Source organism: Loxodonta africana, chromosome 1, assembly GCF_030014295.1.
Source record: "Loxodonta africana isolate mLoxAfr1 chromosome 1, mLoxAfr1.hap2, whole genome shotgun sequence".
NCBI classification, from domain to species: Eukaryota; Metazoa; Chordata; class Mammalia; order Proboscidea; family Elephantidae; genus Loxodonta; species Loxodonta africana.
Genome location: NC_087342.1, coordinates 9,283,989 through 9,356,077, shown reverse-complemented (window position 1 = coordinate 9,356,077; position 72,089 = coordinate 9,283,989). Strand labels below are relative to the sequence as shown.

At 40.9% G+C, this 72,089-nt stretch overlaps 1 protein-coding gene across 1 annotated transcript; it reads right to left on the bottom strand.

Moving 5' to 3' along the window:
- Nucleotides 1-43,007: 43,007 nt before the first annotated feature.
- Nucleotides 43,008-65,019, bottom strand: LOC135227495 (basic proline-rich protein-like). Its single transcript, XM_064267655.1, has 2 exons — nucleotides 64,950-65,019; nucleotides 43,008-44,950 (listed from the first exon to the last, which is right to left on the bottom strand). The coding sequence occupies exons 1-2, from the start codon at nucleotides 65,017-65,019 to the stop codon at nucleotides 43,008-43,010; spliced, it is 2,013 nt and encodes a 670-aa protein (XP_064123725.1).
- Nucleotides 65,020-72,089: the final 7,070 nt, after the last annotated feature.

Below are 72,089 nucleotides of genomic sequence, written 5' to 3'. Positions count from 1 at the left end.
GTGATCCATTAGTCCTTGCTTCCTTGAGTGGTTGGTTTTCTTCACTCTTCTTTGCTCCAGATGGAAAGAGATCAGTAGTTGTAGAGATGTTCAATTTGATAGATAAGTTACTTAGAAGGTCTGCCATTGGCCTAAATTTTACAGGTACATTGGAAAGTGGATATATCCAAGGACTCTGAAAAGATGGTAATGGGAAAAACATGGAGTTCTGGGTCTACTGAAGTTGAGTTCAAATCTCAATTCTGGCATTTATTTGTGCTCTGATTTCTTGTTTTCTTGATAGATAATGACTTAGCCTGGGATAATTTGACTAAAAGACACAGAAACCCACCCATGTCAGATTAAGAATAGAGGATTTGTCGTAAAAAAAAACAAGGAAATCGCATGAAATACTCATGCATTAAATATAGTCAGGCCTTATGGAAAATAGAAAATTTTCAGTTTTCCATTCTATGAATATTCTTCTACAACCTCTTACTTCTTATTCCTCTGCAGGATTTGTACTTCCTAAAGAAGTTAAAGAAGACCTAAATAAATGGGAGGACATCCCACATTCATGGTTCTGAAGACTTAATATTGTTAAGATGGCAGCATTCCCCAAATTGATCTATATATTCAATACAATACCTATCAAAAGCCCATATGGTTTTTTGTTTTTGTTTTTTCAGAAATTGACAAGCTGATCCTAAAATTCATATGAAATTCTAAGGTATCCTGAAAAGCCAAAACAATTTTACAAAAGAAGAATAAAGTTGGAGAACTCAGACTTTCTGATTTCAAAACTTAGTACAAAGCTACAATTATCAAGACAGTGTGGTACTGGTGTAAGGACAGACATATAGATCAATGGAATAGAATTGATAATTCAGAAGTAAACCCATGCTTCTACAGTCAATTCATTTTTGACAGAAGTGTCAGAACATTCAATGGGGGAGAGAATAGTCTTTTCAACAAATGGTGCTGGGACAACTGAATATCCATGTGCAAAATAACGAAGTCAGACTCCTATCTCATAGCAGATGCAAAAATTAACTCAAAATGGATCAAAGACCTGAAAGTAAGAATGAAAACTATAAAGCTCTTAGAAGAAAACATAAGCATCATAAATTTTTGTGACCTTGAATTAGGAAGTGAATTCTTAAATATGACACCAAAAAACACAAGCAGCTGAAACTAAAATAAATAAATAAAAGTTCACTGAAATTAAAAATTTGTGCATCAAAGGACACTAACAAGAAAATAAAAAGACAACCCACAGGATGGGAGAAAATATTTGCAAACCATATATCTGACAAAAGCCTAATATCCAGAGCATATAAAGAGCTTTTACAAATCAGAAATCAGATTTAAAAATGGGCAAATGAACTTCGTAGACATTTCTTCAAAGAAAATATACAAGTGACCAATAAGTACATGAAAAAATGCTCAACATCACTAGTTACCAGGGAAATGCAAATTGAAACCACAATGAAATACCGCTTCACACCCACTAAAATGGATATAATCAAAAAGACAGATCATAAGTAGGACAATGGTGGGGATGTGGAGAAATGTGAACCCTCATACACTGCTAATGGGTATGTAAAATGGTACAACTACTTCGGAAAGCATTCAGACAGTTCTTGAAATAGTTCCATATAATCCAATAATTCTGCTCCTAGGAATATACCCAAGAGAAATGAAAATATATTTCCACACAAAAACTTGTACATGAATGCTTATGGCATTATTCATAATAAGCAAAAGTGGAAACAACATAAATGTCCATCAGCTGATGAATGGATAAACAAAATATGGTATACCCATATAATGGAATACTATATGGCTATAAAAGTAATGAAGCTCTGAAAAATGCTGCATGGATGTACCTTGAAAACATTATGCTAAGAGAAAGAGGCCAGTCATTAAAGATCACATATTATATGATTCCATTGATAAGAAATGTCTAGAACAGGCAAATCTAGAAAAACAAAAAAGTAGATTAGTGGTTGCCTGGGGCTGGGCAGTGGAAATCCCGGTGGGTTGGTGGCTAAGTGCTATGGCTGTTAACCAAAGAGTCAGCAGTTCAAATCCACCAAGTGCTCCTTGGAAACTCTATGGGGCAGTTCTACCCTGTCCTATAGGGTTGCTATGAGTCGAAATTGACTCGATGGCAATGGGTTTAGGGTTGGATGGAGGATGGCGGGGGTGGGGTGGTTGGGAGTGACTGCTAATGGGTACAGGATTTCTTTTGGGGTGATGAAAATATTCTAAAATATTTAATTGTGCGATGGCTGCACAACTCTGTGAATACACTAAAAAGCACTGATTTGTACACTTTAATTGGGTGAATTTTATCATAAGTGAATATAATAATTACTCCAGTGTCCCCCAACTCATCTGTCAGTTTGTTGTACTATGGGGGCTTTGTGTTGCTGTGATGCTGGAAGCTATGCCACTGGTATTTCAAATACCAGCAGGGTCACCCATGGTGGACAGGTTTCAGTGGAGCTTCCAGACTAAGACAGGCTAGGAAGAAGGACCTGGCAGAATGCTTCTGAAAAGAATTAACCAGTGAAAACCTTATGAATAGCAGCAGAATATTGTCTGACATAGTGCCGGAAGATAAGCCCCTCCAGTTGGAAGGCATTCAAAACAGGACTGGGGAAGAGCTGCCTCCGTGAAGTAGAGTTGAACTTAATGATGTGGATGGAGTCAAGCTTTTGGGATCTTCATTTGCAGATGTTGTACCACTCAAAATGAGAAGAAACAGTTGCAAACATCCATGAATAATTGGAACATGGAATGTACGAAGCGTGAATCTAGAAAAATTGGAAATTGTCAAAAAATTAAATAGAACGCTTAAATATTGATATCCTAGGCGTCAGTGAGCTGAAATGGACTGGAATTTGCCATTTTGAATCAGATAATCATATGGTCTACTATGCCAGGAATGACAACTTGAGGAGCAATGGTGTTGCATTCATCGACAAAAAGAACTTTTCAAGATCTATCCTGAAGTACAACACTGTCAGTAACAGGATAATATGCATATGCCTATAAGGAAGACCAGTTAACATGACTATCATTCAAATTTACCCACCAACCACTAAGGCTAAAGATGAAGAAATTGAAGATTTTTACCAAGTTCTGCAGTCTGAAATTGATTGAACATGCAATCAGGGTTCATCAATAATTACTGGTGATTGGAATGCAAAAATTGGAAACAAATAAGAAGGATTGGTGGTTGGAAAATATGGCCTTGGTGACCGAGATGATGCCAGACATCATGTGATAGAATTTTTGTAAGACCAATGACTTATTCATTGCACGTACTTTTTTTCAATAACATAAACAGTGACTATACATGTGGACCCTGTCAGATTGAATGCACAGAAGTCAAATAGACTACATCTATGGAAAGAGATGATGGGAAAGCTCAATATCATCAGTCAGAAAAAGGACAAGGACTGACTGCTATATAGAGCATCAATAGCTCGTATGCAACTTCAAGTTGAAATCGAAGAAAATTAGAACAAGTCTACAAGAGCCAAAGAATGACCTTAAGTATATCCCACCTGAATTTAGAGACCATCTCAAGAATAGATTTGATGCATTGAACACTAATGACCGAAGATCAGACTAGTTGTGGAATGACATCAAGGACATCATATATGAAGAAAGCAAGAGGTCATTTAAAAGACAGGAAAGAAAGAAAAGATTGAAATGGATGTCAGAAGAGACTCTGAAACTTGCTCTTGAATGTAGAGTAGCTAAAGCAAAAGGAAGAAATGTTGCAGTGAAAGAGCTGAACAGAAGATTTCAAAGGGCAGCTCAAGAAGAAAAAGTAAGGTATTATAATGACATATGCAAAGACCTCGAGATAGAACACCAAAGAGGAAGAACACACTTTGTATTTCTCAAGCTGAAAGAAGTGGAGAAAAAATTCGAGCCTCGAGTTGTAATATTGAAGGATTCTACAGAAAAAATCCCCCACGTGTCTGTCAGTTTGTCGTACTGTGGGGGCTTGTGTGTTGCTGTGATGCTGGAAGCTATGCCACCGGTATTCAGACACCAGCAGGGTCACTCATGGAGGACAGGTTTCAGCTGAGCTTCCAGACTAAGACAGACTAGGAAGAAGGACCTGGCAGTCTACTTCTGAAAAGCATTAGCCAGTGAAAACCTTATGAATAGCAGCAGAACATTGTCTGATATAGTGCTGGAAGATGAGCCCCCCAGGTTGGAAGGCACTCAAAAGATGACTGGGGAAGAGCTGCCTCCTCAAAGTAAAGTTGGCCTTAATGATGCAGATGGAGTAAATGTTTTGGGACCTTCATTTGCTGATGTGGCACAACTCAAAATGAGAAGAAACAGCTGCAAACATCCATTAATAATCAGAACCTGGAATGTATGAAGTATGAATCTAGGAAAATTGGAAATCGTCAAAAATGAAATGGAACACATAAACATCGATATCCTAGGCATTAGTGAGCTGAAATGGACTGGTATTGGCCATTTTGAATCAGACAATCATATAGTCTACTATGCTGGGAATGACAACTGGAAGAGGAATGGTGTTGCATTCATAGTCAAAAAGAATGTTTCAAGATCTATCTTGAAGTACAACGCTGTCAGTGACAGGATAATATCCATACGCCTACAAGGAAGACCAGTTAATACAACTATTATTCAAACTTACGCACCAACCACTAGGGCCAAAGATGAAGAAATAGAAGATTTTTATCAGCTGCTGCAGCCTGAAATTGCTCGAACATGCAATCAAGATGCATTGATAATTACTGGCGATTGGAATGTGAAAGTTGGAAACAAAGAAGAAGGATCAGTAGTTGGAAAATATTGCCTTGGTGATAGAAACAATGCCAGAGATTGAATGATAGAATTTTGCAAGACCAACGACTTCTTCATTGCAAATACCTTCTTTCACCAACATAAACGGCGACTATACACGTGGACCTCGCCAGATGGAACACACAGAAATCAAATTGACTACATCTGTGGAAAGAAGTGATGGAAAAGCTCAATATCATCAGTCAGAACAAGGCCAGGGGTCGACTGTGGAACAGATCATCAATTGCTCATATGCAAGTTCAAGCTGAAACTGAAGAAAATCAGAGCAAGTCCACGAGAGCCACAATACGACCTTGAGTATATCCCACCTGAATTTAGAGACCATCTCAAGAATAGATTTGACACATTGAACACTAGTGACTGAAGACCAGGTGAGTTGTGGAATGACATCAAGGACATCATCCATGAAGAAAGCAAGAGGCCACTGAAAAGACAAGAAAGAAAGAAAAGACCAAGGTGGAAGTCAGAGGAGACTCTGAAACTTGCTCTTGAGCGTCGAGCAGCTAAAGCAGAAGGAAGAATTCATGAAGTAAAAGAACTGAACAGAAGATTTCAAAAGGCCTCTCAAGAAGACAAAATAAAATATTATAATGACATGTGCAAAGAGCTGGAGATGGAAAACCAAAAGGGAAGAACACGCTCAGTGTTTCTCAAGTTGAAAGAACTGAGAAAAAATTCAGTCCTCGAGTTGCAATAGTGAAGGATTCCATGGGGAAAATATTAAATGATGCAGGAACCATCAAAAGAAAATGGAAGGAATACATAGAGTCATTGTACCAAAAAGAATTAGTCGATGTTCAACCATTTCAAGAGGTGGCATATGATCAGGAACCGATGGTACTGAAGGAAGAAGTCCAAGCTGCTCTGAAGGCATTGGCGAAAAACAAAGCTCCAGGAATTGTTGGAATATCAGTTGAGATGTTTCAATAAACAGATGCAGCGCTGGAGGTGCTCACTCATCTATGCCAAGAAATATGGAAGACAGCTTCCTGGCCAACTGACTGGAAAAGATCCATATTTATGCCTATTCCCGAGAAAGGTGATCCAACCGAATGTGGAAATTATAGAACAATATCATTAATATCACACGCAAGCAAACCTTTCCTGAAGATCATTCAAAAACGGCTGCGGCAGTGTATCAACAGGGAACTACCAGAAATTCAGGCTGGTTTCAGAAAAGGATGTGGAACCAGGGATATCATTGCTGATGTTGGATGGATCCTGGCTGAAAGCAGAGAATACCAGAAGGATGTTTACCTGTGTTTTATTGATTATGCAAAGGCATTTGACTGTGTGGATCATAACAAACTATGGATAACACTGCGAAGAATGGGAATTCCAGAACACTTAATTGTGCTCATGAGGAACCTTTACATAGATCAAGGGGCAGTTGTTCAGACGGAACAAGGGGATACTGATTGGTTTAAAGTCAGGGTTGTAGTCTTTCACCATATCTATTTAATCTGTATGCTGAATAAATAATACGAGAAGCTGGACTACATGAAGAAGAACGGGACATCGAGATTGGAGGAAGACTCATTAACAACCTGCGTTATGCAGATGACACAACCTTGCTTGCTGAAAGTGAAGAGGACTTGAAGCACTTACTAATGAAGATCAAAGACCACAGCCTTCAGTATGGATTTTCAACATAAAGAAAACAAAAATCCTCACAACTGTACCAATGAGCAATATCATGATAAACGGAGAAAATATTGAAGTTGTTAAGGATTTCATTTTACTTGGATCCACAACCAACACCCATGGAAGCAGCAGTCAAGAAATCAAAAGATGCATTGCATTGGGCAAATCTGCTGCAAAGGACCTTTTCAAAGTGTTGAAGAGCAAAGATGTCACCCTGAAGACTAAGGAACGCCTGACCCAAGCCATGGTATTTTCAATCACATCATATGCATGTGAAAGCTGGACAATGAATAGGGAAGACTGAAGAAGAGTTGACACCTTTGAATTGTGGTGTTGGCGAAGAATATGGAATATACCATGGACTGCCGAAAGAACGAACAGATCTGTCTTGGAAGAAGTACAACCAGAATGCTCCTTAGAAGCAAGGATGGCGAGACTGCATCTTACATACTTTGGACATGTTGTCAGGAGGGATGAATCCCTGGAGAAGGACATCATGCTTGGCAGAGTACAGGGTCAGCGGAAAAGAGGAAGACCCTCAACAAGGTGGATTGACACAGTGGCTGCAACAATGAGCTGAAGCATAACAACAATTGTAAGGATGGCGCAGGACCGGGCAGTGTTTCGTTCTGTTGTGCATAGGGTCGCTGTGAGTCGGAACCGACTCGACGGCACCGAACAACAACAACAGGGAAAATATTAAACAACGCAGGAAGCATCAAAAGAAGATGGAAGGAATACACACAGTCACTGTATCAAAAAGAATTGGTTGACATTCAACCATTTCAGGAGGTAGCATGTCATCAGGAACCAATGGTACTGAAAGATAAGGCCCCGGGAATTGACAGAATACCAATTAAGATGTTTCAACAAATGTATGCAGTGCTGAGAGTGTTCACTCATCTATGCCAAGAAATTTGGAAGAAAGCTACCTGACCAACCAACTGGAAGAGATCCATATTTATGTCCATTCCCAAGAAATGTGATCCAACCGAATGCTGAAATGATCAAATAATATCATTAATATCACACTCAAGCAAAATTTTGCTGAAGATCATTCAAAAGCAGCTGCAGCAGTGTATTGACAGGGAACTACCAGAAATTCAAGCCAGATTCAGAAGAGGACATGGAACAAAGGATATCATTGCTGATGTCAGATGGATCCCGGCTAAAAGCAGAGACTGTCAGAAAGATATTTACCTGTGTTTTATTGACTATGCAAAGGCATTTGACTGTGTGGATCATAACAAATTATGGAAAACATTGTGAAGAATGGGAATTCCAGAACACTTAATTGTACTCATGAGGAACCGGTACATAGAGGCATTCGTTTGAACAGAACAAGGGGATTCTGTGTGTTTTTAAGTCAAGAAAGGTATGTGTTAGGGTTGTATCCTTTCGTCATAGCTATTCAATCTGTATGCTGAGCAAATAGTCCGAGAAGCTGGACTAATGAAGGAGAGCATAGGATCAGGATTGGAGGAAGCTTGTTAACAACCTGCGTTATGCAGAGACACAACCTTGCTAGCTGAAAGTGAAGAGGACTTGAAACACTTACTGGTGAAGATCAAAGACCACAGCCTTCAGTATGGATTACACCTCAACATAAAGAAAGCAAAAATCCTCACAGCTGGACCAATAAGCAACATCATGATAAATGCAGAAAAGGTTGAAGTTGTCAAGAGTTTCATTTTACTTGAATCTACAATCAACACCCACGGAAGCAGCAGTCAGGAAATCAAAAGATTGCATGCATTAGGCAAATCTGCTGTGAAAGACTTATTTTAAAGTGTTGAAAAGGTAAGCTCTCACCTCGAAGAATAAGATGCTCCTTAGGAAATCCAGGGTGTTTTTATCGTATCATAAGCATGAGAAAGCTGGATGATGCATAAGGAAGACTGAAGAAGAATTGACACCATTTCAATTGTGCTGTTGGTAAAGAATGGACTGCCAAGAGAATGAACAAATCTGTCTTGGACGAAGTACAGCCAGAATGTTCCTTAGAAGCAAGAATAGAGAGACTATGTCTCATAATTTGGACATGTTGTCAAGAGGGACTAGTTCCTGGGAAAGGACATCCTGCTTGGTAAATTAGAGGGTCAGCATAAAGAGGAATATTCTCAACGAGAATCATTGACACAGTGGCTGCAACAATGGGCTGAAGCATAACAACGATTGTGAGGATGGCACAGGACCCAGCAATGTTTCGTTCTGTTGTACATAGGGTCACTATGAGTCAGAACTGACTCGATGGCACTTAACAACAACAACGACTCTAGTATCTCAATAATGCTGTTAAAAAAGAAAAAAAGATTTGTATTTGCTTACTGGCTATTACTTAGACTTGTTTATGGGGGAACAGGGTTCATGCAATACTTAAGTCATCGAACCTGGGCCATAGCTTCTTAAGAAAGGAGTGTGAAAGGAGAGGAATTAATGGTTTTCTCTAATACACAAACGCTTCGTGTAAATCAAAATTGGGTGGATTCCATGAGATGATAATAAAGCACTAAGAAAAGTGCCTATGAAGGTTTACCTTTACCATTTTGATTTAGCTTTTAATTTTTGTCAGATTGAAACAACTATTATTAGACACATCACTTGTTGTGATTCTTTGTGGCATGGTCCCCAGGCAGACCAGGAAAATGAGGTGTTTTGTGCAGTCTGGTAACAATCTATGTTACTGAGGTTTAGGATCCATCCTGGTAAGCCTGTTTTCTAGGCTTTTAAGAATCCTCTAGATGCTCCCGATCATTGGCCATTAGAGAAATGCAAATCAAAACTACGATGAGATCCCATCTCACTCCAGCAAGGCTGGCATTAATCCAAAAAAGACAAAATAATAAATGTTGGAGAGGTTGTGGAGAGACTGGAACTCTTATACACTGCCGGTGGGAATGTAAAATGGTACAACCACTTTGGAAATCAATTTGGCTGTTCCTTAAAAAGCTGGAAATAGAACTACCATATGATCCAGCAATCCCACTCCTTGGAATATATTCTAGAGAAATAAGAGCCTTTACATGAACAAATAGATGTGCACCCATCTTCATTGAAGCACTGTTTACAATAGCAAAAAATGGAATAAACCAAGGTGCCCATCAGTGGATGAATTGATAAATAAATTGTGGTATATTCACACGATAGAACACTATGGATCGATAAAGAACAGTGATGAACCCGTGAAACATTTCATAAGATGGAGGAATCTGGAAGGCATTATGCTGAGTGAAGCTAGTTAGTTGCAAAAGGACAAATATTGTATGAGTCCACTATAAGAACTCAAGAAATAGTTTAAACAGAGAAGGAAATATTCTTTGGTGGTTACAAAGGTGAGGAGGGAGGGAATGAGAAGCGTATTTACTAATTAGGTTGTAGACAAGAACTATTTAAGGTGAAGGGAAAGACAACACACAATACAGGAGAGGTCAGAACAACTGGACTAAACCAAAAGCAAAGAAGTTTCCTGAATGAACTGAATACTTTGAAGGCCAGAGTATCAGGGGCGGGGGTCTGGGGACCATGGTTTCAGGGAACATCTAGGTCAATTGGCATAATAAAATATATTAAGAAAACATCCTGCATCCCACTTTGGTAAGTGGTGTGTGGGGTCTTAAACACTGGCAAGCAGCCATCTAAAATGCATCGATTGGTCTCAACCCACCTAGAGCAAAGGAGAATGAAGAACACCAAAGACACAAGGTAATTATGATCCAGAAAGGGGCACATAAACCAGAGACTACATCAGCCTGAGACCAGAAGAACTAGATGGTTGCCAGCTACAACCAATGACTGTCCTGACAGGGAACACAACAGAGAATCCCTGATGGAGTGGGACAACAGTGGGATGGAGACCTCAAATTCTCATGAAAAGACCAGACTTAATGGTCTGAGACTAGAAGGACCCTGGAGGTCATGGTCCAGACCTTCTGTTAGCCCAAGACAGGAATCATTCCCAAAGCCAGCTCTTCAGACAGGGATTGGACTGGACTATAAAATAGAAAATTATACCAGAGAGAGTGAGCTTCTTTGATCAAGTAGACACACGTGGGCAGCTCCTGTCTGGAGGGAAGATGAGAAGGCAGTGGGGGACAGAAGCTGGCTGAATGGACATGGGGAATACAGGGTGGAGAGAAGGAGAGTGCTGTGTCATTAGGGGGAGAGTACCTAGGAGTACATAGCAAGGTGTATATAAATTTTTGTATGAGAGACTGACTTGATTTGTAAACTTTCACTTAAAGCACACACACAAACACAAAGAATCTGCTTGAATGTTTGGGCTTGACAAGGCATTAAGTTCATCCTTGCTCACATCTTCTGGCCATGGCCTCAGATTTAATCTGATTTCTCATTGGACTGTAGCATTGAGCTGACCATGAACATCAGTCAGTATTTCTATTCATATTTTCTTGTATGTCTCCTTTGAAAGAGTGGGCATCGTCAGATAGAAACTCTCATCTGAGTACCTAAGGTCCTCTGATTATGATACTAAGTCTTTCTCACAAGTATGGAAATACATTCTGGTATCAGTTTCCTTATACCTTTGGACAGTGTAAAGTAGATTACATCTTACAGTTAGTTATGCACTTTGGTTTCATTCCATTGGTGATAGACTAGAACACATGGGGACCATCTGCTTTGACAGAACCAGATATGCCATTATGTAGGATCAATTGACTCCTACATGATTTCTCAGAATGTACAAAGTTGCTTAGTGTCTCTGAGAGTCATGCTCCAGGGGATATTAAGCACCTGTGCAACTACGTAGTACTGCTGGTATTCTACATCTGTTGTATACGTGATTTATTTTTCATATACTTCTTTAAGACCGCAAATCACTTCATGATATAATAGGTAGTGTATCAGTTTCCTAGGCTGCCATATGGTACACTGAGTTGAATGTTTACACACTTGACTACTACTACTAGCCAAAAAGTTGGTGGTTCGAATCCACCTAAAGGCACTTAGGAAGACAGGCCTGACAATCTGCTTACAAAAGGTCACAACCTTAAGAACCCTACTACTCTGCACGTATGGGGTGGCCGTGAGTCAGAATTGACTTTATGGCAACTGACAACAATAACAGGGCCGCCATAATGAAATGCCATGAATTGGATGAATTGGATGACTTAGAAATTTTTTGTCTCTCAATTGAATTCAGGGCATCAGCAGGGCCATGCTCTGTCCACTCTAATAGAAGATTCTTCCTTGTTTCTTCCAGCTTCTGGTAGCCCCAGGTGTTTCTTGGTGGTCCTTGGCTTGTAGATGCATCGTCACATGGCCATCTTTCCTCCCAGGTCTTTGTGTCTGTTCTCCTTTCTTGTAAGAACAGCACTCAGATCGGATTAGGACCCACCCAGCTCCACTATGACCTCAGTTAATTTAACCAATAACATGTTCAAAGACTCTTTTTCCAAACAAAGTCATGCTCACAGGTACCGGGGTTAAGACTTCAACATATCTCTTTTCGAGACACAATTCAGTCCATAACAGGAGTATGGGAGACTGGTAAAAGAGCTGAATTTGGAGTCAGACAGACTTGTGTCAAATCCTCATTATTATACAAATATTAATTGTGTCCCTTGGAAGTGTTACTTAAGCTCTGTACACTGAACATAATAATAATAGTTCTTACTAAGTTGTGGAGAGGAGTAAATTGTGTGTGCACAGTGCCCAGCACAAAGAAGACTCTTACTGAATAGTAATTTGAATATGAATTCAACTGTCTGGGGAGCTTCACTTATTCTTTAAGCTCGAGCTCACATTGTTATTTCCTGTCTCCATAGGAAAGTATCCCTCCTTTATTTTTCTTCACAGCCAGAAATTTTGAAAGAACAGTGTATGTTTCTCCTCTTCCTCACTCCGTGTTTACTTTGTAGCCAGCTACAATTCATCTTGTCTCTACTGCATTGAAATTTCTTGCTCAAGTGACTAGTCTTCAGTAGGCTATTTTTTCTCCTTCTCTTAACCTTTTTATGACATTTATATCTTTTATTCATTCACTCCTTCTTGAAACTCTCCAACTAAGACCTCTGTGAAATTATTCTTTTCTTGGTTTTCTTTCTACTTCTCTTTGTATTATAGCCTACTTTAAAGGCTCTTCTTTCTCTCATATGTTCATTCTTGCATGTATTCATTGATGTATTCTACACATATTTTGAGTACCTACTATGAACCAGGCACTGTGCTGAATACTGGGGTAACCACAGTGGAATACAACATAGACAAGATCTCTGTCTTCCTGGAGCTTACTTCTAATTGTGGGACTCTTCAGTAATTTTTCAGTAAACAAGTAAATAAACCAATAAAACTGCTATAAATTATGATTAGTGCCATAAAGGAATACAAATAAAAAGGGTGAAGTGATAATTGATAAATATGGGAGATCTTTTTAGATATAATGAGTAGGGAAACCCTCTCTAACCAATTGTATGAAGAGTAGAATATTCCACCAGAAAAAAATGGCATTTTGGTGGCATTTATAGCCATGGGAATGTATGAGATTCAATTAATGAGACTTGGAGACAGATAAAAAAGGCTCTCTTACATTTAGAGTTGAGTGGAGGATGAAGGACCAACAGAGGAGACAAAAGCCAAGTAGGTAGGAAGAACCTGAGGTGAGTGAGCTGGAAAGATGTTGTAGGCACAACAAAGGGGAATTAAGTTTGCAGATGTAATTAAGGTTGCCATTCAGCTGGCATTAAAATAGGGAGATTATCTCGGTAGGACCAACTTAATCAAAATGGTTTGGCTCATAGACTGCCGAGGCTGATGAATCCCAAGATCGGCAGGTAAGCTGCTAGCTCAAGTCCCAATAACCAGAGGTCAGATGAACAGAAGCCAGCTGCAGGATCCAGAGCGAGAAAAAGCCAATAAGCTTTACCAGAAAGTCCACTTATATTGGATGCAGACCACACTCCCAAGGGAACTCCCTTCTGGCTGATTGGCTGCTCATAACAAATCTCATCATGGAGGTGATTACATTACATCAGATCTCATTATGGTGAGTACATCATTACATAGCTCCAACCTACATCATAACTGCCAAACCACTGAGAATCATGACCCAGCTAAGTTGACACACAACTTTAACCTGCAAGTGAGAACCGGAGGGATGGCAGCATGAGAAGGACTGGACCTACTGTTGAAGATGGAGGAACAGGGCCACAAGTCCAGAGACATGGGCAGCCCCTAAAAAAAAAGATCCTAGAAAATACAATGAAACAATTTTTCCCCTAAGGCATCCAGAAGCAATGCAGCCCTACCAACCACCTGGATTTTAGCCCAAAGAGACCCATTTTGGACTTCTGACCTCTAAAACTTGCAGGCAAGTCACTCAGCAGTGGCTGCAGCTAGGTTGGCCTTAGTGAGTGAGTGTTGTGGATTGAATTAAGATATTGAATTAGAACAATAAAGAATGTAAACCCAGAAAACAACCCAGTGCCGTCGAGTCAATTCCAACTCATAGCGACCCTATAGGACAGAGTAGAACTGCCCCACAGAGTTTCCAATAAAGAATGTAAGCTGAAAAACTCTGTATTGTTTAAGCCACTAAATTTGTGGTAATTTGTCATAGCAGCAACAGAAAACTAGGTTGTGACCTCAGCTGTCTCTTCAGCTTCTTATTCTTTATACTTGTCCTGAGAAACCTTGTTCTTGCCCATGACTTCAGTCACCACCTGTATGCTCATGCCTCCCTACTCGACATCTGTCACCCATCTTAGCTACAAATTTGTACACAAAACATTATTTTATTTGGATATTCCTCAGACACCTTAAACAGGTATCTCTTTCAAGGGCACTGTCACATATATGTTTCTGCTATATTTTCCACCCCTGGAGGCTTATTGGTAGATGTTTAAGCCACTTTAGTATGTTCTGGCATCATGGCAGATACTGGTGCAACTGCCCGAAAAACAAGGAAGTTGTTCTGCACCACATTGAGTGTTGACAACCCTTCCTATGAGGGGTTGCTACCCAGAAGAGTGATTGTGTGAAACTTTTGTGTTTTTTGGCTTCTGTATAGGGAACCCTGGTGGCGTAGTGGTTAAGTGCTACGGCTTTTAACCAAGAGGTAGGCAGTTCGAATCCGCCAGGCTCCTTGGAAACTCTATGGGGCAGTTCTACTCTGTCCTATAGGGTCGCTATGAGTCAGAATTGACTCGACAGCAGTGGGTTTTTTGGGTTACTGTGAGATAAGGCTTGCAATTATGTTTACTATCTCCTTTATGTTATTGGTAAGATACAGTTAGTGGCATTCAGAAATACTGAAGTAAATGAGATTTTTTTTTTGGTGAAAACAGTTTGTGATGCACTTCCTGGTCCATAAGACCAAAACGTACTGTGTATATGATGTGCTTCATGGAATATGGGACCTATATGGCCCAACTGCAATTGGCACCCCTTTTTTTCAAATAAAAAACTACCAACAAACCAATGATTCAGGATCCATTCTATTAGTGCAAAACATGGCATCATCAAAAAGTTCCAAAAAAAAAAAAAAAAAAATTCATCCTTTAAAGGGATATAAATCAAGTTCATGGGCTTTTTATAAATTGAGTTTTCTCCTGTGCTCCTTGTCCCAGTGAATGGCACCAGCATTCACTCATTACTGGGTAACTCCTCTCACAATGAATCATTAATTTCTATAGAGTTTCTCTTCTTCCTTTCTCTTGCTCCATCACCACCTCACCATTTCTATTGCCACTGCCTTGGTTCAGGATTTTTATGTTCTAGTTCAAGGGGTTGGGAAGGTTTCTAATAGTTTGATCAAAAGGTAGCCTACAGTAAATGAACTTGAAATTCTAGAACCGTCTTGGTATACGTTATTGGGAAAACCCTATTTCCCCAAATGAGGCCACGTTCACAGGTCTAGGGGTTAAGATTTCAACATATCTTTCTGGGGGACACAATTCAATCTACAACAAATTGTCACTCACTAAGACCCAACCGAGGTACAGCCACCACTGAGTGCCTAATTTGCCAGCAGCAGAGATCAACGCTGGGTCCTCGGTGTGGCACCATTCTCTGAGGGGTTGACCTGCTACTTGACGGATTATACTGGACCACTTCCATCACGGAAGAGGGAGAGCTTTGTTCTTACTGGGGTAGATACTCTGAATACGGATTTGCCTTCCCTGTTAGCAATGCTTCTCCCAAAACTACCATCACAGATTTGCAGAGTGCATCACCCACTGTCACGGTATCCCATGCGGCATCGCTCCTGGCCAAGGGAGTGATTTCACAACAAATGAAGTGCAGCAGTGGGCCCGTGGTAATGGAATTCATTGGTCTTATCGTGTCCTTCATCATCCTGAAGCAACTGCTTGATGCAATGGTAGAATGACTTTTTGAATACAGACGCTCCCCAGGTTACGAATGAGATCCATTCCTAAGTCTGTCTTTAAGCCCAATTTGTAGGTAAGTCGAAACGGGTACATACGGCTCTTATTTAGTGTCAGTTAGTCAAATATTTGTCTTATATATAGTATATATTTTACCTTTCTATGTACATAAGACATTTAAGAAACACTTCCAAATAAACTAAAACATCTTAAACATGAATAATACAGTACATAATAATACAGTCAAATATTTGTTTTGTATGCAGTATATATTTTACTTTTCTATGTATATAAGACACTTAAGAAACACTTCCAAATAATCTAGAACATCTTAAACAAATAATACATAAAATACATAAAAATAAAACCAAATAATACATAAAAATAATACAGTACTAACAATAGTGTGCAGTAATAATAATAATAACTACATATGGTATTGTGTGTGGGTATACAGCACTGTAAAATGAATATTAAAGAAACAGTTCTTAAAACAGCTTAGGTAGATAAAAAGGAAAAAAATCATCATTAAAGATTAACATGGATTCTTGTTTCATCATGTCTTGCATGCCAGAAGGGGCATTTGTGAGGTTAACATTATGATAACGTTAATAATTGGATGATCCAGGAGAAGATGATGGAGTGATGGCTACCGATGAAGATGATGGGTCTGGCGTTGGAGAGGCTGGACCTGGTTCTGGAGAGTCAGGGTCTGGTTCTGCTGCTGGAGAGAGGAGTTTACTAGTGGAGTCATTTTCCTGAAGTAGGCATCAAGGAAGGTTTGTACAGAGCTTTTCTTTGTCTCATCATAACCGGCCTTGTAGCAGCTGAGGCCCTTGGTGACTGTACGGTAAACTCTGGTGAACCTCTCTGTATTAGTATATTATTCCTCTAACTTTGCCGTCCCTGCTTCAATGAGATGAAAGGCTTCAGCTAACTTATGTCAAAAATTTTTTCAGTTTTGGAGTTTTTAGGTCCTAGTGTTCTTGCTCAAATGCTATTATCTGTTACTCTAATTCCATCAAGTCTTCATTGGTTACCTCTTCGGTACAGGAGTTGAGTATCTCTACGACATCAGTTTCACTGACGTCTAACTGAGGTTGATTTCCAATATCAACCACAGCTTGCCTGGCTTGGGTGTTATTGTCAGCTGTAAAGTCCTGAAAAGCATTCGCAAAGTGGGGGCACAATTTGTTCACACCCTTTTCGTATTTGATTGCTTCGCTTCATCCCAAGAATCAGCAGTTTTTTTAAATTAATTTTTATTGTGCTTTAAGTGAAAGTTTACAAATCAAGTCAGTCTCTCATACAAAAATTTATACACACCTTGCTATACACTCCTAATTGCTCTCCCCCTAATGAGACAGCACACTCTTTCCCTCCACTCTCTCTCCTTGTGTCCATTCGGGCAGCTTCTGGCCCTCTCTGCCCTCTCATTTCCCCTCCAGACAGGACATGCCAACACAGTCTCATGTGTCTACTTGATCCAAGAAGCCTGTTCTTCACCTGTAACATTTTCCATCCCATATTCCAGTCCAATCCCTGTATAAAGTGTTGGCCCTGGGAATGGTTCCTGTCTTGGGCTAACAGAAGGTCTGGAGACCATGACCTCCGGGGTCCTTCTAGTTCCAGTCTGACCATTAAGTCTGGTCTTTTTATCAGCATTTGGGGTCTGCATCCCACTACCGTCCTGCTCCCTCAGGGGTTCTCTGTTGTGTTGCCTGTCAGGGCAGTCATGGTTTGTGGCCGGGCACCATCTAGTTCTTCTGGTCTTTGGGTGATGGATTCTCTGGTTTATGTGGTCCTTTCTGTCTCTTAGACTCATAGTTAACCTTGTGTCTTTGGTGTTCTTCATTCTTCCTTGCTCCAGGTGGGTCGAGACCAATTGATGCATCTTAGATGGCTGCTTGCTAGCATTTAAGAGCCCAGATGCCACTCTCCAAAGTGGGATGCAGAATGTTTTCTTAATAGATTTTATTATGCCAATTGACTTAGAAGTCCCCTGAAGCCATACTCTCCAAACCCCCATTCCTGCTTTGCTGACCTGCAAAGTGTTCAGTTTATTCAGGAAACTTCTTTGCTTTTGGTTTAGTCCAGTTGTGCTGACCCTCTCCTGTATTGTGTGTTGTCTTTCCCTTCACCTAAAATAAAACTTATCTACTATCTCATTAGTGAAAACTCATCTCCCTCCCTCCCCCCCTCCCCCTCGTAACCATCAAAGAATATTTTCTTCTCTGTTTCAACTATTTCTCCAGTTCTTATAATAGTGGTCTTAAACAGTATTTGTCCTTTTGCAACTGACTGATTTCACTCAGCTTAATGTCTTCCAGATTTCTCCATGTTATGAAATGTTTCATGGATTAATCATTGTTCTTTATTGATGTGTAGTATTCCATTGTGTGACTATACCATACTTTATCCATTCATCCATTGATGGGCACCTTGGTTGCTTCCAACTTTTTGCTATCGTAAACAATGCTGCAATGAACACGGGTGTACATATATCTGTTCCTGTAAAGGCTTTTAATTCCATAAGATATATTCTAAGGGGTAGGATTGCTGGATCATATATGGTAGTTGTATTTCTAGTCTTTTAAGGAAGTGCCAAATTGATTTCCAAAGTGGTTGTACCATTTTACATTCCTACCAGCAGTGTATAAGTGTTCCAGTCTCTCCACAACCTCTCCAACATTTATTATTTTGTGTTTTTTGGATTAATGCTAACCTTGTTGGAGTGAGATGGAATCTCATTGTAGTTTTGATTTGCATTTCTCTAATGGCTAATGATGGTGAGCATTTCCTCATGTATCTGTTAGCTACTTGAATGTTGTCTTTAGTAACGTGTCTGTTCATATCCTTTGCCCATTTTTTGAGTTATTTGTCTTTTTGTAGTTGAGTTTTTGCAGTATCATGTAGATTTTAGAGATCAGGCACTCATCAGAAATGTTGTAGCTAAAAACCTTTTCCCAGTCCGTAGGTAATCTTTTTCCCTTTTGGTGAAGTCTTTGGATGAGCATAGATGTTTGATTTTTAGGAGCTTCCAGTTGTCTAGTTTTTCTTCTGCATTTTTAGTAATGTTTTGTATACTGTTTATGCCATGTATTAGGGCTCCTAGCGTTGTCCCTATTTTTTCTTCCACGATCTTTATTGTTTTAGATTTTATATTTAGGTCTTTGATCCGTTTTGAGTTAGTTTTTGTGCATGGAGTGAGGTATGGGCCTTGTCTCATTTTTTTAAGATGGATATCTAGTTATGCCAGCACCATTCGTTAAAAAGACTGTCTTTTCCCCATTTAACTGTTTTGGGGCATTTGTCAAATATCACCTGCTCATATGTAGATGGATTTATGTCTGGATGCTCAGTTCTGTTCCATTGGTCTATGTATCTGTCGTTGTACCAGTGCTAATCAGCAATATTTTTGATGATGACATCATAGATGTTATATTTCCTCCAAAACTCCCTTAAGGTCATCACATTACCTTAGGTAGCCCTGACTGCTTGTGAGAATGTCTGCTGTAAATAATAGACCTTAAAGGAGGCTATGACTCCCTGATCCATTGGCTGAAGTATCGATGTGGTATTGGGGATAAAAATATGGCCGTCACATCGGGGTGAAGGTTATCTAAAGTGCTTGGACGTCCAGGTGAATTGTCAAGCACAAGGAAAATCTTGAAAGGAATTTTCTTGGCCAAGCAATAATGTTCAACAGTAGGGACAATATGATTCAAGAACCAGTCCTCAGAGATGGCAATTGTAACCCAAGCCTTTGCATTTGCATTCTAAATATTGGGAACCAAAACCGAAAACCAAACCCACTGCTGTCTAGGCAATTGCGACTCATAGTGACCCATATGATAGAGTAGAACCGCCTCATAGAGTTTCCAAGGAGCACCTGGTGGATTCGAACTGCCAATCTTTTTGTTAGCAGCTGTAGCTCTTGACCACTATGCCACCAGGGTTTCCAAATAATGGGAAGACATGCCTTAATAAATCAAGGAAGTGCCCTCAGATTTAGGGAGCAACACACACACAAAGGCTTGAGCTTGAAACCCTCGAATGCATTACCCCCAAGCAATAACGTTAGTCTGTCCTTCCATGCCTTATGCCCTGGTGCATTTTTTCCCTCTTTTGAAATGTAGGTCCTTTCAGGCATATTTACCCCAAAATAAGCCGGTCTTGTCTACATTAAATATTTAGTCTGGCAAATAATCTCCATCCTCAATAATTTTTCAATATTTCAGGAAAATCACTCAGAGGACTTACATCAGCAGTCGCTGCTTCACCTTGCACTTCAATGCTGTGTAAACTTGCCCTCACTTTGAAACAATTGCACCAGCCCCTACTCACAACAGGTTCTTCATAATCACCTTCACGTGCTGTAAGTGCAGCTTTTAAATCATTGAAAAGGCTCCATCCTTTTCTTGCACTAAAGTAAGGCTAGTAGATTTCGATTGTCTGACCAAATAGCGATTCCACTTCAATAATTAAACCACTGCGTTGCTTAGTAATAACTGTAGCTGTCATTGGGGCAGAGCCTTTCGCATGCTCCATTATCCTCACTTTATCCTTTAAAATTGTTCAGATTCTTGACCGACTGCAGTCTAACACTTTTCCAATGACCACTGGCATTTCACCTCTTTTTAATTGCTTTATCTTTTCCACTTTATTTTCAGTTGTGATCACTTTCCTTTTCTTCGATGCATCACCAGCACACGCCTCGGATTTATGCTTTGGAGGCATGGTTACCAGGGTAAATAAGAGGAGAATTTAAGCCAAATGCACAGTTACACAGTGAACATAGTGTTAATGGCAATGTGGTTCTGTTTTGACTTAAAAAGGCAGAATTCCTTCTCTTTCCTCCAGCTGAAGAACCAATGAAGCCACACAATATTTTCATGAGCATCACAAAGTAGTGCTGGCTTTTGTTATTATGAACCATTGTATTTTACACAAATTTTTAATACAGTAGGCTTTATGGCAGTCAGTTCTTAAGAATAAGTTGTCTGTAAGTCGGACAATCACAACCTGAGGCTGTTAACTATGGTGCCAGATAGGTGACAATACTTTGTAGAGCTGAGGCAGTGTCCTCTAGGATTCAATTGTTGCTGTTGTTGTGTGCTCCCAGGTAGGTTCTGGCTCATAGCGACCCTACAGAACAGAGTAGAACTGCTCCGTAGGTTTCCTAGGCTGTAGTCTTTAAGGAAATCTGCCTCGTCTTTCTCCCATGGAGTGGCTGGTGGGTTCAAAGCACCCACCTTTCAGTTAGCAGCCAAGCGCTTAACCACTGCACCATCAGGGTGCAATGTATGTTCTAGATCCAGGGTCCTGTACATGGTGCTGTTTCTCTTACAGCCACGATTCACAGGTCCAGGAGTCAAGGGGTAAAAATGGATTGCCTTCTCTCACCATTTCCCCTAGTGATCCAGAAGCAAAATTTTTGCTTCCTGTCCCCACATCGGACGGTTCTGCTGGTCTAGAAGTCTTCGTTCTAAAGGGTAGACTATTTCCACCAGGGAGACACAACCATTGTCCAACAACTTTGGACTCCTTGTGTCTTTGAATCAACAAAGAAGGGAGGTTACTGTACTGGCTGGGGTGATTCAGATGGACTGATCCTATATGTTTGGAGATTTGTGGAGATTAGGGAAGATATCAGAGATAATATTCCCTAGAAATACAAGTTAAAGTCCTCAACTTCGACAGTGAATGGAATACATCAGTGTTGCCACTTGTACATTGATAATTATGTCAGATAATCAAGTTACAATTCATTCCCATGATATACAACATCCCATAGGTAAAATACATGCTTAGAGCATATACCACATCCCCTCGGCCAAATAATCATCTCCTTTATGAACCCTCCTCCTGTATCTCTTTGTCTTATTGACACTTTTAAGCATTGCAGGACCACTTTTTGTCAAAAACAGCAATCACAAATAGTGTGAAAATTGCTATGTTACCACTCAAAAATAATATATCACTATTTTCTTCAAAGGGTTTTTTATCTAGTGGTGGATTTTTTCCAGCTAGTACATGGGTAACCTGGACAACCAAGGCTTCACCAGATGGTTTGATTGTAGCCATGTAACATTTATGTCCAAGTCTGCCTCTTAGTTTTCCCTATTCTTGCAGGTCTTTACCTCCGTATCAAAAATTTCCCCTCATTGTTTCAAGGACCTTGTATGATTCTGGCTTGTGAATAATGCTGTCTATGTTTTTCCACTCTCGTATAAGCCCCCTGACTGCCAGGCACGAGGGGGACACCTGTCCTGGCCAGGAGCTTTTGTGAGGCTGCTGCTCTGCTGCCCTCTGCCGGCTATATGCCAAGGCTGCTTTCCATGGCAGAGTTGGGCAGAAAGAAGTCTTCTCTTTGATTCTGTATTGCACTTGATCTCCAGGACATGAAGTACTTCTGTGTTCAAAGCCTCCCACAGACTTTCATGAATATTCATCTTTCAGCTTTTGCTGTAATACTGCTCTCAGAGGAATTGAAGCCATCATTAGGACAGACATGGAAAGAAATGGCACAGCATTCTGACCATTGTCTTCAATTTTCTCTCTTCTTTATTCCATAGGCACCTCTATACTGCCTTATCTACCCTTATGTGATGGCTAAGGTTGCGTGTCAACTTGGCTGTGCCGTGATTCCCAGTGGTTCAGCAGTTACGTAGTGATGTAACTTGGCAGTTATGCAGTGATGTGATCATCCTCCATGATGTGATCTGATGTGTTCAGCCAATCAGCTGTAAGGTGAGTTTCCTCAGGGGTGTGGCCTGCATCTAATATATGTATATACATGTCCTGAAAAAGCTCACTCGCTTGCTCTGGATCCTGCCTTTTTTTGTCATCATCTGATCTCTGGTTCTTGGGTCTTGAGCCTGTGGTCTGCCTTCTGATGTGCTAATTTTGGGTTCATCAGCCCCTGCAGCTATGTGAGTCAGGAGAAGCCTCCAGCCTGACACCTGACCCACGGACTTGGAACTTTCCAGCATCTACAACTGTGTGAACCATTTCCTTGAGAGAAATCTCTCTCTCTCTCTCTATGTACACTTCACTGGTTTTCCTTCTCCAGAGAACCCAGCCTAAGACAGCTTGCCAAAAAATGAAATAAAATAAAATCCCCAAACCCAAAACCAAAGAAACAAAACAAAAAAATCAGAAAAAAAAAAAACAACCCTCTAAAACCCGTGCACATCTATTCTAAGGGTAGATACTTGGATACTACCCACACATCAGATCTGTTTCTTAGCTGTCCAGGTAGGACACCCTGGTACAATTTTAAAAATTATCCGAAAGTGGTTAAATTTTGAGTCTGTGTAAAATATTATCAGTTAGTCATTAGTTGGGTATGCTTGCTTAATCAGTTCAGCTCCCTTGGCCTCACACGTTTCTTTCCCTTATGCATTCCAAATATGGCGTTAGTTCTGTGACTGGAACAACTCTGTATTATTTTAGGCATAGGTACAAATACCAGCAATTCCTGTACTCAAGCTCCCAGGGAAAAACGTTGTCTTAGCCTTGGTGGCACAGTGGCTTAGAGATTGGCTGCTAACCAAAAGGTTGGCAGTTCAAATCCACCAGCCACTCCTTGGACAACCCTATGGGACAGTTTCACTCTGTCCTGTAGGGCTCCTATGACTCAGAGTCGCCTTACGGCAATGGGCTTTTTTTTTTTTAGGTATCTAGTGCTGCTATCCATCTAGTGCCTTGTCTCTTCTTAGCTCCTGTTCCTTGGTGATCTTCATATGGTGCGGCATCTGTCTCCCTCCACTTCTGCTTGATTGCTTGGTGGCTTGTTCAATCTGCTCTTTTATATCTCAAAGGAAATTGATTTAAGACACATACTACATACTGCCTCATTAACATAACAAAGGAAATCCATTCCTAAATGGGATTATAAACAAAGGTATAAACCAAACCAAGCCCACTGCTTTTGAGTTGACTCTTAGTGACTGTATAGGATAGAGGAGAACTGCCCCATAGGGTTTCCAAGGAATGGCTGATGGATTCGAACTGCTGACCTTCTGGTTAGCAGCTGAGCTCTTAGCCACTGCACCACCAGGGCTCCAACCAAAGGCATCAGGGTTAGGATTTGCAACACATATTTTTGGGGGACACAACTCAATCCATAACAAAAGGTAAACGCTTTCTGCTGGAGATCAGTTCATTTTTGTTTTCAATTTTCAAAAGAGTGAAAAAACACATCTGAAATTCTTAAGGGCCTAAGGTTAAAAGTTACACCATCTACCTTTTTGGCCTAGAAATACATAGGGAAATCTGTAAGAAGTATAGCATGAGTTCTAAAATCAGGACCGCCTGAATACTTATCTCAGCTTTACCACTCACTTACGTATCCTTGGTCACGGTGCTCTATGGGTCTCAGGTTCCTCCTTTGTAAACTGAAGACACTTCCCCGTGTCCATGTTACGGTTAAATAAGATGACATGAAGTGCCTAGCACCTAGTGGGGGCTCAACAGATGTTCCTTCCTCCCACCCATCATTATTTCTTCCAGAGTTGTCATGTACTTCAGTGAATCATTGCTATATGGAATTTCAGAGCTGGAAAGAAATAGGTCTCAATTTTCATTGCCATGACGACAGAAGCAGAGAAGTGAAAATTCTCCTCCTGAAACAGCGAGCAACTGTTAACAAAATAGCACCTTTTTTAATTGGTGGCAAATATGTGATTTCTTTCCTTCTTTCCCCTTTGCTTCTGCGAGTTTCCCTAATCCTACTTATGTCCCCTGAAAGGACCTAAAGGAGAAGTTGGTTAGTGATTTTCTACTACTGTGAAACTTTTAGCAATAATATCTGCTACGGTTATATCATATAAAAAATATTTTTATTTTATTTTTTTACGGTTATATCACCTACCGTCCATCTGCTACCTGGAGAATATCATGAAAGGTACATACAGCCTCATTTTTTCTAAAATTAGACCTTTTTATAATCAATATTTGCATTTGTCAGATGTCTTGAAGCCATAATTGCATTTTACTCATAATGTCTCAGAGAGTTATACGAGTATATATCTAGTTATGAATTACATCTAGTATTTCTTTCAATCTCTGAATAGAGTCATTCCCAAAAGGGATGTTTCTAGTATTTGTTTTGAAATGCTTAAAGTTGACTCGTTTACTTTCCATGGTAATATATTTTACTTCCTCATAGTTTTTATGGTCTTCATTACCAACCCAACCTACTAAAATTTAAGCTTGTTGCCGCTTCTGTCTTTCCAAAGATACAAACATAATTACTCATTGTCACTAATAAAATGTATCTTTATATATGCTCTAATTACATGATCTAATCAAGAAAGATCACCAGGTACAATCTCTTAAGATAAATAAACCACTGTCCTTTTATCATGTGACACAACATAAAGGTATTTTAAAACTATGTATCACTTAAGACATATTTTTATCAAGTTTCTTTGAAAGCCTGATTCCTTGAAAAGCAGTTTGGCAGAGATCTATGACCAAGGTCAGGCTTCAGAGATCAGTACAGAAATCATTTAACTGAAAAGTTCTTACTAGAGAGAAGAACTGAATGATGTAGAAACAGTTTGCAAGTAAAATTCTTTCCTTCTTATTGATGAAGGACCACTGTTTGCATGTAAATACGAAATGGCAAAAACCCTCTTTGGGTTTTTTGATAAGGTACTTGGAGCAGAAAATAAATTTTCTCTTGTGCAATTACAGGCAGGAATTCATTAGTCTGATAAGAAAGAAGCTAAAAGAAATACTAAAAATGGGACTGTAACAGAGACTCATGGCCCTAAAATGTATATTTTCTCCTTTTTTTTGTAAGAGGTAGGGAGGGCAGCAATGTACCCAGGTTAAAAAAAAAATTACATTTGCCTGCTTCCCTTGCAGATAGAAATGGACAAATGGTATAAACCAATGATATATGAATGGAAGTTAAAGATTAGAGCTTTGGGAATACTCCTTTAAAAGTGGGTGATCTCATATGCCCTTTATGCTCAATGGACTTTCTCCTTTTTCCTGCCTGAAACATAATAGCCATATATGGATGGGGGTCCATTTATCTTGCAGTGGTGAGGGAAAGCAGAGGGTACTGGGTACCTCAACCAAGACCTTAACCTTCTAATAGTATCTTTGAAGAGGTCACTGGTGCTTAAGATTGGCTGCTCATTAGAATGTCCTAGAGATATTTAAAAAATCTACATGTTGAGACTTTCACTAATAGGTAGGATGTAGTAGATTGTGGCAGGCCAGGGTTCTAGTTGCAAAAACCAGGTAAGTTACAAATATCGTATTTTTAAAGTTATGAGAGAGCTGTAAAAGCAATTTTATTAAACTAAAATTCCAGAGAGGGAAGAACCACGTTGAGGCTGCAGGTGAACAATAGTCATTTTTTTCCCCTGGGGGGCATTTTCCAGTTCTGGCTTGGCCTGGCAGAGGTACTCTGCTGAGAGAAAGAGAAACAAAGTTTGTAGTTATCAGGCAGGGCTAGAGTGGAAAAAGAAGATCTCTGGCACTTCAGATGCATGGCTGGTTTTCCCTACAGGACATTGCCAAGTTTTGTGCTGCACAAGGGACTAAGCAGCTAGGCTGAAAAAAAAAAAAGGCTTCCAAAAAGCAGAATGAATCCACTGTAGTCCCATGATGCTTAGGCCAAGGGAGGAAACCTGCCTCAAACAAATAGCTGGTCTCCCCCTGCAAGACATTTGCTAGATTTTGAAATGTAAAGGGTAGGAGAATGAAGTGAGGGGCAGAGAACTTAGAAAGAACAGAACCAAAGCACCCACAGTTTCTTAGAGCTGAGGAGATGGAAACGCTCCAGGCTCTCAATAAAAAGTTCAGAAGAACCCAAGGATAAGGGGTAAATTTGAATACTATTAGAAGTACAACTCAGCCCCAACCCAACTCAGTACTTATTTGGATTGAGGAAATCAGCCTCTCACTCTCTATGCCTAATAAACAAAAGGAGAAATTCCCTTTGATGAAAGTTAACATTATTTGGAGACTTGTTTTTTTAATATACTGTGTTTACCATGCAATAGGAAAACCTGGTGGCATAGTGGTTAAGTGCTTTGAGTGTTAACCAAGAGGTCGGCAGTTCGAATCCACCAGGTGCTCCTTGGAAATTCTACGGGGCAGTTCTACCCTGTCCTATAGGGTCGCTGTGAGTCAGAATTGACTCGAAAGCAGTGGTTTTTTTTTTTTTTTTTAACTATGCAATAAAAGCTACAACACATACAATGAGGCAAGACAAATACAACCTATAATCAAGAGAAAAAGTAGAAAATAGAGGCAGGCCCTCAGATGACCCAGATATTAGAATTTTCAGACAAGAAATTTAAAATAACTGTGATGATTATGTTTAAGAAAATAAAGGAAAAAATGGCAAAAAATGAAATGATGGAAAATTTCAGCAGATAATTGAAATCATGCTTGGTAAAGTGAAAGGTCAGCAAAAAAGAGAATGACCCACAACGAGACGAATTGACACAGTGGCTACAACAATGGGTTCAAGGACAACAATGATTGTGAGGATGGTGCAGGACAGGCAATGTTTCATTGTGTTGTACATAGGGTTGCTATGAGTCGGAATGACTCGATGGCACCTAACAACAACAACATTCTTGGATCAAGCTGATGAAACAAGTCCCAGCTCACTATTCCTGAAATCACCAACGTGCCCTGGCAGTCCCAATCAATACATGATTCAGTAACTTCCTCATCAATCCTTAAGTTTTAGCTTGAAGGGCCACCAGGTGGTGCAAAACCACAGCTAGGACAGGAATAGATTTGGATTCAGGAACAGGACTTCTGGAATTCCTGGTCAACTAGCCAGCCTGTCAGTTTATTAACCCGGTTGTTTTTTTAACCTGTCAATAATGTGACCATGCATTTTATGTGTTAGAGTTGTTTGGATGCCACAATCACATCACAGAGGGATTTTTCTTCACTTGTTGAATGAAGGAATGACTAAATGAGAGCTGTGTAATTTCAGGGATGGTGGGAGAAGAGGATAGGGTTTGCTGTGAGGCAAAGCCATCTGTTAAAACAATATGCCTTGAAGTACTCTTATTTCAAAGATCTGTACAGAGGTCTGCTTGGTTTCTCTCCTGTGGAGACATTTTGATTTCAAGTATTATATTAACTCAAATACTTGCATATGGCTGCAAAAATATAACACCAAGGTTTCTGGTGGAAATACTAAGATGACAAAATGGTTATTTTATCCCCAATATGGCAGATTTTCAAATAAAATGAATTTTACTAGAATTGGTAATAATAACAGCAGCTTATGTTACTTCCTAGGCTTATCATTTGCCAGGCAATGTAATGGGCCTATTCACATATATTACCTCATCGTACCTTTGTAACTACCTGCAGAGTAGGAATTATATTCTATTTTTATAAAGGTGAAATTTGAGGCACAGATAGATTGTGACTTTCCAAAAGTTATTTTAAAAATATAGCAGAGCTGAAACCGAGCAAACCTTTTATCATTTAAAAGTTCAAACACAAAAGCTGTGTTTTGTATTTGCCTTATTTGATTTTGGACATCAAAAAATATACGTTATAGAGACCTGCCAAAATCTCTAGGACCAGCAAGAAGCACACCATTCTCATCAATTTGATGTATTCTTTGAAAAGAGTTGGCTATTAAAAAATTAAACAATAGTTGAATCTTAGTAAATACCATATACACGGATATATAAAATCTACTTTAGGGCAGGTCTCTTACCTTGGTTTACCTTGACAGAGTATCCTGAGTCAAAGGTATATATATAATTAATTTCATTAGTAATCCTAGGGAGCATGACTAAGTGATGAAGAAGTGAGAAAGGGGAGAAGGAAAAGCCAATCAAGAAGGAGTTCGTTGTTTGTTGGCTACAGGAGTTCATGCCAAGGCCTTCTGAGGAGACCGATGAACTGTGACTAAGAACTGCCCAGACCTTTCTGTTAGCAATCAAGTGCTTAACCATTGAGCTGCTGGTGCTTCTTGCACTTTTTAGGCACGCCTGGTATTAATATCAGGATTTGGTAATAATAATGACTACAGGTATGTGGATTTTCCTAAAAATGATTTTAAAGCTGTGAGCCAATTTATTAAAATTAAAATATCTTCTAGACCGTCTAATGTTTTCTCACTGTGTTACCATAGAAACACAGCAGAGTTCACTGTTTTTGAGTTCCAAATTTTACAGATTATTTCTGATTTTATTATTAATAGAATATATGGTCCAGGCATTGTTTAATATTTCAAGCTTACTGAATATACAATTTCAGATTAGTTTTTTCAAATTTAATTAAGAAATCAAATGACATATTGCATTGGGAAAATCTGCTGCAAAAGACCTCTTTAAAGTGTTAAAAAGCAAAGATGTCAATTTGAGGACTAAGGTGCACTTGACCCAAGCCATGGTAATTTCAGTCACCTCATATGTACGGGAAAGCTGGACAATGACTAAGGAAGACCGAAGAAGAACTGATGCCTTTGAATTACGGTGTGGTTGAAGAATATTGAGTATACAATGGACTGCCAGAAGAACAAACAAATGTGTCTTGGAAGAAGTACAGCCCGAATGCTCTTTAGAAGCAAGGATGGCAAGACTTCGTCTCATGTACTTTAGACATGTTATCAGGAGGGACCAGTCCCTGGAGAAGGACATCATGCTTGGCAAAGTAGAAGGTGAGAGAAAGAGAGGAAGACCCTTAACGAGATGGGTTGACACAGTGGCTGCAACAAGGGGTCAAGCAAAATAACAAGGATTGTGAGGACTGGGCAGAGTTTCATCCTGTTGCACATAGGGTTGCTATGAGTCCGAGCCGACTTGACGGCACCTAACAACAATTATTTGGGTTGTACTCCTTAAGTGCTGATATTGACCAAGCAGTTTAAAGCTTCTCTGACTCTGTAAGTTTTCTTCATCTGGAAAAATGAGGGTAAAACTACCTATCTCAAGGGATTGTTGAAGATTAAATGAGACAGTGTATGTCAAAGCAGACAGTGTAGTCCCTGGCACATAGTAACCAAACCAAGCCCACAGCTGTGGAGTTGATTTCGACTCATAGCGACCCTACAGGATGGAGTAGAACTGTCCCAGAGAGTCTCCAAGTCTGTACCTTTTATGGGAGCAGACTGGCACATCTTTCTCTTATGGAGCAGCTGGTGGATCTGAACAGCCAAAGTTTTGGTTAGTAGCTGGGCTCTTAACCACTGCACCACCAGGGCTCCTTTGGCACATAGTAAGTACATATAAATATGGATTGAATATCAATCTGAAATGTCCACCCTACACTACCTGTGATCTCCACAATGATCATATATGGAGGTCAGCTTTCCAAAATCTTCTGGGTCTTCTCATGGCTTGTTCCTTCTTATTTTTTGAATCCTAGCCTAGATGTCAGTGCTTTAAACATATCTTCTGCGATGGCCATAATCAAATAGGACCTTCCTCACCTCAATTTAAAGTGTAAGTTAATCAATACCTCTAACCTCCTCCTGTAAAGGCAAAAGCCTCAGAACACCTTAATTCTAAAGACAGTGCTCTTGGTTGCCAACAACAGAAATTGATGGTAGTTAATTATCGCAGAAAAAGTCCGGAATATTGGGTAGCTCATGGAAAAGATGGGGTGCGTAAAGAACCAGAAAACAAGCTGTGACTGAAGCAGTCTGGGCAGCCAAAATGATGTGCTAGGAACAGTCCAGTGAGGGGACTGGACAGCTACTGTCACCAACACCACCGCCAGCACAGGAACTGGATGCCACACCTGGCACAATAGCCGCAACTGCCTTTGGTCAGCGGAGGGTGGAGTGAATTCTTTCTTATCCCTGAATTTTTGCGGCACCTGCTTGAGATTTACAGTCCCAGAGAAGAGCCTCTCCTATTGACTAAGCCTGTGTTATGAGACTGCGCTCTACTTGTTAGGAGGTGGAGAAGCCTTTTTGGCTTCTGCAGTGGGAGGTGGTCCCTGCCTTCTACTGAGAATCAAACTCTGGGAAATTCTCTGAACATTGGAAAAGGGTCCTGATGCTTAGCAGTCAAAAAAATGACAAATGATCCCCAGAGTCTACCCGTTTGAATACTCAATATCCACCAATACCATTTTGCTTATATTTATACTTGGAAAAATATATAATGCTTGTATCCTTCTTACAACTGAGAAATCTCTCAATTCCCTACATTAGGAGACAACCCAAAGTCTTGTCAGTTACTATTTCCAGCCAAGTCCAATGGTAATATCCATTGTTCTCTCAGTTGGGTTGTTCTTCTGTCTTGATATCCTTCAGTCTGTGGACTAACCGTAAAGTTAACTGCCACCATCATACCCTAAATAAAACGGTAGGGTAAAGTGATAGGAAAGAAACAGAAAGTTAGTTAAAATTATAAACATATAAAAGATGCAGAAATGGAGGAGATAGCTATAGAGGCGACATGCCTTGTTTCAGCCAATGACTATGAGGCCATTGCTATTTCAAGAGATAACGTTGTTTTATCATACTTGAAGTACATCCAATCCTGTTGGGCATGGAGTCACCATGAGTCAGGGCCAACTGGACCACAGCTAATATCAACCACAACAATAAAGACCCAAGTTTCAGTCCTTTCCTTGAACCCAGAAATTAGGGATTTAAATATGTTGTCTTCATTCTTTAAGCAATATAGTGCCATTAAACGTAGTTATCCCATCCCATAGTTCTTTACGCTATTTTCACTACTTGCTAGGAATGACAACTAGGTTTCTCAAAGCCTTGTCTTCAGTGGGCACTTAATAAAATGATCGTGTGGTTTTCCTCTTCTCACTCTTAATGTTGTGAATTATGTTGATCAATTTTAAAATGTTCAACCAACCTTACATTCCTTGAATAGAATAAATCTAATCAGTGTGATGTATTTTTTATCTATTAGTGGACTTGGTGTGATAATATTTATTTGCATCTCCCTGCATGATGAAAATTGATCTGTAATTTTTTTCTCCTAATATTTTTGTCAGTATTTGGTATTCAAGACAATGCTAGCATCATTCCTTTATTCTTAGTTTGCAAAAGATTGAAATTATTTGTTTCCTGAACATTTTGTAAAGTTTGTTGGAAAATTGTTTGGATCTAGAATTTTATTTGTAGGAAGATTTTAAACCAGTGATTGAATTACCTTAATGGTATGGAACTACTGAAGTCTTCTGTTTGTTGTTAAGTTTTGGTCAGTGTCATGCACTGAATTGCGTCCCCCCAAAATATGTGTCATCTTGGTTAGGCCATGATTTGTGTGTTTGTCCTCCATTTTGTGATTGTAATTTTATGTTAAAGAGGGTTAGGGTGGGACTGTAACACCCTTACCCAGGTCACATCCCTGATCCAATATGAAGGGAGTTCCCCTGGGATGTGGCATGCACCAACATTTATCTCTCAAGAGACAAAAAGGAAAGGGAAGCAAGCAGAGAGTTGGGGACCTCGTACCATCAAGAAAGCAGTGCCAGGAGCAGAACATGTCCTTTGGACCCAGGGTGCCTGCACTGAGAAGCTCCTTGACCAAAAGATTGATGACAAGGACCTTACTCCAGAGGCGACAGAGAGAGAAAGCCTTCCCCTGGAGCTGAGGCCCTGAATTTGGACTTACAGCCTACTGGACTGGTGAGAGAATAAATTTCTCTTTGTTAAAGCCAACCACTTGTGGTATTTCTGTTATAGCAGCACTAAATGGCTAAGATGGTAAGTTATATTTTTATAGGAAATTGTCCATTTTTCCAAGTTTTTTAATTTATTGGCATAATATTGTTCATTCTTCTTAACTTTTTATTGTCTGCTGCATCTGTAGTGATATCTTCTTTTTTTATCCTGATATTGAGTTCTCTCTGTCTTTATCTTTCTTACTTTTACTTTTGATTAGCCTCACCAGAGATTAATCTTTTTAATGTATCAATTTTTGGCAATATTGATCTTCTCTATTGTATGTTTTATACTTTATTAATTTTGCCTCTAGTATTTTCTTCCTTTTACTTTCCCAGGGCTTATTTTACTTTGTCTAACTTCTTAAAAAAAAAAAAAAACTTCTTAAGACGTACCTTAATCCATTTGTGTTTAAGCTTTCATTTTGTCTAATATAAATATTTAAGACTCTAAGTTTCTCTCTAAGTATGTGCTGTAGCTGTATTTCACAGGTTTTGATATAAAATCTTTTTATTTTTTGTTCTCTTCTAAATGCTTTCTAATATGCTTTGTGATTGTTTCTGTGATTTTTGAACTATTCAAAAGCAGCTTTCAAAATTTTCAAACGTTTGTGCTGTACTGTAAGTTATTGATATCTAGCTTAATATCACCGTGGTCAGAGAATGTTTTAAATGATTTCCATCCTGTGAAATTTCTTGAGACTTGCTTCACCCATTGACTCATCTATTCAAAATGTTTCTCTGGTGTCTCCTATGTGTCTGGGTCATGCAAATGGCTAAGTGCTGGACTACTAACTGAAAGGTTGGTGGTTCAAACCCACTTCGAAGTGCCTTGGAAGTAAGCCCCGGCGATCTGCTTCTGAAAAGTCACAGCCTTGAAAATCCTACGGAATGTAGTTATACTTTGCAGATATGGAGTTGCCATGAGACAGGATCAACTTGACGGCAACTAACAACAACACGTGATGAAGTGCTAAGAAAAAATACAAAAGGGAAACAGATTTTAAAATGTCTTTTGAATTTTTGTTTTGGATAGGATGGTCAGTTAAGGCCTCACTTCAGTTGACACATGAGAAAAGGCCCGAAGGATGTCAAAGGAGAGAGCTGTGCAAAAATTGAGGGAAAAAACAATCTTAGTGGCCCTGAGGCAAGCATGTTCTTGTTAGTTTAAGGAATTTTCAGGTCATTGTGGTGAAAGCAGAGTGAGGGGGAAAAGAGAAGCTGAGATCAGAGCGGGGATGGGGACTAAACCAAGTTGGACCTTGTGGTAGGCAGAATAACGGCTCCTCAAAGATGCCTGTATCCTAATCGCCGCAAAAAACCCAAACCTGTTGCCATCAAGTTGATTCCAACTCATAGAGACCCTACAGGACAGAGTAGAACTGCTCCAGAGGGTTTCCAAGGAATGGCTAGTGAATTCAAACTGGTGACCTTTTGGTTAGCAGCTGAGCTCTTAACCACTGCGCCACCAGGGCTCCTCCAAAATCTCCAGAACCTGTGAATACATTACCTTACATGGCAAAGGGAAATTAAGGTTGCAGATGGAATTCAGGTTGCTATTCATCTGATTTTGAGATGAGGAGATCATCCTGGATTACATGGGTGGGCCCACTGTAATCACAAACCCAAAAAACCAAACTCGTTGCCATTGAGCCGATTCTGACTCACAGCGACCCTATAGGACAGAGTAGAACTGCCCCATGGGATTTCCAAGGAGTGGCTGGTAGATTCAAACTGCTGGCCTTTTGGTGAGCAGCTGAGCTCAACCACTCTGCCACCAGGGCTCCTACTGTAATCACAAAAGCCTTTAAACATGGAAGAAGGAGACAGAAGAAAGAGTCAGATGGCAGTGTGAGAAGAACTTGGCCTTTCGTTGCTGACTTTGAAAATGGAGGTAAGGGGGACCATCAGCCAAGAAAGCAGGGGGACCCTGGAAACTGGAAAAGGCAAGGAAACAAATTCCCCCCTAGAGTCTCTAGAAAGGACCACAGCCTTGCTGACACCTTGATTTTTGCCCAATGTGACCCATTGCAGATTTCTGACCTCCAGAACTGTAAGATAATACATTTGTATTGTTTTACACCACTAAATTTCTAGTATAATTTATTATAAAAAAAACATATTTAGTTTATAATACTTTTTTTTTTTTTTTAATAGAAGGAGTCCCTGGGTGGCACGACTGGTTAAGCCCTTGACTACTAACGAAAAGGTTGGCAGTTTGAACCCACCCAGAGGTGTCTCGGAAGAAAGACTTCACAATCTGCTTCCAAAAGGCCACAGCCTCGTAAACCCCATGGAGGGCAGTTCTCCTCTGCACACCTGGGTTGCCATGAGTTGGAATCGACTCAATGACAACTTTTTTTTTTTAATACTTTGTAGTAAGCATCATTATTTTGGGACTCTGAGTGAGACGGGAAATCATTGGAGGGTCTCGGGCAGAGGGGTGATCTGAAATGACTTAACTAAGAGGATCACTGTGGATGCACTGTTGAGAGTAGACCGTAGAAAGGCAAGGATGGAAGCAAGGGGACCATTTAGAAGGCTATTGCAATAATGTTGTTTTGTTGTTACGCGCCATCAGGTTGGCTCTGACTTATAGCAATCCTATGCACAAAGGAACAAAACACTACCTGGTCCTGCACCATCCTCACAGCTGTTGCTATGCTTGAGCCCATTGTTGCAGCCACTGTGTCAATTCATCTCATTGAGGGTCTTCCTCTTTTTCAATGACTGTCTACTTTACCAAGCATGAGGTCCTTCTCCAGGGACTGATCCCTCCTGACAACATGTCAAAGGATGTGAGACGGAGTCTCATCATCCTTACTTCCAGGCAGCATTCTGGTTGTACTTCTTCAAACAGATTTGTTAGTTCTTTTGGCAGTCCATGGTATATTCAATATTCTTCACAAACATCACAATTCAAAGGCGTCAATTTTCTTCCATCTTCCTTATTCATTGCCCAGCTTTTGTATGCATATGAGGTGATTGAAAACACTTGGGTCAGGCACACCTTAGTCTTCAATGTGACATCTTTGCTTTTTAACATTTTAAGGAGATCTCTCGCAGCCAATTCGCCCAGTGCAATGCATTTTTTGATTTCTTGACTGCTACTTCCATGGGTGTTGACTGTGGATCCAAGTAAAATGAGATCCTCGACAACTTCAATCTTTTCTCTGTTTGTCATCATGTTGTTTATTGGTCCAGTTGTGAGGATTTTTGTTTTCTTTACGTTAAGGTGTAATCCATACTGAAGGCTGTGGTCTTTGACCTTCATCACTAAGTGCTTCCAGTTCTCTTCACTTTCAGCAAGCAAGGCTGTGTCATCTGCATGATGCAGGTTGCTAATGAGTCTTCCTCCAGTCCTGATGCCCTGTTCTTCTTCATATAGTCCAGCTTCTCGGATTATTTCCTCAGCATACAGATTGAATAGGTATGGTGAAAGGATACAACCCTGACGCACACCTTTCCTGACTTCCAACCATGCAGAATCCCCCTGTTCTATTTGAACAACTGCCTCTTGATCCAGGTGCAGATTCCTCATGAGCACAATTAAGTGTTCCAGAATGCCCATTCTTTGCGAAGTTATCCTTAATTTGTTAGGATCCATGCAGTCGAATGCCTTTGCATAGCCAATAAAACACAGGTAAACATCTTTCTGGTGTTCTCTGCTTTCAGCCAGGATCCATTTGACATCAGCAATGATATCCCTGGTTCCATGTCCTCTTCTAAATCCAGCTTGAATTTCTGGCAGTTCCCTGTAGATATACTGCTGCAGCTGTTTTTGAATGATCTTCAGCAAAATTTTGCTTGCATGTGATATCAATGATATTCCTTGATAATTTCCGTATTCAGTTGGGTCACCTTTCTTGGGAATAGGCATAAATATGGATCTTTTTCAGTTGGTTGGCCAGGTAGCTGTCTTCCAAATCTCTTGGCACATACGAGTGAGCACTCCCAGAGCTGCATCCATTTGTCAAAACATCTTAATTGGTTACCGGTCAGTTCCCAGAGCCTTGTTTTTTGCCAGTGCCTTCAAGTGCAGCTTGAACTTCTTCCTTCAGTATCATTGGTTACTGATCATGTGTTGCCTCCTGAAATGGTTGAATGTTGACCAATTCTTTTTGGTATAGTGACTCTGTGTATTCCTTCCATCTTCTTTTGATGCTTCCTGCATTGTTTAATATTTTACCTGTAGAATTCTTCAGTATTGCAACTCGAGGCTTGAATTTTTTCTTTAGTTCTTTCAGCTTGAGAAACGCTGAGCGTGTTCTTCGCTTTTGGTTTTCCATCTCCAGGTCTTTGTGTATGTCATCATAATACTTTGTCTTCTCGACCTACCCTTTTAAACCTTCTGTTCAGCTCTTTTACTGCATCATTTTGTTTTTCCTTTTGCTTTAGCTACTCAACATTCAAGAGCAAGTTTCAGAGTCTCTTTTGACATCTATTTAGGTCTTTTCTTTCTCTTGTGTCTTTTTAATGACCTCTTGCTTTCTTCATGTATGATGTCCTTGATGTCATTCCACAGTTCATCTGGTCTTCAGTCATTAGTGTTCAACGCATCAAATCTGTTCTCGAGATGGTTTCTAAATTCAGGTGGGATATATTCAAGGTCATACTTTGGCTCTTGTGGACTTGTTCTAATTTTCTTCAGTTTCAACTTGAACTTGCATATGAGCAATTGATGGTCTGTTCTGCAGTTGTCCCCTGGTCTTGTTCTGACTGATGATATTGAGCTTTTCCATCTTTTCTTTCCACAAATGTAGTGGATTTGACTCCTATGTATTCCATGTGTATTGTCACCATTTCTGTTGGTGAAAAAAAGTTATTTGCATTGAAGAAGTTATTGGTCTTGCAAAATTCAACCATGCAATCTCTGGCGTCATTTCTATCACCAAGGCCATATTTTCCAACTACTGATCCTTCTTCTTTATTTCCAGCTTTTGAATTCCAATCACCAGTAATTATCAGTGCCTCCTGATTGCATGTTTGACCAATTTCAGACTACAGAAGTTGATGAAAATCTTCAATTGCTTCATCTTTGGCCTTAGCGGTTGGAGTGTAAATTTGAATAATAGTCATATTAACTGGTCTTCCTTGTAGGCATATGGATATTATCCTATCACTGACAGCGTTGTACTTTAGGATAGATCTTGAAATGTTCTTTTTGACGATGAATGCAACGGTATTCGATCTTCAAGTTGTCATTCCTGGCATAGTAGACCATATGATTGTCTGATTCAAAATGATCAATAGCAGTCCATTTTAGCTCACTAATGCCTAGGATATTGATTTTTATGCTTTCCATTTCGTTTTTGACAATTTCCAATTTTCCTAGGTTCATTCTTCGTAGTGGAGGTGTGAGAAGTGATTAGCCACCATGCTACCAGTGTGGGGCTAATTTAAGCTAAATTCCTTGAGGTTTATTGGATCACCCAGATATTTGGGCTGCTTACCCTAGTGAGTTGCTTATAGTTACGAATTCTCATAAGTAGTTTTTTCTTTCCTCTCACCTCCTGGCTAAGGTTCAAGATAGGTAATTGTCTTTGCAAAGCTGTGGTGGAAGGGTTGCCCTGCGCATGCAGATACATAACTTTCAGGTGACATATAAAAATGTTACTGGTGCTATTGCCCATGTTAAGTCCTAGAAAATGTGGGTACCACTTTAAATTTGCCGTCAGAATGAATTTTATAGTACTTTGTCACAGTATCGGGGCTTTGATATCACAGTGGTTAAGAGCTTGGCTGCTAACCAAATGACTGGCAGTTCAAATCTACCAGCTGCTCCTTGGAAACCCTGTGGGGCAGTTCTAGTCTGTCCTATAGGGTCCTATAAGTTGAAAGTGACTTGACAGCAACAGGTTTGGTTTTTGGTTTTTGTCACAACAGGCTCCACTCAGCAAGTGACTTTACCTAAAAATAAGTCAGTGAATGTAATGAAAACATTTCAAAGAAAAGAGCCTTCTTTCCCCAAAACAAATGAAGATGTTGTGAAAATTAGCTTCAGCAATATTCACAATGGTGGTAAGGATTAAGCTATGGGGAGGGGGATGGAGATTGTAATCTGCCTTTGTATAAATTCTATCTTGCAAGAGTTGCCAGAGGAATAGGCAAAAATAGATATGAGGAAGACTAAGCTATCAATATATCTAGGGTATAAATCAATCCAAAATTTGAGAAGGATGCTTAAAAATATTAAATGGTCTAGTTATATGACCAAAACAAACAAACAAACAAAAAACAAACCTATTGCCAGCAAGTCAATTCCCACTCACAGAGACCCTATAGGACAGAGTAGAATGCCCCATAGGGTTTCCAAGAAGTGGCTGGTGGGTTCAAACTGCCAACCTTTTGGTTAGCAGCCATAGCTCTTAACCACTATACCACCAGGGCTCCTGTTACATGACAACATGAAATAAATACTTGCTGGTTTGCTTGCTGCCTCATCTAATGACACCATTTTCTTCTCCGCTCCTTTATTGCCTGTTTAGAAAATTTCTTGACTCTTTACCAGGGGAAAGAGAGAAGAGTTTCTCTCAACTTTACTTCTAAAAAGAGCCAAGCTTTGGACTATTTCAGGCTCTAAGCAGCTGGGTTAAGATAGTTATAAAATGAGCTACTAGCTTAAACAATCAAGCAGGCCTGTTCCAAGTTGAAAAATGATGTTCTTATAAAATACTCCATAGACAAATATCCCCCAACTTAAACGCAATTAACCTTTAATTTATATACACAAATGGAGAGGGATCAGTGGTATTAATAATTTAAAATAACTAATTCAAACATAATTTCTATTTAGCTTTGAAAGCATATAATTCCCAGTCATTTCTCTTAATTATGTTTTCTCTAAGCTAATGATAAAATTAATTTTTCATTCTTAAATGCAGATTAACTCTGAAAAGAGATGGCCCAGCATTTTGATGGGTGGAGGAGAGAAGCGAGTCTAGGATTAAAATTTGAATTTGGATAATCCACATTTACATATTTGGAAGTTGACTGTGTTTTTCAGTCAAGGTTACTATTACACTATAGCAGGGTCTTCTACCAGGGTTCCCTGTTTCAGGTCATTCACCTCTCCAATTCTTCCTTGGTTAGGTGGACCAACTATAGCTCCTTTACAGGTGGAGGTGGAGCCAATCTCACCCAAATTTTACAGCTTCTAAGGTGGAGGAGGAGTCCTGCTGGCACAGTGGTTAAGAACTTGGCTGCTAGCCAAAAGGTCAGCAGTTCAAATCCACCACCCATTCATTTGAAACCCTATGGGGCAGTTCTACTCTGTCCTATAGGGTTGCTATGAGTCAGAACGACCACACAGCAACGGATTTGGCTTGGTACGGGCAAGGTGGAGGAGAAGGAGCCCTGGTGGCACAGTGGTTAAGCACTTGGTTGCGAACCAAAAAGTCAGTGGTTTGAACCCATCAGTCGGTCTGTGGGAGAAAGATGTAGCAGTCTGCTTCCCAAAAGATTACAGCCTTGGAAGCCCTGTGGGGCTGTTCTATTCTGTCCTACAGGGTCCTAAGAGTCAGAATTGACTCTATGGCAACCGGTTTGATTTGGAAGGTGGGGGAGGAGTCCACTGGTGGGGCAAACGGTTAAGCACTCAACTACTCCCTGATGGGTTGACAGTAGGAACCCACTCAGAGGCGCGTCAGAAGCAGGCCTGGTGATCTGCTTCTGAGAAGGTCACTAGCCTTGAAAACCATACGGAACAGCTTTCCTCTGCACCCATGGGACTTGCCACGAGTCAGAGTCGCTGTATCTCACGAGGGGCTGGGAGGAGTCCCTGGGCGGCACCGCAACTGACGGTTGGTTAAGTTTGGGGGTTGGGTGTTCGTGGGGGGTCTTGGGGATCATGGAAGGGTGGAGTGGGCATAAATGTTGGGAAGACAACTACAGCATTCCCCACAGATCTCTAGGATTTATATAAATTTATTTAGATGTTAGTTTATAAAGACGAAAACTGTGTGGTGTGGTAGAAAAACTACAGGCTGAATGTTAGAAGACCTTGGTTCCAGTTCTGCTGATTGGTACCTGGTACCAATTGGTACATGCGCTGAGGTGTCCTGTGATCTTTCTGAGACTCAATTCCCTTCAGTGTGACAAGGGGTAACAATACTTGCTTTACTTACCCCCTGTAGTTGGTGTGAAGATCAGATCAGATAATGTGTGTGAAAGCACTTTGAAATTTATCAAGTATTATAAAAATGTAAGATCTTGTCTATTGCTTTAGCACTCAACATACTTAAGAAATTTCAAGAAATCTTACTGTGGTCATAAGCAGGAATGGATTACCCAATAAGCAAGATATGCATGAGTTTAATTGTGCTTGTTTGCTAATCTGTAATGCACAATTTCACCTGCTTTTCACCACATCGAAGAAATTAAGAAAGTGTGCATTACAGATTAGAAGCAAACACAACTAAGCCCCTGCCTACCTTGCTTACTGTAAATCGGTGCAGACGGACCATGTTTACTAGTTAATCCGTCCTAGTCATAAGGCAGATTAGGATAAAAGAGCTGATGAAATTCATCTTTTCTAATAAATTACTCTAAATGCATGCCAGTGGTGTTACCTCTGTGACTTAAGAAGCACATGTTTTATCTCCCGTGGGAGCGTTCTACTGGAAGGCTCTGTGTATAGCTTCGGCTACTCCCAATCTGCTTCCTTTTGGGTCCACCGTCTACCATCTGCCCGTGTACTTCTGGGCAGCCACATTGCCTCCTGAAATCTGATCGTCACCACTCGCACTACAGAAGGCACCCTTCTTTTCCTATTAAAGGGGCTTCTCCACTGAACTGTGACCACTCTGTCCTCTTAACTCAGGCAAGGCAGAAGTACATTATGGGGACAAAGAGGCAGAAGAGCTTTCTTTATTGATTCAAGATGACACAAATATATCCCGTGTACAACTGCAAGTTATTTGAGGACAAGATCATATCTTATACTTTAACCTTTAACTCAGTACCTGACACAGTGGAGGCGCTAAGTATTTGGTGGATCGATGTGATAAGAAATATATATGATAATTTGCTTTATCAGGGCTTTTAAGCCTAGATTATTAGGTTATTTATTAAGCTTATTAGGTTATTATTAGGTTATAGAGAATAAATATTCTATCTATATTTAAATCGGGAATTTTGGCAAAGTACTGCTCTGAGTAGCACGTGCCACTTCAGAACTTCCTTGCTTTTTTTCCTGCCTATATTACTTACTCTTATGCCCTTCCGGGAATTGAGGAGAAGGTAAGGAATTTAATTGGATGTAGAAAAGAAAATTTCATCTTTGTCATGGAGTTTAAAAGGGGAATGAGCCAGGTGATTAAATCATTGTTGAAACTTTAAGCTTGTTATTAATATGAACAAGACTGTCATACTTTTTATTATTATCATTAGAGGTCTTGCTAATTTCTAAAGGCAAGAAAAGAATTCTAGCAAATTGGAATTATTGAGCACAGTTGAAGTGTCTATAATTAATAATCAAGATATGTTTTTTCAGGGTAGTCTTGCTAAATACAGCTGTCATTTCTTAATGTTTTCTTTTAGTTTGTATTTAAAAATATGAACATCATATGACGAACGTCACCATTTTCAAAAAAGTACATCCATAATTTCTCCATCTTGATACTGTTACTTTCATTTTTACATATACTGTACTTTCCAAAACCCAGTGCTGTCCAGTCGATTCCGACTCATAGCAACCCTATAGGACAGAGTAGAACTGCCCCATAGAGTTCCCAAGGAGCGCCTGGTGGATTCGAACTGCCGACCCTTTGGTTAGCAGCTGTAACACTTAACCACTAAGTCACCAGGTTTTCCTGTACCTTCCAGTCCTTGTCCAAATGCACAGAAGATGTTTTACATATTTGCCCTTGTCCTGTGCATACTATTTTTGTCTCTGAGTTGCTTACCGAAATGGAATCTGCCAGATAGGGGCTCAGAATTTCTGAACAGTCCCGAGAATCCCCACCTACGCTGTTATAGAAGTTGACCAGAAATTTAGGAGACTCATGTTGGAGGCTGAAGCAACAAGCGACTATAGATTGTAAAACAGAGAACAGCGACCTAAATGGAAAAGAGTGACGATGTTGGTAGATATTTAAGAAATAATTTCAGATGCCAGGAAGTTTCCCCCTACCCACCCAAAACAAACAAAGAAAACCCAAGGAAAGTGACAACCATCACAACAAAAGCACCTCCGCACCAGTTAACAAATGTTTGAAATTAGTTTAAGAAACCCGTAAAGTTTACAATGGAAAATGTCCTCTTAGAAGTTGGCATAAGTTTTACAAAAGCGGCAAGAGAAGATGGGAGTCTCTGATGGGAATGGTGGTGAGCCAAGTACAGTCCCTACGTAAAGAGAAGAGAAGAAGGAAGGGTATTCAGGAAACAAAAACAAAAAACCACGAAAACAAGCCCTAGCTGTGTCAGGGTCAGGTGCTTTCAGCTTGCTGGGTTGCAGAAGACAGGGCTGAGAGACATGGGATGAAAACCGCATGGAGAAGAGCCTCGCCAGCTCTCGGGAGATCAGGACCGACAGCCTGGGGCACAGTGGAGGGCAGCGTGGCGAGGACCGCCGCCCGGGGGACCCCAGGGCCGCGGGGAGCAGGAGGGCAGCGTGGCGAGGACGATGGATGCCTGTGGGACCCCAGGGCCGCGGGGAGCAAGAGGGCAGCGTGGCGAGGACGGCCGCCTGGGGGACCCTAGGGCCGCGGGGAGCAGGAGGGCAGCGTGGCGAGGACGGCCGCCTGTGCACCACAGGGCCGCGGGGAGCAGGAGAGCACCGTGGCGAGGACGGCCGCCTGGGGGACCCCAGGGCCGCGGGGAGCAGGAGGGCACCGTGGCGAGGACGGCCGCCTGTGCACCCCAGGGCCGCAGGGAGCAGAAGGGCACCGTGGCGAGGACGGCCGCCTGTGCACCACAGGGCCGCAGGGAGCAGAAGGGCACCGTGGCGAGGACGGCCGCCTGGGGGACCCCAGGGCCGCGGGGAGCAGGAGGGCACCGTGGCGAGGACGGCCGCCTGTGCACCCCAGGGCCGCAGGGAGCAGAAGGGCACCGTGGCGAGGACGGCCGCCTGTGCACCACAGGGCCGCAGGGAGCAGAAGGGCACCGTGGCGAGGACGGCCGCCCGGGGGACCCCAGGGCCGCGGGGAGCAGGAGGGCACCGTGGCGAGGACGGCCGCCCGGGGGACCCCAGGGCCGCGGGGAGCAGGAGGGCGGCGTGGCGAGGACGGCCGCCCGGGGGACCCCAGGGCCGCGGGGAGCAGGAGGGCGGCGTGGCGGGGACGGCCGCCCGGGGGACCCAGGGCCGCGGGGAGCAGGAGGGCGGCGTGGCGGGGACGGCCGCCCGGGGGACCCCAGGGCCGCGGGGAGCAGGAGGGCGGCGTGGCGGGGACGGCCGCCCGGGGGACCCAGGGCCGCGGGGAGCAGGAGGGCGGCGTGGCGGGGACGGCCGCCCGGGGGACCCCAGGGCCGCGGGGAGCAGGAGGGCGGCGTGGCGGGGACGGCCGCCCGGGGGACCCAGGGCCGCGGGGAGCAGGAGGGCGGCGTGGCGGGGACGGCCGCCCGGGGGACCCAGGGCCGCGGGGAGCAGGAGGGCGGCGTGGCGGGGACGGCCGCCCGGGGGACCCCAGGGCCGCGGGGAGCAGGAGGGCGGCGTGGCGGGGACGGCCGCCCGGGGGACCCCAGGGCCGCGGGGAGCAGGAGGGCGGCGTGGCGGGGACGGCCGCCTGGGGGACCCAGGGCCGCGGGGAGCAGGCGCGCGGCGAGGTGCCCGGGCCTCGCCAGCTGCGCGCGCCGGTGGGCCGCCAGGCGTCGCGCTGGAGCCGCGTTGCCCGGGAGACCGAGCGGGGCGAGTGGGCGGCGCGGAGGCCCGCGGGCCGCGGCCGGAGTAGCCGAGCAGTCCGGCGGGAGTCGGGGGAGTGGCTGCCCCGGCGGCGCGAGGGGCCGCGGGCTGGGGCGGCGCCAAGCGGCTGTGGCGCGGCTGGCGCGGCCGGCGAGCTCGCGGCTGAGGCTCCGCCGAGCGCACTTGCTCGTCCCGGCGGCGGGTCCGAGGGTCCCAGCCCCGGCCGGCGCGGCGCGAGGACCCGGCTGCCCCGAGGGCGCAGAGAGCCGGGGTGGCGTCGCCACTGCCGCGCCCCGGGCCCCCAGGCGGCGGGATGACTGCTCGGGGGTCCCCCCTGGCGCCCCTGCTGCTGCTCTCGCTGCACGGTGAGTAGGAGCCCTCCCGGCCGGCGGGGCAGGTGGCCCCGGGGAGAACTTGTCGCCTCCAAGGCTCGGGAGCCCGACTTTTCTCGGGTTGTCTTCATTGGCCCCGGGCGAGGCTCGGCGCCCCCCTCCCCGGCTGCGTCCCCGCCCGCGCCCCGCTTCCCGGACCCCCGGCGCAGGTGTCCCCCGACCCAGACAGGGAGCTGACCCTGCTGGCCGCTTCCCGCCGAGCCCGGCTCGCGCCCACTTAGCCCGCCGTGTTCCTGGGAGATCCAGGACCCTTTTAGGTAACAAACTCCTGTACGTAGGGGATCCGGGTGGAAACAGTATTTAGAACCACTTTCCGTTTACTAGGCGGCTCCAGGAAGACTGGAGATGCTCTTAGAATAATTTGGAAAACTTTAAACTGTAGCTTCACTCCAACCTCTAAGAAGCATCCGCAGGTTTGGATTGAAAATGTGCTATTTGTTTAAAAAATAGCCTCCAGGGTCTGACACTGTATTCAAAAATAAGAGTTTTTTTACTGGGTTTCTTTTTCAAAAGCTGTAAGTTGGCTTACAGAAATACATAGAATATAACAATTTGAACAGGCTGAGCATGCGTTTAACTCCTTTTTTGGTTAACGGTTTTTAAAAACCTGTTTACCTAAAAAGTAATTACCTGTTTGTTATTTAACCTTTTTTTTACATTTTATCTTCTATGAATAGCCATAATTTTAAACCTGATTTTCATCGTATAATTGTCCTTTTCTTCTTGTGTATGCCTTGTCCTGTGGAATCAAGTTTTCTGTCCCATTTAATTGATTGCTGAGATTTACTCTGAAAGATTTTTTTTTAGAAGACAGGTTCACTGATCTATAGAGTATCATGATTGCTTAATCCTGTGTCTTTCTGAAGTTAGGAGTGTTTCCCTTAGGTTCGTGGCCTTATTTGAACTGATAATATGCTCATAGATATTGACGTAACCTAATTTCAGCAGACTTAGATGATACAAACCATTGAATAGGGGAGATAAGAATAAAAAGAAAACATTTTGTATACCTTCTTCATAGAAGCTGGTGAAGGTATAACCTTCAAAATTATAACTGTCTTTTCTGGAGTTTGCTTTGTGTATTTTTGGTGGTGACCTGGAGATAATAGTTAAGTGACGTTAATACATACGTTTTATGAATTTACGCTTTCAAATGAATTTTGCACTGTTAACAGTGTGAGAGGGCTGACATCTCCTTTTGTTCTGCTTCCTTCAAATGTGAAATCCCTTGAACATAACTGAAAATATGATAAATATTACTATATGAACAGCCCAAAATTTGGTTAAAAAATCTCTTGTTAAATTGTGTATATTATAATAAATGCCACTCTCTTTTTCTAAGTTGCATTTGTGAATAGTTTGCTTTTGAATTATTAGGCAGTACTTTTTTTTTTTTTTTACTTTTAAGAGTTGATGCAATTCGCAGAATCAGCCTTACAAGGTCATCTGATTTATTCCTTTTTCTTCAGGCGAACGGTTTCTAAACCAAGGCCATTTCAGGCTTTGTAATAATCTGTTCTGTAGGATACTTTTCACTCTCAAAAACTGTGTTCATTTGTTCAACAGATATTTGCTGAGCTGCTGCTGGTCTGTGCATTTGAGTGTCTGGCAGGGGGGTTGGTGGTGGAATACAGAGATGCAGAAGACTTTGTCCTCAGCACTCGAGGAGTTTACAGTTTTTTAAAACAGGCTCTAAGTATGCACAGATAATTTACGATGCAAGGAATATGTGATGAGTGCCATTTATTAATGGTGTTATTGAGGAAAATGTCATGGAAATGTTTCCTTTTGACCTGGAATGTGAATGAGTGGGATTTGAATTGGCTGAGACGGGAGTAGTTGGGCTCTCTTGGGCAAAAGAACAGCCTGAACGAAAGATAGAAAGTAGAAAGTGTAGGGGCGTATTCTTGACAGGCCACAGTTCTAGCTTCCAGAGCAGGAGTATGTGTGTGCGCAAAGGAGAGATAAATGAACACGTATTTTGGGGCAAGATGGCTTTAATAAGTAGGCCACCTATAAAGGTACCCATGTTCAATTTCCCTAAGGTGGGGAGAGAAAGATGATGGATGGCTATTGAGTACCGGCTTGTGCCTAGCACTGAGCTAAACCCAAAGCCAAACCCAGTGCCGTCGAGTCGATTCCGACTCATAGCGACCCTATAGGACAGAGTAGAACTGCCCCATAGAGTTTCCAAGGAGCGCCTGGCAGATTCGAACTGCTGACCTTTTGGTTAGCAGCTGTAGCACTTAACCACCACACCACCAGGGTTTCCAGCACTGAGCTAGGTGCTTTTTATTTGTTATTTCATCTCAGCAACAACCCTGTGAATCCACCCCACAGCAACGGGGTTTGGTTTGGTTTTATCATGAAGAGAAGTCAAGTGACTTTAAATTGTATCAATATAGACTTCACATATTATATATATGATAACTGTGTCAGATTTAAATATGGATCTATCAGTTAGGATGCTTTCTGCTGCTAATAACAGAAAACTCATTTATAGACAATAAAGGTTTTTTTTTTTAATCTTAGAAAGCAAGATGTCCAGAGGTATCGTGGGCCGCAGAAGTGGTAATGATCAGGACTCCAGCTCCGTTTCTCAGAAACCCTGTTTGCTCAGTGGTCCTCTGTGTGTTGGCCTTGTCCTCAGGCTGGCCAACCTTTTGTTTGTAAGATGGCTGCCAAGAGCAATTGGGGCAAAGGTTGTCCTGGCTCAAGTGCAGCGGGAGAGAAAAAAAAAAAAAAAAAGAATTCTGTAACTCCAAACATGGAATAACAGTCTTTCCATTCAGTTTGGTTCCCCACTTCTGGACTTGTAACAAACTGCAGGAGAATAAATACTGTGTCCTGACTGAATTAAGTTCTTGAACCAGTCAATGCCAGTGGGCTTGGGATTGGTTTGTACGAATTAGGGCCCATCCCTAGACCTTTCAATATGGAATGGGAGTGGGGGTGGGAGGTGGGGGTTCCTTTAGGAAGGAGGAAGGAGAAAGGGGAAACGGATGCTAGATAAAGAACACCAGTGGCCACTGCAATGGAATAATGCACAAATGGTAGAAATGGAATATCTTTTAAAATATAAGAAAGGAACGGATGCCAAGAAACTTCTGCTTTTATTTTTGTTTAAATCACTGTGGAGTAACTTCAAAAGGACTTTGAATTGAAAAGTTGACCTGTATATAGCTCTTCCAGTGGTTTAGATATATCTGAAGTGTTTCTTTTACTCCTTTGTGATTCCTTGAAATAGCAGATAGCTTTCCAGAATCTGAGAAAATTGAAAAAGGAAAGATCCCATAAGATAAAATGAAAATGAAAAAGTCATGAACCTAAATGTTAGTATTATAAAAAATTTAATGTAAATTTCAATATATGAGCTGTAAAATTATGTAACTGATTTAGAAGAATTCATTCTTCAGTAAAAAAATCTACAGTTTGATCTACTTGAAAGATGACCATCACTGGATGAGAATTGTAAAGAAATTAAGCTTAATGCACTATGCATTTATTCAACATGGACTATTCAGAAAGCAGTTTAAATATTAAATCATCAAGCGCTCTGAAATGTTACGCTTGGCATTGCTGTCAGACCCAAGGTAATGATGCGGTGGCTAAAGGTGCTGGTTTTGGCTTCCCCCTCCCCCCCAGCAACGGTATGTGGCACATTTTCAAATGTGTTTTCACACTTTGATAGTGGAAGCATTTGTAATGAAAATTCTCGTTTGAATCTTCATACTTAAGCCATGTGATTTAGTGTCAAGTGAGGTGATGTGTTGGTGCACAAGATTTTTATTTTTTTTAAATTTTTCGTGTGCTTTAAGTGAAAGTTTACAAATCAAGTTAGTCTCATACAAAAATTTGTATACACCTTGCTGTGTACTCCTAGTTGCTCTCCCCCTTATGAGACAGCACACTCGTCCTCTCCACCCTGTATTCCCCGTGTCCATTCAGCCAGCTTCTGTCCCCCTCTGCCTTCTCACCTGCCCTCCCGACAGGAGCTGCCCACGTAGTCTCTTGACTATGAGCCACTTGAGCCAAGAAGCTCACTGCTCACCAATATCACTTTCTATCCCATAGTCCAGTCCAATGCCGGTCTGAAGAGTTGGCTTTGGGAATGGTTCCAGTCTTGGGCCAACGGAACGTCTGGGGACCATGACCTCCAGGATCCCTCTAGCCTCAGACCATTAAATCTGTTTTTTTTTTTTTTTTTTTAATGAGAATTTGAGGTCTGCATCCCACTGCTCTCATGCTGTTGTGTTCCCTTTCAGGGTAGTCATTGGTTGTAGGCAGGCACCATCTAGTTCTTCTGGTCTCAGGGTGATGTAGTCTCTGATTTATGTGGCCCTTTCTGTCTCTTGGGCTCATAATTGCCTTGTGTCTTTGGTGTTCTTCATTCTTCTTTGCTCCAGGTAGGTTGAGACCAACTGATGCACCTTAGATGGCCACTTGCTAGCGTTTAAGACCCCAGCTGCTACTTTCCAAAGTGGGACGCAGAGTGTTTTCTTAATAGATTTTATTATGCCAATTGACCTAGATGTCCCCTGAAACCATGTTCGCCACACTCCTGCCCCTGCTGCTTTGGCCTTCGAAGCGTTCAGTTTATTCAGGAAACTTCTTTGCCTTTGGTTTAGTCCCGTAGGTGCACAAGATTCTTAAGTTACAGTGTGTAGTACAAAGCAAAGGACTGTTGGTACTTGTTGAGTTGGGATAAATTTGGGAAAATTGTGGTGTTTCCACTAAAATTCTTACCTATAACGAGTTTATGTAGAATAGGGATTCCAAATCTATTGTTATTTAGATTAACTATACCAGTTTATTCTCTCTCAGCCGTTAAGGGTTTTAGGTGGGATCCCCAGCACTAACATATCTCACCTTTGCATTTTGAGAGTAGCCCTCCGACCAGCTGGAGGATCTGAAATCCTCTTTTGATCAGACTTTGAGAGCAGCTAGTTTAAGAGAGGTTGTCAGTTCTTGGGTGGTATTCACAAAGCCATCTGATTTGACTGAGTTTGGTCTTAGAAGTACAGAGCTAATTAGTTTACTTTTTAGTTAAGTCCGTCTTACCAAACGGTGAAGGGAAATTTTTCTTGCTATTAAATTTTGGATAATCAGTCCCTTCTGTACTTTTTCTCCTATAGCCTACCAGACCAACTGTAGTAATAGTTTTACATATGTGACGGTTTCAAATTACAGGAATGTGAAGCCAAAGAGAGAAAATTTAATTATTCCCCAATTTCACATATGATAGACTTAGCCATGGATCTGATCCTAGCTTTACAGTCCATGCTCAGATCCTGTATAGGTACTATGTAGTGAGGTCTGCCTCATGCATGCAATATAGGAAGAATCATATTTTAATAAATATCACTAAATGTTCATGTTTATAGAATTGGAGTAAACCAATACAAGTTTGTCAGGGTGAACAAAACAAAGTTTATTCAATAAAAAAATCAGTTGAAAAAGCGTACTTAGTGGTTTCTCTTCATTTAGCAGTTTACTTTTTTGATCTTGAGAGACACAACAGATTGACAGGGTTAGATGTATATTTTTATTTGAAAAACACTGTAGGTAAAGAAGTTGAGGTCCCAGAAGCACCAAGTTCAGGAAGTGCTTGCACCTCATAGTTCTTTGGAAGAATCCTCAGGGAATTAGGTTAACACTAGCAGCTGTAGATCAGAATTTAGGGTTAACGTAGATGGTTAAAGTATTATAGGTTTGTGGGATTAGAAGTTAATGCTGTTTTCTTTTTTCATAAAGGGTCACAACTATGTAGTAACACAATGTGACATTGCGAATGTAACTCTAATATAATGGGACCACTTCTGGGCCAGTCTTAAAAGACTCATCTGTGCAATATTTTTGAGAAGATACTTAAATCTTTACAAAAACATGTGGAAGATCATCACATCAGTGGAGCATAATAGATGTTCAGTTTAGAGAATCCTTTTACCCACCTTTGCCCTAAAGTCTCATTGTTCATAGCAGTTGCTCACGTAAAATCTCTTCTCTCACTCCTGGATTCTCATTAATGTTGATTCTTCCTCTCTCCAACTCATCTTCTCCTCTCATTCTGGAGGATGTTATATTCTTCTGCTAGTAGCATCAGGTTCTTAAAAGGTAAATAGATTTAGTGATTCATGGCTCATTCCAATTATTCAGCTCTACCAATTTTGAGGATTGTTATAAAAAAAATCTTGGAGCTAACCAGGTAAAGCCACAAACCACCTTACAAGCTGGGCATTGGAGGAGGTATGTGGGGTTGTAGACATAGTTATAGGGCAAAATTTTTGTCTTGTTCTATAAGTTGACTGTGCGTATGTGTGTGTGTTCCTCAAAAGACAGCGCCATGCCTAGCACATAAGCGTTCAGTAGATCCTTGTAAATGAAAGTGGTATTCTGTGTCCCTTCAGTTCCTTAAAAGAACGTTTTCTTTCTCTTTTAAAGAAAAGTAGAATTTTTGTTAAAAATTATCTGTAGGGGTTTGATGTGACTGTGTCAGCTTCAACTGATCCTCCTTGTTGTTATTGTTAGGTGCCAATTCATAGCGACCCTATCTATGCACGACAAGAATAAAACATTGCCCAGTCCTGTACCATCCTCACAATCCTTGCTGTGCTTGAGTCCATATTACAGCCATTGTGTCAGTCCGTTTCATTTCATTTCAAAAAAGAGATGTTCCTCTTTTTTGCTGACCCTCTATTTTACCAGGCATGATGTCCTTCACTAGGCACTGGTTCCTCTTGATAACATGCCTGAAGTACATGAGATGAAGTCTTGCCATTTTCGCTTCTAAGGAGCATTCTGGCTGTACTTCGTCCAAGACAGATTTGTTTGTTCTTCTCTCAGTTGATGGTATATTCAGTTTTCTTTGTCAGCACCTTCAAAGGCATCAATTTTGGGGTCTTCCTTACTCACTATCCAGCTTTACATGCATATGAGGCGATTGAAAATGTCATGGCTTAGGTCAGGCACAATCTTCCTTAACCAAAAAAAAAAACCAAACCCACTGCCTTCGAGTTGATTCCGACTCATAGCGACTCTATGGGACAGAGTAGAACTGCTCCACAGAGTTTCCAGGGAGCATCTGACGGATTTGAACTGCCAACCTCTTGGTTAGCAGCCTTAACACTTAAGCACTACGCCACCAGGGTTTCCATCTTCCTTAAACCGTGATATATATTTTGTGGAACAGAGGTGATAGGGATCCAATTTCACAGTCTTTTCAAATCCTGTGGAAACCCCTGGTGGCGTAGTGGTTAAGTGCTAAGGCTGCTGACCAAAGGGTCGGCAGTTCATATCCGCCAGGCGCTCCTTGGAAACTCTGTGGGGCAGTTCTACTCTGTCGTATAGGGTCGCCATGAGTCAGAATCCACTCAACGGCGCTGGGTTTTGGTTCAAATCCTATAACATCTTTGGAAGTTTGTATAAAAACGCAATACATAGAGATTAAAAAAAATGATTCTTATCTTATATTTTATTCTAAATTTTTATTTAGTTTGTTCTTGTTGAGAATATACACAGCAGAACACACCAACTACACAGTTTCTACCTGTACAATTTAGTGACTTTGATTACATTCTTCAAATTGTGCAACCCTTCTCACCCTCCTTTTCTGAGTTGTTCCTGCCCTATTAAAATATACTCACTGCCTGTAGCTAATCTTTAATTCCAAAATTTTGTTACTGTCCATTTTTGAAAGAATTTTTCTAAGAAATCCTGAAGGTTTTGTTCCATGTAGTAAAGAGTAATCTTGGACTTTGAGAAATTCATTTAGAAGCTTGAAGTTTCTCATTCCCATGTCTAGTATTCTTAGTCTTGAGGATATGTATGTTAGAACTAGCCTTTCGAGAACAGAGATGTTTAAAGTAACACCTTGTGTAGTCTAACACCCCGTCATTGTGTATAAAGGGTTGCAGGTGCATTAGGCCCGTGTGGGGGGCATTATAACCTACTCCCACTGGAAGTTGGCAGTTGCCTTGCCGTTCCCTTGTGTCCCCTTCTCCGAAAGTCTACGTATTTCCAGCACAGTTTCTTTCAGCCACGATTCATGCCCTGTGAACTATGCGCTCAGCATGCATTGATGTGTATGATGTCAGAAGTCTGCTAGTCAAAGATGCATCCTTAACCATGGCCTCCAAGATGCCTTAAATATCGTCAAATATATATTTTACCGTCAATCACAATATTTAATCTTTTCTTTGTACCAGGTCCATCACTATCAGCTTTAGCCACCATGGGTCAAGATCGTTTGCCACAGTACAAAAGACATGGCAGAAAGAGAGACGGCAGGATAGTAAACCCCAGTTGTTAGAAAACATATCCAAGTAAGGCTAGTGTCTTAGAGCATTCACTGGCTGAGAGAGCTTGTAGTGTAGTGTGTTTGTGCTCACTGACCAGGTATAAATAGATTGCCATATAGCTCTGGTTGGCAAAGACTGAAGCATTACACACAGCATGACGTGTAATGCACTAACAACGTACTGTAACGGTTCTCAGACTTTTTGACCTTAAAGATTATTGAGGACCCAAAGAACTTTTATTTATGTCGGTTATACCTGTTGATATTTATCATATTAAAAATTAAAAGTGGGAAATTAAAAAAATTATTAATCCATTTAAAATACACCAATAATAAATCTACCACATGGTATCATCACTAATATGTTTTTATGACAAGTAACAATTTTTTTCCAAAACAGAAAGTATTAGTGAGGAGGGTGGCAGTGTTTTACATTTTTGGAAGTCTCTTTAATGTCTGGCTTATTAGAAGACAGCTAGATTCTCCTGCTTCTGGGTTAAGTTTGTTATGCTGCGTTCTTTTGGTTGAAATATATGAAGGATATTTGGCCTCACACAGATATGTAGTTAGAAAAGGAAGGAATATTTTAATAGCATTTTCAAGTACTTTTGGATATTCTTTGATACTTGACCAAAACTTAGCAAATGGTAGTTTCCTCAAAGATGAGTTGCAGCATGGAATCTTAAGATGTATCAATAAACATTGCTTATTCAGTTACATTAAAATCCATTGATTTATCTTGTACTTTGAATCTTTTACTCGTGCATGATTTCGTAACATTATGCATTAATTATTTGGAAAATATTGACTCACCGAGTTATGGGCATCTCAAATGTTGACATATTTCATTCTATAATAATAATAATAAAAAAAATCACCACTAATCACATCAGAATAGTCTTTAAGTATTGGGAAACTTACGTTAAGCTCACAATGGCAGATGCAACTTTTCCAAAATTCTAATATTTGCTGGGCAAAGAGCAGCTGCCAGTTATTTCCCTTGAAGTGATGGTCTCACTCGATTCAGTTTTGAGAAAATGTCTGCCAAAAACATAAGTCTGAATAACCATAGCCTGCAAGTTGTTCTTTCAAGTGAAAATGGTGTTCCATGAAAAAAAGAAAAATGGCTAGTTCAGCTTTGAGCTCAAACAGTTCTACCAGTGCTTCTCCCTGGGACAACCATTTTGCTTTGGTATAGAGCGTGAGTGATTTATGTTTTATATTTCTCATTTGGCCACACAGAATATTATAAAGGGTTGAGACTGAATAAAATTATTGTTAGTGCTTGTTTGAAGACATTGCTTAGTGAAATTGGATTTTTTTTTTTTAAAACTATGAGTACATGGTAGTGAAGACTGTAACAGCTACTGCAACTTAGTGCCACCACCTTGACTTTGGCTGAGGTGCCAGGAGTTTACCTACTACTGCCTTTGTGCCAAAGGACCCTGGGTGGCGCAAACGGTTTGTGCTCGACTACTAACCTAAAGGCAGGCAGTTTGAACGCATCCAGTGGTGCGGTGGAAAAAAGGCCTGGAGATCTGCTTCTGTAAAGATTACATCAAGAAGACCCTACGGAGTAGTTCTACTCTGTAACACAGCAGGTTGCCGCGAGTCAGAATCGACTTGACCACAGTGAGTTTGGTTTTTTGGTTTCGCCTTTGTACCGCCAATGCAAATATCAACACAGTGAGAAAGGCAAATGACATTGTAGTATTAAGAAAATAGTTTTTACCTCATGGACTATCTGAGAAAGTCGTGGGGATCTGCACAGGTCCATGGAGTATACTTTGAGAAATGCTGGTGTACTGTAATAGAACGTTAGATTCTTTTTTTTTTTTTTTAGAGACAAATAGCCATGTGATTAATTAGTGCTATGTGGGATGGCTTAAGAGTAGGCATGCAGTATTTTAAAATAAATAATAAGCTTATTAAAATTCTTTAGTTTTATATCATACATTTTTTTGCTTATATGCAAGTTCAAGTTGAAGTTGAATAAAATTAGAACAAGTCCATAAAAGCTGAAGTATGACTTTGAGTACCTCCTGCATGAATTTAGAGACCATCTCAAGAATAGATTAGACGCATTGAAAACAATGACCAAAGACCAGACGAGTTGTGGAATGACATCAAGGACATCACACATGAAGAAAGCAAGAGGTCGTTAAAAAGACAGGAAAGAAAGAAAAGACCAAAATGGATGTCAAAAGAGACTCTGAAACTTGCTCTTGAATGTTGAGTAGCTAAAGCCAAAGGAAGAAATGATGTAGTGAAAGAGCTGAACAGAAGATTCCAAAAGGTAGCTCAAGAAGACAAAGTAAAGTATTGTACTGAAAAAGACTTGGAGACAGAAAACCAAAAGGGAAGAACACGCTCAGCATTTCTCAAGCTCAAAGAACTGAAGAAAAAATTTCAGGCCCTGAGTTGCAGTATCGAAGGATTCTATGGGGAAAATACTAAACACGGGAAGGATCAAAATGAATGTGGAAGGAATGCACAGAGTCACTGTTCCAAAAAGAACTGATTGGTTTTCAGCCACTTCAGGAGATAGCAGGTGTTTAAGAACTGATGGTAATGAAGGAACAGGTCCAAGCTGCACTGAAGGCATTGGCGAAAAACAAGTCTCCAGGGATTGACAATACCAATTGAGATGTTTCAACAAAAGGATCCAGCGCCGAAAGTGCTCAATTGTCTATGCCAGGAAATTTGGAAGACAGCCACCTGGCCAACCAACTTGAAGAGATCCATATTTGTACCCATTTCCAAGAAAGGATACGACCGAATGTGGAAATTATTGCACAATATCAGTATCACACATAAGTAAAATTTTGCTGAAGATCATTCTAAAGTGGTACGTCAACAGTACGTCAACAGGTGTCTGCCAGAAATTCAAACCAGATTTAGAAGAGGACTTGGAACCAGGGATATCATTGCTGACGTCAGATGAATCCTGGCTGAAAGCAAAGAATACCAGAAAGATGCTTACCCGTGTTTTATTGACTATGCAGAGACATTTGACTGTGTAGATCATGACAAATTATGAATAACATTTCAAAAATGGGAATTCCTAAACACTTAATTGTCCTCATGAGGAACCTGTACATAGACCAAGAGGCAGTTGTTCAAACAGAACAAGGAGATACTGCGTGGTTTGAAGTCAGGAAAGGTATGTGTTAGGGTTGTATCCTTTCACCATACTTACTCTATCTGTATGCTGAGCAAATAATCCTAGAAGCTGGACTATATGAAGAAGAATGTGGCATCAGGATTGGTGGAAGACTCATTGACAACCTGTGTTATGCAGATGACACAACCTTGCTTACTGAAAGCGAAGAGGACTTGAAGCACTTCCTGATGAAGATCAAAGACCACAGCCTTCAGTTTGGATTACACTTCAACATAAAGAAAATAAAAATTCTCACAAGTGGACCAATAAGCAACATCATGATAAAGGACAAAAGATTGAAGTTGTCAAGATTTTCATTTTACTTGGATCCATAGTCAATGCCCATGGAAGCAGTAGTCAAGAAATCAAATGACATATTGCATTTGGCAAATTGGCTGCAAAAGACCTCATTAAAGTGTTAGAAAGCAAACATGTCACTTTGAGGACTAAGGTGCACCTGACCCAAGCCATGATGTTTTCAAATGCCTTATGTGCATGTGAAAGCTGGACAATGAATAAAGAAGACCGAAGAAGAATAGACGCCTTTGAATTATGGTGTTTGCGAAGAATATTTAATACACCACGGACTGCGAAAAGAATGAACAAATCTATCTTAGAAGAAGTGCAGCCAGAATGCTTCTTAGAAGCGAAGATGGCGAGAATTCGTCTCGCTTACTTTGGACTTGTTGTCAGGAGGGACCAGTCCCTGGAGAAGGACATTTTGTTTGGTAAAGTAAAAGCTCAGTGAAAAAGAGGAAGACCCTCGGTGAGATGGATTGACAGAATGACTGCAGCAGTGGGCTCAAACATAACAATGATTGTGAGGATGGCACAGGACCAGGCAGTGTTCCATTCTGTTGTACATTGGGTCACTAGGAGTGGGAACTGACTCGACGGCAGATAACAACAACAACAAAATTTTTTTAATCACAAAAATAACATATCCTGGACCTAAAAACTCAAACAGTGCAGAAGTGTATAAGAAGTGTCTTCCACCTCATACTCACCCACCAAATATTTCATTTTATTTATATATTTAATTTTTATTGTGCTTTAAGTGAAAGTTTATAAACCAAGTCAGCCTCTCATACAAAAACTTATACACACCTTGCTGTATAGTCCTAGTTGCTCTCACCCTAATGAGACAGCACACTCCTTCCCTCCACTGTCTATTTTTGTGCCCATTTGGCCAGCTTCTGACCCCCTCTGCCCTCTCATCTCCTCTCCAGACAGGAGCTGCCAACATAGTCTCATGTGTCTACTTGATCCAAGAAGCTCATTCTTTACCAGTATCATTTTCTATCCCATAGTCAAGTCCAATCCCTGTCTGAAGAGTTGGCTTTGGGAATGGTTCTTGTCTTGGTCTAACAGAAGGTCTGGGGACCATGACCTCCAGGGTTATTCTAGTCTCAGTTAGACCATTAACCCACAGCGTTCCTGCTCCCTCAGGGGTTCTCTGTTGTGTTCCCTGTCAGGGCAGTCATTGGTTGTAGCCGGGCACCATATAGTTCTTCTGGTCTCAGGCTGATGTAGTCTCTGGTTTATGTGGTCCTTTCTGTTCTCATGCACTCATAATTACCTTGTGTCTTTGATGTTCTTCATTCTCCTTTGCTCCAGGTGGGCTGAGACCAATTAATGCATCGTAGATGGCTGCTTGCTAGCATTTAAGACCCCAGATGCCACTCTCCAAAGTGGAACGCAGAATGTTTTCTTACTAAATTTCATTATGCCAGTTGACCTAGATGTCCCCTGAAACCATGGTCCCCAAACCTCCGCCCCTGCTACGCTGACCTTCGAAGCGTTCAGTTTATTCAGGAAACTTGTTTGCTTTTGGTTTAGTCCAGTTGTGCTGACCTCTCCTGTATTGTGTGTTGTCTTTCCCTTCACATAAAATAGTTGTTATCTATTATCTAATTAGTGAAAACCCCTCTCCCTCCCTCCCTCCCTGCTCTCGTGACTATCAAGGAATATTTTCTTCTCTGTTTAAGCTATTTCTTGAGTTCTTACAATAGTGGTCTCATACAATATTTGTCCCTTTGCAGCTGACTAATTTCACTCAGCATAATGCCTTCCAGATTCCTCTATGTTACGAAAGGTTTCATGGGTTCATCAGTGTTCTTTATCGATGCATAGTGTTCCATTGTGTGACTATACCATAATTTATTTATCCATTCATCAGTTGATGGGCACCTTGGTTGCGTCCATCTTTTTGCTGTTGTAAGCAGTGCTGTGGTGAACATGGGTGTGCATCCATCTGTTTGTGTAAAGGCTCTTATTTCTCTAGGATGTATTCCAAGGAGCGGGATTGCTGGATCGTATGGTAGTTCTATTTGTAGTTGTTTAAGGAAGCTCCAAATCGATTTCTAAAGTGGTTGTACCATTTTACATTTCTACCAGCAGTGTATAAGTGTTCCAGTCTCTCCACAACTTCTCCAAAATTTATTATTTTGTGCTTTTTGGATTAATTCCAGCCTTGTTGGAGTGAGATGGAATCTCATTGTAGTTTTGATTTGCATTTCTCAAATGGCTAATGATAGTGAGCATTTCCTCATGTATCTGTTAGCTACCTGAACGTCTTCTTTAGTGAAGTGGTTGTTCATCCTTTGCCCATTTTTTAATTGGGTTATTTGTCTTTTTGTAGTTGAGTTTTTACAGTATCATGTAGATTTTAGAGATCAGACACTGACCGAAATGTCATAGCTAAAAACTTTTTCCCAGTCTGTAGGTAATCGTTTTACTCTTTTGGTGAAGTCTTTGGATGAGCATAGGTGTTTGATTTTTAGGAGCTCCCAGTTATCTAGTTTCTCTTCTTTGCTGTAAGTAATGTTTTGTGTACTGTTAATGCCATGTATTAGGGCTCCCAGTGTTGCCCCTATTTTTTCTTCCACGATCTTCATCATTTTAGATTTTATATTTAAGTCTTTTTGATCCATTTTGAATTTTTGTGCATGGTGTGAGGTATGGGTCTTGTTTCATTTTTTTGCAGATGGATATCCAGTTATGCCAGCACCATTTGTTAAAAAGACTATCTTTTCCCCAATTATCTGACACTGGGCCTTTGTCAAATATCAGCTGCTCATATATGGATGGATTTATATCTGGGTTCTCAATTCTGTTCCATTGGTCTATGTGCCTGTTGTTGTACCAATGCCAGGCTGTTTTGACTCCTGTGGCGGTATAATAGGTTCTAATATCAGGTAGTGTGAGACCTCCCACTTTGTTCTTCTTTTTCAGTAATGCTTTACTTATCTGGGGCCTTTTTCCCTTCCGTATGAAGTTGGTGATTTGTTTCTCTATCTTATTAAAAAATGTTGTTGGAATTTGGATTGGAATTGAGTTTGTCTATAGGTGTTTTTTTTTATAGATGCATCGTTTTATTTTTAATAGTTTTGTTGTGTATTGTTCTAGACTGCTTTCTAATCACAAAGTCTGCATGCCTGTGTATTTTTTTTTTTAAAAACTAATCATGCTGTAAATATTCTACAACTTACTTTAAAAAATGACAATATAGGCATCTTACCACACCTGTTACATGGATCTATCTCTTTTTATTTGTTATTTCATAGCATGTCTATACCATGATTTTTTAAAGCTGTTTCCCAAGATTTGTGTTATTTCTAATTTAATGTTGTTCAGTAATGTTGTAGTCAACATCCTGGTACATATAACCTATGAATTTGTGTAAATATTTCTGTAATTTAGCTTGCCTAAAGTAAAATTGTTTGGAGGGACACATTAAACATTTTTATATGTCTTGCGACATTGGCCACCAGAGAGGTTATACCAGTTATATTCCCACAAAATATATATGAATGTGCTATACCCAACCTTACCTTCACTGGATATTGTAATTAACACTTTTTTCAATCTTGTAGGTGGAAAAGAATTTCTCGTTTTATCTTGCATTTACTTGGGCACTGTTTAAGTTGAACATGTTTTCATATGATTATTAGCAATTGTTATTCTTGTTCTAATTTGTAAGTAGCCTGTTCATGGTTTTGCTATTTTTCTATTGATTTTTTTGTGTTTTCCTATTAATTTGTAGAGTTCTTTGTATATTTGGCAAAATTAATGTTTTCGTTTCAGTTTATCTTGTAACTTGGTTTATGGTTCTTTTTGCCACATAGAAAATCTTTTTATATATATTTAAAATTTTATTTTTGTGACATACTTTTTCAAAAGAAAACTTAGTGTTGGTAAGGTAAATATAAGCTAAACTTAAAATTGGGTTAAGCAGCCTTCATCTTCCACTTCACGAGGGCAGGGAATAGGGCTTTCAGTTTCCAAATAATTTCTCCCTGAAGTCTGAGTCAGAGGGAAAAAAACCACACCAAACCGGTTACCTTCAAGTTGATCCCAACCTATAAGGGTTGGATGTAATGCCCAGCTGCCACTGACTACTGATAGGACCTTAAGCAAATCCTTTAACCTCTTTGAGCTCCTTTTATTAATTTGTAAAATTAAATAATAATGCGTGTTAAGAACACGTTCCCCAAATTGAGATCCCCCAGTTGCCTGGGGGAATTAACAGGTACTCTGTTTTTTTTTTCATTTTTTTTTCTGTTTAAAGAGGGCCAGCTTACCTGGAGGAACACAGGGTTAACTCCAGCTAAACAGGTGACTGTGCGAGCATTCTCAGAGCCTGTAACATGCTAGTCTGCATTGTGGAGCAATAAGAAGGTACGGTTTCCAGCGTTATTTCTAGAGAGGAAGCCTTTACTGTGGTGTATTTCACAGGTATTGTTTTTCAAAACGCATTTTCGGAATTGCTGTCTGAAAGTTACCGTGAGGGTTAAATAAAATGATAAAATATGTGACAGATTTTCACTCAGGTGGTATTCAGTATCTGCTTGTTGAATGTTGTCTTCGTTACCTAGTGCTGCCATAACAGAAGTATCCCAAGTGGGTGGCTTTACAGAACAGGAATTCGTTTTCACACAATTAGGAGACTGGAGGCCCGAATTCAGGGCTTGACTCTAGAGGGAGGCCCTTCTTTCTCTAGTTCAGCTTCTAGGTGTTGTTGGGTGCTGGCAATCAGCTTTGACTGAGAAGCTGCCAGCAGTAAGAGCCCGGGTGGTACAGTGGTTAAGCGCTCTGCTGCTGATGGAGAGGTCACGGTTTGAACACACCAGCCGCTCCTGGTGAGAAAGATGTGTCAGCCTGCTTCTGTAAAGATTGTTGTTGGTCTTATGTGCTTTTAAGTCAGTTCCAACTTAGAGGCCCTTTGTACAACAGAACGAAGCACTGCAGAGACGTGCACCACCCTCACAATCATTATATTTCAGCCCGTTGTTGCAGCCATTGTGTCAGTCCTTCCTCTTTTTTGCTGACCTTTTACCTTATCAAGCATGATGGCCTTCTCCAGGGACTGGTCCCTCCTGGTAACATATCCAAAGTACGTGAGATGAATGCTTGCCATCCTCGCTTCTAAGGAGCTGAACCGCTTCCAAGACAGATTTGTTCATTCTTTTGGCAGTCCATTCAGTATTCTTCGCCAACGCCACAATTCAAATGGTGTGAGTTCTTCTGGCAGTCCATGGTATATTCAGTATTCTTCACCAACACCATAATTCAAAGTCATCTATTCTTCTTCGGTCTTCCTTATTCATTGTCCAGCTTTTAAATGCATATGAGGCGATTGAAAACACCATGGCTTGGGTCAGGTGCACCTTAGTCCTCAAAGTGACATCTTTGCTTTTTAACACTTTAAAGAGGTCTTTTGCAACACATTTGTCCAATGCAATATGTCGTTTGATTTCTTGACTGCTGCCTCCGTGGACGTTGATTGTGGATCCAAGTAAAATGAAATCCTGACAACTTCAGTCTTTTTTCTGTTTGTCATGATGTTGCTTGGAAACCCTATAGGGCAGTTCTGCTCTTTTTGCTTGTTTTAACAACAACAAAAAGCAGTACTGTAGAGGTGATTCTCACTGACGGTGACCCTGTAGGACAAAGTAGAGCTGCCCCATAGGGTTTCCAAGGCTGTGATCTTTATGGAAGCAGACTGCCATATCTTTCTTCCATGGAGCAGCTGGTGGGTTCAAACTGCCCACCTTTCAGTTAGCAGCCGAGCTCTTAACCACTGCACCACCAGAGCTCCATTTATAGGTACATGGGTTAGGATTTCAACACATATTTTTGGGGGACACATTCAATCCACACCAAATAAGAAAGAAAACTTTCTGTATATGTTTATAGGAATTTCTTTATGTCTGTTGATCACCTGAATTATTTAATATGTTTAGGAATTAAGTGGTATTGTTTTTATTTAAAATTTTGTCTATATGTAATACATCTCTGTTTATTATACACATATATACATATGTGTGCATTTTATCATTAATTTTTGTCTTTATGAAGGGCAGATTATTTATCTCATAACCAGTTAGTTATTTGGAGACAGTAGCATTGTGTAAAGATTATGGGCTTTATAGAGTTTGAATTCCTGACTTGTCATGTATTTGCTCTGTGACTTTGGGCAGCTTATTTAATGCCCAGACTTGAGTTGATTGTCTTGTAAAGCGGAGATGACCTTCTCATTGCCTTGAGAAGTACTGTCCTATAGCAAATCCTTGGTCAGTGGCAGTTATCGTGTCACAGATTGGCCACAGCTTGGGTCAGGAAACGGGGGTTCTGTCCAGGGTGTATCACTGAGAGGTGTGGCCTGGGGCACATCATGGAATTCTCCAGGCCTGCTTTCATTTGCAAAACAAGGGGTTAGACTAAGCAAACACCTGTTTTTCCAGCTCTGTAATTTTCTGGTTCTTTGACATGGCTTCCAAGTATTGAGAATGTTGTCAGTAAGATAAGCTGGAGATAGCGTATGGCCGATTTTAACATATTGATAAAACTTTCCCTAAAATGGCTACTTAACCTTCCCCTCTTCCCCAGTCAAAGTAATGAGACATTGTGGTGATTTCTGTTCTAGGAATTAAAGCCGTCTTCATCTAGTGTACCAGTACCAGTTGCCCTCCAGTTGACCCTGACTCATGACAACCCCGTGTGTCAAAGTAGAACTGTGATCCATAGGGTTTTTAATGTCTGATATTTCGGAATTAGATTGCTAGACCTTTCTTCCATCATCTGGTGTAGAGAGATTATAAAAAGTGGTTTCAAATATAAAGAATCATATTTTAAAATTTTATGTTAAATTGATTTCTACTCACTTTGGCTTAGGTGCATATATGAGTCTTTATTCTTTTAAATCCTTTATATCATAGACAGAGCTTGGATGTGTCAAGACAGGGTCGATTGAAAGTGTATGCATGTGACTGATACCTTATTTTTACCACAATAACTGCGTTCTGATCTTGTAACTCTGTTTCTATGACTTCTCTGATAATGGTTTTTTATCTAAGCCAGGCATAGGTGTCTAAATTTTATCTACACTGAGCTGCATGATGAATGTAAACATTTTAATAGTGTTGTTATTGATTAAAAGTGAAAAGCCCGAGAGCTTTTAAAAAACATGGTGAGTTTAGGTCAGGAAGGGTGAGATAATTAAAAAAGAATGCTTTGGAGGGTTATAGTTAGGGCGCCTCTTACTTCTGACTCTAGGTTTTATGACATCAATAGTGTTTCCCAACTGTTCTTTTTGTGTTTTCATGAAAGAGGGTATTTCTGTACAATGCCCGGTGGATCCTAAAATGGACCGTTAACTACACTGGAAGAACTTTCAAAGTAATTCTGAGACTCATAAACTCATTTCTTTCTGTGTTATCTTCGTAGGCATAATTTATTTTCAGCTCATTGATTTTTTCTTGAAATTTAAGCCATATTGATAGAGAAGATTGAAACTTTAAGTATGATTCATTTTCATGAAAATACTTAATGAAATTTTATTTCAGAAATTGTAACTTTTAATTCTTCATAATTTTTGATTTCATTGCCCTCAGAGAAAAGATGTTATAGTTGCCATTTCATCAGTTTATATTTCCAGTTTCAGTCTTAACATTTCTACTTCTTTGAACAAATTGGTTGTGCTCTCCCTTTTTTTCCTGGTTATTTTGAGTTCAGAGAGTTGTCTTTCTCATTAATAAGAAAGTATAGTGTCGTGACCCGGGAAGGTCTCTTAGGGCCCTTTAATTCCATAATGTCCTTGATCTGACGAAGCCGCTCAGCAAATCTCTTCACAATTTCCACGACCAAGCCATCTGCCTGCATTAAAATAAATCAAATCTGCTTACTCCGTCAATGTCTAACAAATATTCTATAAACTGATGATGATGAAGACCAGGAAAATGAAAATAATTTGCAATCTCGAGCACTTCCTCTTGCATTCTCAGCTCAGATTCTCTCGACATGTGGAAGTTGGCGTGCCAGCTTTCCCTGATGTGAATAAAAGGGTAGTGGAACTTCTTCCCCCCACCCCTTTTGTTGCAGTTATCCCAACCATGGCAAGTAAACTAATTCAGCTTTTCCATGTTTAAACATCTCAAAACCTTTATTTGCCCTCCTGCCTCACATGTGCCAGCTAATTAGGTGGGTGAACACACGGGATCGCCTACTTGTACAGCATGATGCTGCCCCGTCTATACAGTCTGATTTTACGTATGGGAATTTTTACATGCGGTTCTCTCTAGACGCACAAGATTTGCCTTTGACATAAAAATATTTAAAAGAAAAAAGAGGCACACGTGTAGCCCAAACCAAGGCGGGTAGAGATCAGCTTTAAGATAACATGAAAAACGAGATTCTTTATCTTTGATAGATAGGTGCTGTTGAGTCCGCTCTGACTCGTGGCACCCTAATGTACAGCAGAATGAAATGTTGCCGGATCCTGCATCATCCTTGTGCTCGCCAGCATGTTGAAGTCCATTATGGTGGCCGTTGTGCCGGTCCATCTCACCGAGGATCTGCTTCACCCTTGCTGGTCTCTACTTTACCAGGCGTGACACCCTCCTCCAGTGACTGATCCCTTCTGTTGATGTGTCTAAAGCCTATAAGGTTTTCGTTGCCTAATTTTCAGAAGTAGATAACCAGGCCCTTCTTCCTAATATGTCTTACTCTGGAAGCTCTGCTGAAAGCTGCCCACCATGGGTGTCCCTGCTCATATTTGAAACACCGGTGACATAGCTTCTAGCATCACAGTAACATGTAAGCCATAACAGTGCAACAGACTGACAGGTGGTGATTATATATGGTATATATATGGTTATCTATGGTGTATGGTACAAAAAAACAAAACCTGTTGCCATTGAGTGGATTCCGACTCATAGCAACTCTATAAGAGAGTAGAACTGCCCCATAGGGTTTCAAGGAGTGGCTGGTGGATTCAAACTGCTGACTGTTTGGTTAGCAGCCGTAGCTCTTAATTATCGTGCTGACTGTTTGGTTAGCAGCCGTAGCTCTTAATTATCGTACCACGTAAATCTCAGGTAGACTGGTTTTGTGTCCAGGCTCAAACTTCTGGTGTTTTACAGACTTTGGAGGCTATAGATTGTGGCAGCCTCATGCTGTATAAGTGGGTGATCTCATGGCGTTCTTGGGGTGGGGGGGGAATCACCTCTGCTAACTGTCGAATTATTTTTTTTCTCAGTGATCTTCTTACTATCTTTTCTTGTCCTCATCAGCTTCCTTATTTATATCTTTATCATTTTACACTTATGTCATTCAAACAGTATTCTACCTGGTCTTTACTTCAGCCTTTCTTCTGTTTGATCCATCCTGTACTCTCTGCCAGGTTGGTTTCTGTCAAGCAATGTTGTCATTGTTGTTGTGTGCTGTTGAATCGATTTTCGACTCTTAACAACCCTATATGATAGTAGAGCTGCCCTATAGGGTTTCCTAGGCTATAATCTTTATGGGAGCAGATTGCCAGGTCTTTCCCCTGCAGAGTGGCCAGTGGGTTCCAACCAGCAAACTTTCAGTTAGCGGCTGAGTGCTTAACCATTGTGCCGCTAGGGCACCTTTCAACAAAAACAGCAACAAAAACAACAGCAAACTCTAAAAATCTTACAGTTTATTCCAGAGTTTTTAGTGTCTTTTTTGTTGTCGTTGTTAGGTGCCGTCCAGTTGGTTCTAGTTCATAGCAACCCTGTCCACAACAGAATGAAACATTGCCCAGTCCTGTGCCATCCTCACAATTCTTTCTATGCTTGAGTCCATTGTTGCAACCACTGTGTCAATCCATCTCCTTGAGGGTCTTCTTCTTTTTCGTTGACCCTCTGTTTTACCAAGCATGATGTCCTTCTCCAGGGACTGATCCCTCCTGATAACATGTCCAAAGTATGTGAGACCTAGTCTCGTCATCCTTGCTTGTAAGGAGCATTCTGGCTGCACTTCTTCTGAGACAGACTTGTTTGTTCTTTTGGCAGTCCATGGTATAGTCAATATTCTTCATCAACACCACAGTTCAAAGGCATCAGTTCTTCTTCAGTCTTTCTTGCTCATTGTCCAGCTTTCACATGCATATGAGGCGAATGAAAACACCATGGCTTGGGTCAGGCAAACCTTAGTCCTCAAGGTGACATCTTTGCTTTTCAACACTTTAAAGAAGTCTTTTGGAGCCAATTTGCCCAATACAATGCATCTTTTGATTTCTTGACTGCTGCTTCCATGGGTGTTGATTATGGATCCAAGTAAAATGAAATCCTTGACATCTTCAGTCTTTTCTCCGTTTATCATGATGTTGCTCATTGGTCCAGTTGTGAGGATTTTTGTTTTCTTTATGTTGAGGTGCAATCTATACTGAAGGCTGTCGTCTTGGATCTTCATCAGTAAGTGCTTCATGTCCTCTTCACTTTCAGCAAGCAAGGTTGTGTCATCTGCATAACGCAGGCTGTTAATGAGTCTTCTCCCAATCCTCATGCCTCGTTCTTCATATAGTCCAGTTTCTCAGATTATTTGGTTAGCATGCAGATTAAATAGGTATGGTGAAAGGATACAGCCCTGACGCACACCCCTCCTGACTTTAAACCTTATGGTATCCCCTTGTCTTGTTCAAGCGCCTACTTCTTGATTCACGTACAGATTCCTAATGAGCACAGTTAAGTGTTCCGGAATTCCCATTCTCCGCAATGTTATCCATAATTCGTTATGATCCACACAGTCTAATGCCTTTGCGTAGTCAATAAAACACAGGTAAACACCTTTCTGGTATTCTGTGCTTTCAGCCAGGATCCATCTGACATCAGCAATGATATCCCTGCTTCCACGTCCTCTTCTAAATCCAGCTTGAATTTCTGGCGGTTCCTTGTAGATGTACTGCTGCGGCCACTTTTAATGATCTTCAGCAAAATTTTGCTTGCATGTGATGTTAATGATATTGTTCGATAATTTCCTCATTCAGTTGGATCACCTTTTTTAGGAATAGGCATAAATATGGATCTCTTCAAGTTGGTTGGCCAGGTGGCTGTCTTCCAAATCTGTTGGCATAGACGAGTGAGCACTTCCAGAAACATCTCAATTGGTATTCTGTCAATTCCCAGAGCCTTGTTTTTCGCTTATGCCTTCAGTGCAGCTTGGACTTCTTCCTTCAGTAACGTTGGTTCCTGATCACATGTTGCCTCTCGAAATGGTTGAATGTCGACCAATTCTTTTTGGTATACTGACTCTGTATATTCCTTTCATCTTCTTTTGATGCTTCCTGCATTGTTTAATATTTTCCCCATAGAATCCTTCAGTATTGCAACTTGAATTTTTTTCTTCAGTTCTTTCAGTTTGAGAAATACTGAGTGTGTTCTTGCTTTTTGGTTTTCTGTCTCCAGGACTTTGCACATGTCATCATAATACTTTGAAATCTCAAGCCACCCTTTGAAATCTTCTGTTCAGCCCTTTTACTTCATCACTTTTTCTTTTTGCTTTAAGTACTCGACGTACAAGAGCAAGTTTCAGTCTCTTCTGACATCCATTTAGGTCTTTTCTTTCTCTCCTGTCTTTCAGTGACCTCTTGCTTTCTTCATATATGATGTCCTCAATGTCATTCCACGGTCATCTGGTCCTCAGTCATTAGTGTTCAACGCGCCAAATCTTTTCCTGGAATGGTCTCTAAATTCAGGTGAAATATACTCAAGGTCTTACTTTGACTTTCGTGGACTTGTTCTAATTTTCTTCTGTTTCAGCTTGAACTTGCATGTGAGTAATTGATGGTCTGATCCACAATTGGCCCTTGGCCTTGTTCTGACTGATGATACTGAGCTTTTCCATCGTCTCTTCTCACAGACATAGCCGATTTGATTCCTGTGTATTCTGTCCGGCAAGGATAGTTGCCATTTATGTTGGTGAAAAAAGGTATTTGCAATGAAGAAGTCATTGGTCTTGCAAAATTCAATCATGTGATCTCCAGCATTGTTTCTATCACCAAGGCCATATTTTCCAACTACTGATCCTTCTTCTTTGTTTCCAACTTTCAGATTCCAGTCTCCAGTAATTACCAGTGCATCCTAATTGCATGTTTGATCAATTTCAGACTGCAGAAGTTGGTAAAAATCTTGAGTTTGTTCATCTTTGGCCTTAGCGATTGGTGTGTAAATTTGAATAATAGTCATGTTAACTTGTCTTCCTTGTAAAAAATATGAATATTATCCTATCACTGAGAGCATTGTACTTCAGGATAGATCTTGAAATGTCCTTTTTGATAATAAATGCCGTTCCTCTTCAAGTTGTCATTCCCAGCGTAGTAGACCATATAACTGTCCAATTCAAAATGACCAATAGCAGTCCATTTCAGCTCACTAATGCCTAGGATATCCATGTTTATGCATTCCATTTCATTTTTGACGATTTCCAATTTTCCTAGATTCATACTTCTTACATTCCAGTTTCTGATTATTAATGGATGTTTGCAGCTGTTTCTTCTAATTTTGAGTTGTGCCACATCAGCGAATGAAGGTCTTGAAAGCTTGATTTCATTCATGCCATTGAAGTTGACTCTACTTTGAGGAGGCAGCTCTTCCTCAGCCGTGCTCTGAGTGCCTTCCAACCTGAGGGGCTCATTTTCCAGCACTATGTCAGACAGTGTTCTGCTGCTGTTCATAACATTTCCCCTGGCTAATTCTTTTCAGAAGTAGATCCCAAGGTCCTTCTTCGTATTCTGGCTTAGTCTGGAAGCTCAGCTTAAACCTGTCTACCATGAGTAACCCTGTTTGTATTTGAATACTGGTGGCGTAGCTTTCAGCATCACAGCAACACACAAGCCCCCGCAGTACGACAAACTGACAGACATGTGGGGGAGTGTCTTCTATAGCTTTCCCCTGTTCCGCACCCAACACTGCCCTTCCATCAACACTCAACATCTACCTCTTCAGCTCTGCTGCTCTTGTTTCCCATCCAGGTCTCTTTCCTCAGAGATGTTCTTGCATTCAGCTGCCTTCCTTGTGAGAGAGCTTCCCTCTGATCCTTTCCTACAGCAGTTACAGTTGGTGCTGCTCCTTGGTACCCACCCCAAGCTGCTGTGCCTTGTTCTTCCACGTTCTTGCAGTCTCCACAGGGTGAGCACGTGGTGCTGTGCACACGACACGTGCGTAAGCTGTGTTTTTAGCAGCCTTTTATCTTGCATTTTTCTTGTGTTAGGTAATATACACTCCTATTCTCTCATTTTATAGGCAAAAAGTTGAAATTTTATGTGTGAAATTGAGATAGTTGTATCAATATTAATGTTTTAACCAAAGCATAGACATGTCTCATTCTCAAAAAATGATAAAAACGCAGGGATTCTTTTGTGCTGTGAGTTGAATTTGCAGTTCGTTGGTACTCTGATTTCAAAAAGCTTCATACGGTTTCTCAGCCTTTTCCTTTAGGCGAACTAAGTTTATAATAGCCTCCCACCATCACCTAACATGGTCCCGCTGCTTTTTTTGTCATTTATACTTAGTTCAGCCTACTGAAGAGCCCTGGCTTATTTATAGACAGATTTTTTCTTTCAGTATTACATATTTCAAAGTTACTGTATTTACTGCAAAAGGTAATAGTGACAAGGACTTTACACTTTTTTACAAGTGTTATGTGCATAAAAACAGTGTAGAAATCTCAAGAGTACTACTTAATGGATTATCACAAGTGAGTACACTGTGTGACCATCATCTAGGTCCAAAGACAGAGCATTGCCAGCATCCCGAGAGCCCAGCAGCCCCCATAACCCTCTAAATCCCTCTACCGTTCTCTCTTACCCGAAAATAACCACTCGAGGACTTCTAATACAGAAGTTGCCTGCTTTTGAAATGGATGCAGATAGAGTCAGTCATTCATTATGCATTCTTTTGTGTGTGGCTTTTTAAATTCAGTGTTATTCATGAGATTTATCCACATTGTTACATGTAGCCGTAGTTCAGTCATCTTCATCGCAGTATAGCATTTCATTGTATGAATAAACACGCCATGATACTGATTTATCTCTTTTACTGCTAATACACATTTGGGTTGTTTTTCAGTTTGAGCTGTAATGAATAACGCTTCTAGGAACGTCCTTGTACGTGTCTTTCGGTGCGTACCAGAGTGCGTGTGTCTGTTGTGTATATATCCAGGAAGCAAACTGTATATATTCAACCTTAGAAGATACTGCCATTTTTCCAAAGTGATTTTGCTAATTTTTATTCCCACTAGCAGTGTATGAGAGTTCCATTTGCTCTATATCTTTGCAGACAACCCACTGTACGTATGTGCATGTGTGCAGGTGTTTCCTACAGCGCAGATTACGGATGAGATTGCTTACTTTTTCTTCTGTTCATGAGCCGTATAGGTATCTGCTTTTATGAATTGTCTGCTCAAGTCTTTTGGCAGTTTCTTAAAATTAGAGAGTCTATATGCCCCCCCCCCCTTTTTTTCTGATTTGCATGGGATTTAAAGAGATTTTCTTTGGAATCCTGTCATATTATTAATTATACGTATTGCAGAATCTTCTCTTACTCTGTAACGTGCCTTTCACTCTCTTATTTTGAAAAAATTGAAGTTCTTAATATTGATGTAGTTCAGTTGTAACCCTTTTTTTTTCCTTTTTGACTAATGCTTTTTGTATCTTGGTCGAAGCATTCTTTGCCTACCCCAAGGCCATGAAGATATTTCTGTTGTCTTCTAGATATTTTATCTTTCATATTTAGACTGACAGCTCACCTGGAAATGATATCTATTTTTGTATGTGAGTATTTAATGAGAGTTGGGGTCAAGGACTAGAGCTTAATTTTTGTGGTTTCCATTTATTACCTGATTGTATTTATGTCCAGTCTTTTTGGTTAGATACATTCTTCAATTCCGTCTTATACTGCGTTTTACCTCCAGAGTCTAGTACAGTTTCTTGCACATGGTTAGTGATCAATAAATGTTTACTAATAACAGGGCAGTTCCTGTTAACAGTGATTAAGCACTCAGCTGCTAACCGAAAGGTCAGCAATTTGAACCCACCAGCCACTCCATGGGAGAAAGACGTGGCAGCCTGCTGCCATAAAGATTTACAGCCTTGGAAACCCTATGAGGCAGTTATACTCTGCCCTGTATAGTCACTGTAAGTTGGAATTGACTTGACGGCCGTGGTTCTACTCTGTCCTGTAGGGTCTCTGTTAGTCAGAATCGACTTGGTGGCACACAGCAACAATAACCAGAGGATTGGGCCATGAAGATTCACTTCCCAAAGGACACATACAGGCCCAATCAGAAGGCTGTGAAATGTGGCTTTATTCTTTAATAGTATTCGTTGTCTCTGCACAGCATTATTTTCTTCTCTCCCTTTTTGTCTGCTATCTTTTTCCTCCATCTCTGTTTCCGTCACCATTTTTGCAGTCGTTATGGTCTTCTTCTTTATTGTCATCATCATCAGTTGGAACGGAGCTTAAGTTCTAAATCTCATGATCTTAATTTTACCAGCGTATAGTAATTTTGTTCAAAAGCAATCATTTTAATGGTGTAATGGTCTTATATATTATTGCGTACCTGGCATCGTAACAGCAGCACCTTACATTTGTTTTTGTGCAAGGAGTTTTAA

Excerpts from the sequence above, each read along its gene's own strand:
- LOC135227495 (XM_064267655.1), bottom strand. The coding sequence starts at position 65,019 with ATGGACCGGCACAACGGCCACCATAATGGACTTCAACATGCTGGCGAG. Across the intron at positions 44,951-64,949 it reads CAAGGATGATGCAGGATCCG|GAACACGGCGGGCTAAGTGG; the intron begins GCAACATTTCAT and ends TGGATCTCCCAG.